General features: G+C 47.0%; 2 protein-coding genes, 1 long non-coding RNA gene and 3 pseudogenes across 3 annotated transcripts; 4 read left to right on the top strand and 2 right to left on the bottom strand.

The window, feature by feature from the left end:
• Positions 1-5,822: 5,822 nt before the first annotated feature.
• On the bottom strand, positions 5,823-6,896 carry LOC105876954 (histo-blood group ABO system transferase pseudogene; annotated as a pseudogene).
• A 5,845-nt stretch (positions 6,897-12,741) lies between these two features.
• Positions 12,742-13,659, top strand: LOC142861190 (histo-blood group ABO system transferase 2 pseudogene; annotated as a pseudogene).
• Positions 13,660-16,598: 2,939 nt separating this feature from the next.
• On the top strand, positions 16,599-18,064 carry LOC105876957 (histo-blood group ABO system transferase pseudogene; annotated as a pseudogene).
• A 3,254-nt stretch (positions 18,065-21,318) lies between these two features.
• LOC105876959 (uncharacterized) lies at positions 21,319-31,820 on the bottom strand. Its single transcript, XR_002222416.2, has 3 exons — positions 31,238-31,820; positions 22,453-22,640; positions 21,319-21,471 (listed from the first exon to the last, which is right to left on the bottom strand). It is a non-coding gene; the product is annotated as an uncharacterized LOC105876959 (long non-coding RNA).
• A 195-nt stretch (positions 31,821-32,015) lies between these two features.
• Positions 32,016-44,656, top strand: LOC105876958 (zinc finger protein 549-like). The gene is made up of 7 exons (XM_012775108.3): positions 32,016-32,103; positions 32,921-32,959; positions 34,109-34,235; positions 35,511-35,581; positions 38,157-38,283; positions 38,725-38,820; positions 44,507-44,656. The coding sequence occupies exons 2-6, from the start codon at positions 32,927-32,929 to the stop codon at positions 38,805-38,807; spliced, it is 441 nt and encodes a 146-aa protein (XP_012630562.1). The 5' UTR covers positions 32,016-32,103; positions 32,921-32,926; the 3' UTR covers positions 38,808-38,820; positions 44,507-44,656.
• Positions 44,657-46,405: 1,749 nt separating this feature from the next.
• Positions 46,406-56,427, top strand: ZNF599 (zinc finger protein 599). The gene is made up of 4 exons (XM_012775093.2): positions 46,406-47,334; positions 49,620-49,746; positions 51,787-51,882; positions 54,745-56,427. Exons 1-4 carry the CDS (start codon positions 47,317-47,319, stop codon positions 56,268-56,270), a joined length of 1,767 nt encoding a protein of 588 aa, XP_012630547.2. The 5' UTR covers positions 46,406-47,316; the 3' UTR covers positions 56,271-56,427.
• The last annotated feature ends 1,939 nt before the right edge of the window (positions 56,428-58,366 follow it).

The following is a 58,366-nucleotide window of genomic DNA, read 5'->3' as shown; positions in this document are numbered from 1 at the left end:
CAGGGATGTCAAAGGTGTACAAAGGGGTGTCGGATTCCCAAAAGCTGACTGAGTTGTGTTGCCATTGGGTTCCATGGCTGCAGCAGAGGTTAAGTATGAAGGGCTTTTCAGGGCTGCCAGGTTTCTCAAAGGGAGCTATTAAAGCTGGGGGAGAGACTGGGGAATGGGCTTGGTACCCATATTGATTTCATCAGAGTCAAAGGCAGGCTTGGAGACCAAGTCTGGGGAGGGGCTGCCTTCTGGGGCGGTGGCAACTGCAGAATCAGTGCTAGGTGGGCCGGAAGTGGGGGACATTGTGGAGAGTGGCGGCCCATCAGGACCCCCAGATGTCAGCTGACAGGTGTTTCCTGGCCCAAAGGGAAAGTTGAAAGGGCTGCTGACCATAAAAGCAGGTGGGCTGGTGGAGACTGTAGCCTTTGTAGGGGGTATCTGCTCCACACTAGGGTGGGCCTGGTTAAATGGGAGGAAGCTCACACTGGATCCTGGTGGAGACCTGAAGATGAAAGCCTGGAAGGCAGAGTGGTGTCCATACTGGTTGTGATAAAGTCCAAAGCGGGCTGGGAAGTCCAGTCCGCAGACAGGCCGGCTGGGGCAGTGGAAGTGGTCGCAGAAGCAGTGATGGGTTGGCTTGTGAACACGGGACTGGTTGCAGCTACTTGAGGCCTGTAAGAAAAAGAGGAGAATCTACACCTGCATGTGTACGTGACTCTATATAGGTGTACGTGACCCACACAGGAGGTAGGCTTTCAGGAGAGGCAGAAAGTTCTAGGATGTGTGGGCAAGGCCAGAGTAGAAGATCCTGCTATTATGACTGAGGGACTGGAATGCAAAGGGTCTCTTTTCTCACTATTAAGTGAAACACTACATACTAGGGCCTCTCTTCTCATTATTATGTGGAGCACTGCATGTAGGTCGGAATCCAAAGTGAGAAACGGCAGGAACAGCAAAAGGAGAGTCAGGACCTGTGCATCTCATTTTGTGGTCAATATCCGGTATAGGGGTAGGTACAGGGGCAGACAGCACGGGTGGCCTGACAGGTCAGCTGAGTTAGTGACGGCTAATTTGGTAGTATCTGGAACCTGCAAGGAGAAAGTGGCCAGTGGCAAAGTCTCTGCAGTCCCCACAGCAGGCAGAGAGAAAGAATGGGCAGGCTGAGCGACACTGCTGTCTGAAGGGGCCTCAGTTTTATCCTCCCCCACCTTGGGGTTCCATCGGCATTCAGAGTTCTTCAAGCCCTTTAGCGATGATCCCTGCGCGAGGAAGGCAGGAAATAGGGCAGCTCTCCTCCATCCCACTACGGTGGCAGTAGCAGCAGCAGCGGCATTGAGAATTTCTGTTTACAGAGCCTACAACCGGCAGGCGTGAGTGTGAGTGGAGAGTTTCTCTTTGCCAGAATATCTGAAAGCTTTCCTGTCCGAGTCATCTTTGATTTCTGTGAGGCTGGAGAGCTGAGTTAACGGCCTTCATCAAGCTCTTCCTTTCCCAACCTCTCCAGCAGCAGGATGTGAAACCTGGCTGGCCAGACAGCCTGCTGCACCTGCTGCATGCCGGGAAGGATCACTCCTCCAAAGAGGCAGGTGCCCTCCAGCACGCAGAACTAGGCTGGGGCTGGTAGGACCATTGGTGACTGACCTCACAGAAGATGTCTGTGGTAGCCTTACCCAAGCTGTTTTGTGGGTCCCTGGAATAGAGGTTTCTGTTCAGAGGCTCAGGACTGCTCCCAAATCTGTGATGACTCCATTGGTCACTAGGGGTCTAGATGCCGATGGTATACATCCACTATTTGTGGGGCATCTTTTCTGATAATCCTGCCTTTTGGACACTATTTAATCATCTTCCTCCCCCAATGTCCCTTTCCTTTGTGCTCCTTGTGTCGTCTCAGTCTCTGTTAAGCAGGATCTGGAGGGTGCTTGGCTGGCCCAGGCCTCATAGAGGTAGGACTGCTTGATCAGGTGACAAAGGAGGAGAGTTAATTTGTGCCTTGGAGGAGGGATCTTCGCCTTTCCCGAGTGGCCACACACTTTCAGGTACAATCAGACAGCAGTGTCTTCAGAGTCCACCCAGAACCCCGCAGAGCAGCACTGGGGCTGCCTGATGGAACACCACTGCCTTTTAGGAGTGTCACCACCAGGGTTAACACATCGGGTCCAAGGAGAACTGCCAGGGGAAATGCCAAAGAGAAGTGCAGGGGCAGTGGGAGGATGCCAGCCAGAAGGGGACATGGCAGGTCAGGCAGAAGGGGTGTGCAGCAGTGCGGCAGGGGGCTAGGGCAGGCTGGGGGTGCAGCTTGCTGACGAAGTTGCCCGTAAAGGGCAGTTTGTGTGCTGTTGGATCCTGGGAGTGTAGCACAAAATTTGGAGAGGTCCCCTAGCTACCTGCCACTGCTCAGCCTGACACGTGTGCCACAGCATTGGAACACGTGACCGAGAGAAAGCGTGCCAGCCACGGGCATGCCAGTGCAGAGCATGAGGACAAAGCTCCAAAGGGCGAAGGGTGAGGCCCAGCAGCTACCGTCTGCAGACTCCCAGTGCTTCCTCACTTGCCTGCTGCCAGCTGCAGGTGTTTGGAATCAGATAGTCCTCATGGTGTAGTGGGACTGTTCAAGACTGTCACCCCCAGGGCACCATGTCTGCAGGCACCTCAGCACCACAGGGTGAATTCACCTCAGCCTCTGCCTTTCAGGCAACCACCAGACAACACCAGCTAACCCCGACAGCTGTCCCCACCTCCTCCCTGCTGGTGGGCCAAGGCTTGGAACACCACTTTCTCCAGGGACTTCTCTAGCTCCTCTTCCATTCCTGGGCCCCGTTGTAGCTTTTCTTGTGTTTGCCCTGGAAGGGCAAGCATCCCAAGTGTCACCAGCTGGGCGACTAAGGTTTCCAGGTAGAGAGATGGATATTGCACTGCAACACACCCTTTCCCGGTAGGCCATTTGTCTTCACTTATTTTTGCAAATTTAGTAAGATAGCGTTGAAGCCTTAAAACAGGGGTCCTCAAACTTTTTAAACAGGGGGCCACTTCACTGTCCCTCAGACCACTGGAGGGCCATTGGAGAGTGTGGTGCACATTCCACACATGCGCACTGTGGGCCCGGGATGAGTCGGCTGCTAAGCAGGACAGGCAGCGGCGGCAAAAACACCCGTCCAGCTGGATAAATGTCCTAGGGGGGGCGGCATGTGGTCTGCGGGCTGTAGTTTGAGGACGCCTGCCTTAGAACCTTCCTCAGGTCACACATGTGGTATTGGCCCACTCGGAACTGGGCCCCAGGCAGTCTGATTCCAGAGCTCATGCATTTACCCACCAGACTGCGGTGCCCCAGCCTTGGGCAGTCACCATACATGACCATTTTCTGATACTCCTTGGGGTACTTGGTACGATTATGCAGCCACAGTGAATGCAGGCACTACCTACTTGGAGGCCTTCTTTGGTTCAATTCATAAATCAATCATTGAGCACACTGAGCTCCCATTTCGGCAAAAGATGCAGGGCAGGAAACACCAATTGTCAGCACGCCCCTATCAAGCATTTATCTTCAATACCTGCGGCCGTGAGGGATGCCTGGTGGCAGGGATACCAGCTGTGAGACAGGGGGAGGCAGGATTATGCCCCAGGGGCACCGAGATCTCACAGAACTCCACACACCAGCTTTCCGTGTCCTAGTTGAAATGAACAACTACCATGATGAACTTCCAGTCCCTGAGCATGGTCCAATTTTTCCTACATATGAGTCTCTTAAAAAAACTTTTCTCTCAGATACCGTTTTTGTAGCAGAGTTCCGAAGATACAGCCTATGGGCTAAATTTGGCCTGTCCTTGTAATGCCAATGAGATTGGAATGGTGTTGACATTTTTAAAAGGTTGTAAAAACAAAACAGAAGAATGTGATAGCGACCATATATAAACTAGAAAGCCTATATTTCCTATCTGGTCTTTTACAGTAAAAATTTGTCAACCCCCATTCTGTAGTTTTGGGTGCATGTCTTGTATAGCATTTGCTAAATTATTCCTAAGTATTTTATGAGTTTTTTATGCTCTTGTAAATGGTATCTTTTAAATTTTAGTTTTCAGTTGTTTACTGGTAGTATATAGAGTATACAGTTGGTTTTTATATATTGACCTTGTATGTTGGAACATTGTTCAATTCAGTCTCTATTTCTGGTAGTTTCTTTTCAGATTTCTTAGGATTTTCTATGTACACATTTATGTTTCCTATGAAAAAAGAAGAACATTACATCTTTCTGTTTAATACGTATGCCTTTTTTTCTTACCTTCACATTTGCGCTGACCTCCAGGAAAATGTTGAATACAAGTGGAGACAACGGACACACTTGCCAGGTTCTGGGTCTCAGGGGAAAGTATCCAGTGAACTAACTGTGGATGCGCTTCAACACATAAAGGACACTCCCTCCAATTCCTATTTTGCTAAGAGATTTTTCGAAAGGGGTATTGAATATTGTCAATTACTTTGTACATAGATTTGAGATAATGATATGGCTTTTATCCTTCTCTTAATAAGGTGAATTATGTTGATTTTAAAATATTAAATCAACTTTGCAATTCTGGGACCCCCCCCAAGAGGTGGTCATGTTAGATCATATGTAATTATTGTACCTTTTTGATAAACTGGCCCTTTTATCAGTATATAATGTCCTTCTTATCAGTATATAATGTCCTTCTTTTTTTTTTTTTTTTTTTTTTTTTTTGAGACAGAGTCTCACTTTGTTGCCCAGGCTAGAGTGAGTGCCGTGGCGTCAGCCTGGCTCACAGCAACCTCAATCTCCTGGGCTCAGAGATCCTCCTGCCTCAGCCTTCCAAGTAGCTGGGACTACAGGCATGCGCCACCATGCCCGGCTAATTTTTTGTATATATATTTTTAGTTGGTCAATTAATTTCTTTATATTTTTGGTAGAGACGGGGTCTCGCTCAGGCTGGTTTCGAACTCCTGACCTTGAGCAATCCGCCCGCCTCGGCCTCCCAAAGTGCTAGGATTACAGGCGTGCGCCACCGCGCCCGGCCTATAATGTCCTTCTTAAAACAGTTTTTTTTTTCTCATTCATTTTATTTAATTTTTTAAAAATAGATTTAGGGGGTACAAGTTGAATTTCATTACATGTATATATTATATAGTGGGGGAGTCTGGGCTTTTTGTGTGCTCACCTCTCGAGTAGCGTACCTGCCTAAATTGGGGCATGGTGCCAAGCCTCTGCATTTTTTCTTAGCTGGATAGGAAAAGGAACCAGAGTTATACTCTTTCTACTAAAACTGCTTTTAATTTAGGCTAGCATACCAGGAAGAAAAGTCAGGCTGCTAGGAGTCCGAGCCTGCCCTCAGGCACTGCTCTGAGCCCCTCCTGGATGCCTCGCCAGTTGGTTTTTCATTCCATGACCATTGCTTGACAAGATCACAGATCTATTTACTCCACTTTACTAAGGAACCTCATTCCTTGTTCTGCCCCCTCGTATGTCAGGACAAGCTGAGACTGCTGACATTCTCCATCCTGAAGGATGTCAGGAGCCCACAATGACGAGCTCAAGGTGGTGGCAACTGAGGAAAGTGTGCCTGGGCTGCGGAACACAGCTGCCTAGAGGTGGGTGGGCTGGCGACTGGGGTAGGGAGACCATGCCAGGGCTGCCTGAGCTTGCGGAGATGGCGGGAGGCTTCAGCAGTTTTTCTTGACCAGAAAAGAAAAAGAGGAGGCGTTACACCCTTCGTTGTCAAACGGACTTTATATTAGCATAGCATGCCAGGAGGGAGAATAGGGCCAACTGGCCATCAGCCTGGTCTGAACTCTTTTGGGGAACCTCCTTTATTAGTTTGTATTTCCTAGAGGTCCTTGGCCAGGACCACAATTCGACTCCGCTTTACATTGCTGGGCGAGCCCACCTTCCACTGATACCACAGATCCTCGAGCAGCAACTTATCCCACATGTACTCAGGGGACAGGACCTTGGTGGGTTTGTGATACAGCAGGTACTTGTTCAAGTACGTCTCAACGTGCCCCACAGCCTTGATGTCATTGGCTCGGTCAATCATCATCGCCTGGTGACAGGCCTCGGTGAGCTGGTGAACCTCTGGCACTGACCCCCCAAATAAGGCCCCTATGTAATAAAAGTCCCCCTCATCCCCAGGAATGTAGGCTTGTGAACGAGGCCGGCGTTCATAGGCAAAGTTGCTCCGACGAACCCCATAGTAGCTAGGATGGAGGGTGGCGAACAAGGAGGAGAGGATTTCCACGCCCACGTGGTCACTGAACTTCAAGTCCACGTCTGTGCACACGAGGTAATCCACCTCCTCGAGGAAGCGCTGCTGGGAAAAGTTGCTGATCACCTGCATGCGGCGCATGGAGATGTCCTGCCAGCGGGCGTAGCTCTGGGCCTTGAGGACGAACATCCGCCTTCCTTTATGGAGCTGGATGCGGGGAACACGGTCAGGTCGGTCGGTGAAGATGTAATAGTTCACCCTGTGCCCCACCATGAAGTACCTCTCTGCAGTCACCAGGAACAGCTTCAGGAAAACCGTGTATTTTTTCATGGCAAACACGGTTAATCCGATGGTGGCATTCTGGAGCCAGAACTGCTCATTCAGTATGTCAGTGTTGAAGGTTCCCTCCCACACAATGGGAGCCAGCCAAGGGGTCACAACAAGGACATCTGGTCTGGAGGGTGTCAGTACATCGGGCTGGGGATACGCTCTCCTTGATGGTTTTACAAGTTGCCAGCTGCGGGATTCTCTAACGGCTGTGCTTACCCCATCTAGCATGCTCTTCAGCTCCTGGCTCTGTGGGATCAGGTAACTGTAGCCAAGGAAGGAGAAGATGACAGCTGCGAGAAGAAACCAGGTCACAAGCAGCAAGCATCGTTTTCGTTTCCCAGCCAACACCTGCAGCAGCCGGGACATGGTTCCGCAACCAATGGACTCTGCCTTTTCTCTCTTCCACGCTCTGAGGGTACTGAGCCCTCATCCACCTTCTACCCTCGGTGGTCTCCACGCCGGCAGCCTAGGCTCCCCCCAAACGGACTGCTATGCAAGGGAGCAGCTAGACTTGGGGGCACACAAGGCCACACCAGGGAGAAAGGCTCAGGTCCTAGTGGACCGCGATAAATTCAGTTCCAGGCTGAGGTTTCTGAAAGTACCCAAGTGGCCACGCTTAGTCAACAGTCAACTATAACTCAAGGACCAGCATTCAGGAGAGAAGTCAGGGCTCTGGAAACAGGCTGAGGAGACTGGCTCAAGGGAGGCCACTGGGCAGGTCAAGGGCAGAGATTGTGATGAAAGCAGGGCAGGCCAGGAGCCACCAGGGGCCTGACCAGGTGGTCCGAAGCCTTGTGCTCTGGCCTGCCCTTGACACTCATGAGCTGTGAGACTATTAGCTAAGCACCAAGCTGCCTGAGAAAATCCATAAAGTGGAGACCCTTCTGTTCTCTTCCTTAGACTTCCACATGAGCTGTCCCTCAGACAGAGCCCCCAGGAAAGTGAAGGAAGACTGAGCCAGTGCCCTTTGTTGACTTGGGGCGTACCGCATCGCCATGTTACACACCTCCACTGGCCATCCTTGGCAATTCCAGACACGTACCTCCTGGAAAACGAAGCCTCTGACACAGACCCCTCCTGCTCCACTGCGGGACCAACAGGACGTGAAAAAGTGTCCTGTGGCAGATAAGGAGCACCTGTCACCTCACCTGTACCACGAAGCTGGCTGGTGCTTCTGTGCTTCTCTGTGCCACCTTGCTCCTGCCTTCACGTGGAAGTGGGTGGCTGGAGACATGCCTTGTCCAGGGTTCTGAAAACCCCTCAGGGCAGTACTGAACGTGTTGGGAGGAGGAAGGAGAGAGTACTTTACTTCTTCCTTTCCTATTTTGATGCTTTTTATTTCGTTTTCATGCTGATAGCTCTTGCTAATTCTTTCAGTACTGTGTTGAATAGAAGTTGTGTGTGTGGGGGAGGGTCAAGACGGCTGTCTAGCCACATCGCTGGCTGGACCTTCCCGGAGGGAAGATAGGATTTCAGATAGGGGAGAAGGAAGAATCAATGCAGATCAGGTGTAGCTCATAGACAGAGGTGCAGAGCTTGCTGGTGACACCATGGAGAAAAATTGCATAGTAGAGAGGGAAGAAGATAAGGGAGGAAGAAGATCTGAAAGGATCAAACCCAGAGAGGCTCAGAGCCCAGCAAAAGGGTGGGAGAATCACATTCTGTTTTCCATGAGCCTTCAGTCGCCAGAAGGCTACCAAGTTTCTTGGAGGCTTTTCCACCTCTAGGAGCCCAGGCACTGTGGCAAACACAGACCAGTGGGGAGAACTTGTGCAATCGCAGAGCTTGATTATCCCGTGTGGGCCTCCCCTCCGAGGAAACTGTGACAAGGGGCAAGAGAACTGACTTTCTTCCATTCAGATGCTTCCTCCCCACCCTCTCCCCAATGCTGCAGCTGAGAGTTCAGTTCCAGCCAAGAATCTGGCAATGGGACACCTGTCCCCAGGGGGTGCGTTCTGCAGGCTGAGGCTTCCAGGGAGGGTGGATCCCATGCCTTTTCCCATGGGGGCCCGCAGTGGACATGGGGTGCCCACTTTGGGAGCACCTTACCCACCAGCATTCCATGGAGGTGCACAGTAGCGGGTCGGACATGCAGGCCAAGGGGAGGTTTGAGAGCTGGACAGTCAGATTGTGGATCTCAGACGGCCCCATCTCCACAAGCAGACTTTCTGGTTGGGTGAGGCCACTTCAGCCCCTCCCTGGCAGCTTTGTAACCAGTTTTATAAGTGAGAAAATGTTTTTGCAATAATGTTTTTGGCTCTCTCATATGTAAAAGGAATTTTCAGTGTCCATATTATGGCTGGGAGTGACAGTTCTAAATGGCCTTAACAGCAGGATTTATCTCAGCCTTGGTAAATAGCAGCTACTGTCTCAATTAGGCAGAAAATCAACAGAGAACTCTTTATCCAAATTTTCTGACTAAAACTTTGTAATTTTCTGTTGTGCTGATATATTCCCCTTTGAGTTCCTTTTCCAAGAACAACACAACCTCCTACTAACCTCCTACCTAGCCTCATACTATCTGCTTGTCTGGAGAAGACAAGGTAAGAGCACGGACCGTGCCGCAAGACCCACTAAGCATGCGCACAAGGCTGAATGAATGACCAATATTAACCCCTAGCTCAGTATAGTGCTAAAATATCTGCCCTGGGAGGGACATATCTGCCATTTTTTGATCGTGGGACATATGTACTAGCATGATTTCTCACTGCACTTACATGGTCTGCCCTATACCCCAAAACACACAATGATGCTGACACCCCTCATGCATTATTCATTTCACCTACAGAGGAAAAGCCTGACCCTGTTGGTCAGGGAAGTGTATTTGTGGCAGTTCCTGCCTCTCTCTCCCTGTTGACACAGCCACGGAAATAAATCTTTTCTTCATTGGCAATACTCACTGTAACAGTAAGTGGCTTTCTGTGCCATGGCCAACATTGAATCCCTGTGTGGGATTATGAAAGAAACATGAGATTATGTAGAATGGCTAAATACAGGAAGCATAGGCATCCCTGAGGGTGAAGAAGAGAATGTACAAGGCCTGAGAAACCTATTTGAGGGAATGATTGAGGAAAACTTCCCTGGTCTTGCTAGAGATTTAGACATCTAGATACAAGAAGCTCAACAAACACCTGGGAGACTCATCGCAAAGTGGAAATCACCAAGACACATGGTCATCAGACTGGCCAATGTCAACACAAAGGAGTAATTCCTACACCCATAAGGAGAATACATTAAGTAACTTCCAAAGGAAAACCCATCAGGCTAATTGCAGACTTCTCAACAGAAACCTTACAAGTCAGAAGGAATTGGAGGCCCATCTTCAGTCTTCTTAAACAGAACAACTGGCAGCCTAGAATTTTGTATCTTGCAAAACTAAGTTTCATAAAGGAAGGAGAAATAAAGACTTTTCCAGACAAACAAACACTGAAGAAACTTGTCAAGACCAGACTTGCCCTACAAGAAATACTCAGAACTGCATTATACATGGATCAGCACAGTTGCCACCCACCAGTGTAAAACCACCCAACAGCTAAAGCTCAGTCTCATGTAAAATAAGAGATAAAACAAACAAACAAACAAAAAGAGGTAAAACAAAGAAACAAGGTACTACCCATTCGGATGAACAGAACAGCATCCCACACATCAAATCTATCAATAAACACAAATAATTTGATATAGGTTGGTTGAGTGGATAAAAAAAACACAAGGCAAATAGTCGTACATATTTGGAGAGTACCTGTGATATTTTAATACATGTATAAGATGTGCAATAATCAAACCAGGGAATTGAGATATCCATCACCTCAAACATTTATCTTTGTGTTGGTAACATTACAATTCTTCTCTTCTACTGTTTTTGTTTAAATGTGGAATAAATTATTAACTATAATTTCCCTACTCTATTATCAAGTAATAGAACTTATTTCTTATATCTAACTGTACTTTTGTGCCCATTAATCAACTTCTCCTCATCCCCTCTCTTTCCTTCCCTTCCCAGAGTCTTATAACCACCATTCTACTTTCCAACTCCAAGAGATCCACTTTTATCCCCCACATGAGTGAAAATATGTGACATTTGTCCTTCTGTGCCTGGATTATTTCTCTTAACATAATGACCTCCCAGTCCATCCATGTTGCTGCAAATGACAAAATTTCATTCTTTTTTCTGGCTGAATAATATACCATTGTGTATAATTTTTCTCTGAATGTTTGGTAGAATTTAACTATGAAGCTTTGTAGTCTTGGGCTTTTCTATATAGAGAAGTTTTAAATTATAGTTGTCCTTAGTCCATTTGTGTTGCTATAAAGAAATACTCGAATGTGGGCAATTTGTAAAGAAGAGAAGTTAATTTGGCTCATGGTTCTGCAGGTTGTACAAGAAGCATAGCACTGGCATCTGCTTCTGGTGAGGGCCTCAGGCTCCTTCCACTCATGGTGGAAGGCAAGAGCAGTTGGCATGTGCAGAGACCACACGGAGAAAAGGGAGAGAAAGAGAGAGGAAGAGAGAGAAGAGGTGCCAGGGCCAGGGTATGGGGTGCACCAGTGGATTGGACCCTAGGAGGCAGGACACAGCAACGGCACAAGCAGGGATGAAGGGGAAAGCTGAAGGTTAGGCCTGAGTGCCGGGTACAGTGGTAGCACTGACTCAGGCCCCTAGGGCAGTATGGTGCTGTAGTAGCTCAGGCTGTAGGGGGTGGGACACAGTGGCAGCAAGGCCCTGGGAATCGTGGGGAGCAACAGCGACTCAGTCTCCAAGGAGAATGGTGCAGCAGCTACTCAGCCTGCAGTAGACATGGCCCTGTGGCAGTGGGGACAGCTGTGTGGGTGTGCAGGAGCGGGTATGGCAATGCACAGCAGCAACTTAGTCCTTGGGAAGGCAAGGGCCACAGCAGCTGAGGTCCTGAAGGGCAGGGTGGCATAGTACAGTGGGAATTACGGTCCCTAGGAAAGCAGGGTGCCACAGTACCTCTGGCCCTGAGGGATGGGGGCTGCAGCAATGGGACCTTGCAAATGGTGGGCCACAGTGGTGAGTTAGGTTGGGGGAAGGGGAGCAGCTCTGTGGAAGCTTAGTCTCAGGAACAGGGAACAGCAGTGACTCAGGCCTGGACATGACATGACACTAGGTGGCCCAGGCCCTGGGCGCTGGGGTGCAGTAGATGCAAGGCCCCAGGTATGGAGGGGTGCAATGGCTACTGAGGAGGGGGTAATAAGGCACAGCCTTGGTTCCTCGTCTGGGCGAAGGGTAGCCGTGTGGACTCTGGGCATCTCTCTCAGTTCAGCTCAGTGTGGGTGAAGGCTGCAGAGACCGCCACTGGCAAAGTCTGCAGGAGTGCACAGAGGTGACAAAGGCGCTGAGGCCCTCCTGACCACCTTTCCCTGAAGGGAGGAATCCCTTCTGGGTCCTAGCTCATCAACAGTTGGGGAACAGGGTGACATGGTCTTCTGTCTCTTGTATCATGGTTCCCAGATCAGTCTTGAAGACAGAGTTAGGTATTTTCCAGGAAACTGTGCTCTGATAAATGTTTCACAGGCAGTAAATTTCAAGAGGCCAGAGCACAAGCCCTCTACTCCCTGGTCAGCCCCTGGTGGCTCCTGCCCTGGTTTCATCACAATCTCTTTCTTTGCCTGGCTCAATAGCGTGCCTTGCATTAGTCTCTTGAACCTGTTTCAGGAGCCCTGACTTGTCTCCTATATTCTGGCCCAGAAGTTCTAGCTGTGTGTTAAGTGAATCCTGCCACCTGGTTCTTTCGCACGCCCTCAAACCAAAACTGAATTTATCATATTTCTACAATCTCTGGAGTCCTTCTCCCCTGGGAGGCACTCGATGGTCTCCTCTAAGGAGCCCCTTGAGCTGGGGTAGGCCTCAGAACGAGTAGGAAAGCGTGAGCACCTCATGGTCCATGCATTCTGCCTCACCCTACACAGAAGAGGCTGCTGTGGACAGAAGGTTGAAGAGGAGCAGCTGCACTAACCACATCTAAGTGATCAAGGCTGCACCAGTCGAGGTGGGGCCATGCCTAAGCTGCTGTGGATATCGTCCAGATGCTACTTGCTTCATCATGTGAACTTTCTTCTCCTAATAAGTCTCATCTTGGCCTGCTTTGACTATTGTTACCTGATCCCACAGAGCCAGGAGCTGAAGAGCATGCCAAATGGGGTAAGCACAGCTGTTAGAGAACTCCACGGCCGGCAAGGCGTAAAACCATCAAGGAGAGCGTATCCCCAGCCCGATGTACTGACACCCTCCAGACCAGATGTCCTTGTTGTGACCCCCTGGCTGGCTCCCATTGTGTGGGAGGGGACCTTCAACACTGACATACTGAATGAGCAGTTCTGGCTCCAGAATGCCACCATCGGATTAACCGTGTTTGCCATGAAAAAATACACGGTTTTCCTGAAGCTGTTCCTGGTGACTGCAGAGAGGTGCTTCATGGTGGGACACAGGGTGAACTATTACATCTTCACCGACCGACCTGACCGTGTTCCCCGCATCCAGCTCCATAAAGGAAGGCGGATGTTCGTCCTCAAGGCCCAGAGCTACGCCCGCTGGCAGGACATCTCCATGCGCCGCATGCAGGTGATCAGCAACTTTTCCCAGCAGCGCTTCCTCGAGGAGGTGGATTACCTCGTGTGCACAGACGTGGACTTGAAGTTCAGTGACCACGTGGGCGTGGAAATCCTCTCCTCCTTGTTCGCCACCCTCCATCCTAGCTACTATGGGGTTCGTCGGAGCAACTTTGCCTATGAACGCCGGCCTCAGTCATAAGCCTACATTCCTGCATTTCATGGGGACTTTTATTACACAGCAGCCTGATTTGGGGGGTCAGTGCCAGAGGTTCACCGGCTCACCGAGGCCTGTCACCAGGCGATGATGATTGACCGAGCCAATGACATTGAGGCCATGTGGCATGATGAGAGCCACTTGAACAAGTACCTGCTGCACCACAAACCCACCAAGGTCCTGTCCCCTAAGCACATGTGTGAACAGGAGATGCTGGAGGAACAGCAGTTTGGGTGGCATGTGGGCTTGCCCAACATAAAGCAGAGAATTGTGGTCTTGGTAAAGAACCTGCAGGAAATACGGTCTCATGAGGGAGGTTCCCCGAAAGGGTTCAGAGAGGGGTGATGGCCAGTTGGCCCTGCTCTCCCTCCTGGCATGCTATCCTAATATAAAGTCAGTTTGACAAGGAAAGGTATAACGCTTTCTCTTTTTCCTTTCTGGTCTCCTGGACCACTGGACAAGCGGATAAACACATGTCCTCATTTTCAAATTTCTTGCCAAAGCTGAAGGGTTCTTTTAGTGGTTAGGATGGTCATGCTTCCAAGTGGAGATATTCTGTCCTGGTGATTGGCTTCCTGTCTATCTCCAGAAATTGCTGGCTGTCCACTGGGAGAGCGGTCCACTGGGAGCAGCTGTCCACGGGAGCAGCTGTCCACACAGAGCAGTTGTTCACAGGAGTGGCTGTCCACTGGGAGCAGCTGCCCACTGAGCACAGAGCAAGCCTCCCTTCCCTCTCCCAGCCCTTGCTTCAATTTATTAGTGATTTGTCCATTTCCTGTTAGCTGATAAATCATATTTGTAGATAACAACAGGAAGTTTATTTTCATGAAATTTAATTTTCATGAAAACCTGTCTGTTACTTGATTTTTTAATAAAGGCTCTTAAGGTGTCCTGACTCCAGCATTTGCTTGGGCCCATAAAAGAGAGGGAAGTTACACAGTAGCAACCTTTATTTCCCTTATGTACTTGGTAAATTTTAATAATTTAAGGGAGCTTTCCAGCTAAAGCCTCTGATTCTAAGTTGCATGTTTTCTTGTCTGTTTTGACCCACTAGTTTGACACAAGCACAATTTGGGGGAAATGTTTTCTCTCTAACATAAAATGAAAACTGTGGGGCTTACAGAGGCCAGATTGCCAGCTGTGGCAGCAGAATGTGTCCTGCACTGCAGGTCTTCCCCTCCCAGTCAACGTTCTACCCTTGAGGCCATACGTTCAGAGTTAAAGGTGTCCCCTCTCAAACTTTCTGCTCCCTGTCCTGCCAGAGGCCACATAGCCATTTCCTTCAACACAACTGAAAATGAAAGAGTGTTGCCTGCGTCATTTCTGGTTTCCTATTATTTTAATAGACTTCTTTTATAGAGCACTTATTGGTCTACAGAAAAATGTGTGGAAACTACATAGAATTTATGTAACTAGCCCTTTCACCTCCCCCCCATGCACACTGTCTCACCTATAATTAACCTCTGGCATTACTGTGGTACATTTGTTATAATTAATGAGCTAATGTTGATTATTAACTAAAACCCACAGATTACATTAGGTTTCATTCTTTGTGGTGTACATTCTATGGATTTTGACAAATATATGCCGTGCATTCGCCATTATAGCATCATACATATCGTTTTTCTATTCATCAGTTGATGGACATTTGCATTAATTCTACCTTTTGTCTCTTGTGAATAATGCTGCTATGAACATGAATGTACAAATATCTGTTCAAGTCCTTGCTTTCAATTCTTTGGGGGATAGATCTAGAAGTGGGAGTGCTAATTTTAGGAGACTGCCATGTTGTCTTCCACAAGGCATTTTATATTCCCACCAAGTGTACAAAGGTTCTTTTCCATTATTGTTGGGTTTTCCATTTTTGTAATAACCATTCTAATGAGTATGAAGTGGTATCTCATTGTGATTTTTATCTGCATTTGATGAGTGATGTTGAGCATCTTTTCATGAGCTTCTTGGCCATCTGTATATATTCTTTGGAAAAATGGCCATTCAATTGCTTTGTCCATTTTTTCAGTGGGTTGTTTGTTTATTTATTGTTAAGTTGTAGGGGTTCTTCATATAGTCTAGATATAAACCCTTATCGGATCTATGATTTGCAAATATTTTCTTCCATTCTGTAGTTTGCCTTTTCACTCTTTTGACAGTGTCCTTTAGTGGAGAAAAGTTTTTAATTTTGATGTAATCCAATTTGTCAATTTGTTTTGTTGCTTGTTCTTTTAGTGTCACCCAGGAAATCATGGCCTAAAGCCAATACAATGAAGTTTCACCCTCTGTTTTCTTCTAAGAGATTTAACTCTGAGGTTTAAGTCTTTGATTCATTTTGAGTTAATTTTTGTATATGAAGTAAGCTAAAGATTCAACTTCATTTTTTTGCATGTGGACATCCATTTACTCAGCACCATTTGTTGAACATGGAACCACAAAAGACCCCTAATAGCTAAAGTAATAATGTGAAAGAAAAACAAAGTTGGAGACTTTCAAATTATATTACAAAGCTATAGTAATCAAAATGATATGATACTGGCATAAGAGCACACACACAAACCAATGGAACATAATAGAGAGCTGAGGCTTACATCATGACAATGGAACGAGGTAACACACATCAAACTTAATAGCCTAATCCTAACAGTGTAAGGCCCGATACCTAAAAAATAAATGCTCAGTGCATTTTAAGTGATTGGGAGAATAAGGGAAACACTGATGTGTAGATCTGTCCCCTCCACTATGGTTCCCATATCAGCCCATCTGGATGTGACGTTGAAGACCATCTGAACTCTCTAGGAAACTCCATTCTCTATTAAAGGTCTCACGGCCAGCCGGGCGCTGTGGCTCACGCCTGTAATCATAGCACTCTGGGAGGCCGAGGCGGGCGGATTCCTCAAGGTCGGAAGTTCAAAACCAACCTGAGCGAGACCCCTTCTCTACTAAAAATAGAAAGAAATTAATTGACCAACTAAAAATATATATACAAAAAATTAGCCGGGCATGGTGGTGCATGCCTGTAGTCCCAGCTACTTGGGAGGCTGAGGCAGGAGGATTGCTTGAGCCCAGGAGATTGAGGTTGCTGTGAGCTAGACTGACGCCACGGCACTCGCTCTAGCCAGGGCAACAAAAGTGAGACTCTGTCTCAAAAAAAAAAAAAAAAAAGGTCTCACAGCTAGTGAGTGTCAAGGGCAGGCCAGAGCATAAGCCCTCTGACCACCTGGTGGGCCTGCCCTGCCCTGCTTTCATCACAATCTCTGCCCTTGACCTGCCCAGTGGCCTCTCTTGAGCCAGTCTCCTAAGCCTGCTTCAGAAACCCTGCCTTCTCTCTAGCACTCGGGTCCTTCAGTTCTAGTTGTCTGTTGACTCAATCCTGCCACCTGGTGACCCTGACAGAACTGTAAACCAAAACTGAATTTGTTGGAGTTCTGCTGGGACTCCAGGTCTTCCTCTACTGGACACAAGTGGCCCCTGGTGCCAGAATCAGCCTTGGGGCATTTAGGGGACTGCTGGACGAGTAAGCTGTGTGTGGTGGCTTGGAGGCCACAGGGCCTCAAATTTGGCCTCACTTCACCCAGGAGAGGTTGCCCGCACAGTGTGGAGGAGACACAAAGAGTCATGGCCAAGCAGCTGGAGAAGCTTCCTGGGAAATCAAAATACTGCTTGCTTCTTCACGTAACCTTTATTTTCCTGCTGATTGTTACCTTGGTCTTCTTTGGCTATATTTCCCTGACCCTAAGAAGCCAGAAGCTGGAAAGCGTTCTAGCTGGGGTAAGCATGCCCGTGAGAGCAGACCACCCGCGAGCCGTGAATGTATCAAGGATGCTGTATCTCCAGCCAGATCTGCTACTGGTCTCCAGGGAAGATGCCCTTGTTATGACCCCTTGGCTGGCTCCCATTGTGTGGGAGGGGACCTTCAATATTCAGATACTCAATGAGCAGTTCTGGCTCCAGAATGCCACCATTGGATTAACCGTATTTGCCCTGGAAGAATATGTGTACTTTCTGAAGCTGTTCCTAGAGACTGCAGAGGCATACTTCATGGTGGGGCACAGGATGAAGTACTACGTCTTCACCGACCAACCAAATCGTGTTCCGCTCATCAAGCTCCGGGAGGGAAGGCAGATTGTCATTATTGAGATCCAGAACTATGCCCACCACATGCAGGTGATCAGCAACTTTTCCCAGCAGCGCTTCCTCGGGGAGGTGGATTACCTCGTGTGCATGGACGTGGACTTGAAGTTCAGTGACCACGTGGGTGTGGAAATCCTCTCCTCCTTGTTCGCCACCCTCCATCCTGTTTACTATGGACTCAAACGGAGCAACTTTCCTTATGAACGCCAGCCTCAGTCACAAGCCTACATTCCTGGGGATGAGGGGGACTTTTACTACACTGAGGCCTTATTTGGGGGGTCAGTGCCAGAGGTTCACAGGCTCACCGAGGCCTGTCACCAGGCGATGATGATTGACCAAGCCAGTGACATCAAGGCCTTGCGGCACGACGAGACCTACTTGAACAAGTACCTGCTTCACCACAAACCCACCAAGGTCCTGTCCCCTGAGTACATGTGGGATAGGCAGCTGCTCTCTTTGCCCAGTGCCACTTTCCTACAGAAAATGACAAGGGATGACCTGTGGCTGCTCCGAAGAATCAGCAACCAACTGACAGACGGTGAAGACATCCATGAAGTGTTCACACAGGGGCTGTGAATGGTCCTCCTGGCATGCCATCCTAAATTGGAACCATTATTAGTAGAAAATGTACAACTTCACTTCCTTTTTCTGTCTGCTTGAGAAAAATTGCTACGACCTGGCACACTCACCGCCATTGCCGCCAACAACAGTTCAGTCAGGCCTAGTGCCACCCCCAGCGCACACGCATTTAGGCAGGCCTGATTCCTGGATTCCTGGGCTTGGGCTCAAGTTCCTGAACTTCCACCACCTTGAGCTTCTCCTAATGCCCTTCAGGATGGGTGAGGTGAGTGGCCTCAGCCTGTCCTGACCCAGGGGATCAGCGATGAGGTCTATTCCAGAGCAGGGAGGAGCTCCTGGACACAGTCTCCTGCCTCCTGTGACATAGTCCTGCAAAGGCCTGCCTTGGCCCTTGGCCAAGCAGATGCACGACAGTCTTTGGCTTTAAGCCAAATTACTTCCTCTTTTCAGAGTCCTCATATAAGCTGAAAGGTCCCTTTAGTGTGCAGGCAGGCAGAAGAGTGTGATGCCGAATCAGGACACTTTTTCCTGGCACTGGGGTTCTTGTCTACCCCCAAGTGTTGCCAGCTGTCCTCTGGGAGCAAGAAGGGTCCCCCCATATCACACCACACTGATCGCTTTCAGCCCAATTTCAGTTTGTTCATGACTTGTCAGCTCCCTATCAACTGAAAGAAAATTACTTCTAGTTGATAACAGGAAGTTCATTTTTGTCTGTTTTACTTAGAAATGATTTCTGTGCCCTTCAGTGGCCAGAAATCCTGTATTTTCTTGGCTCTGTTTTTCCCAACTAGCAATCTTCATTTCTCTTCTGTGGATGAAAAATTTTCGTAATTACTAGGGCCTCTTCCAGGTGTAAAAGACTCCAATTATAAGTTGTATATTTTTCCATGTCAATGTTGAGCAACCATTTTTATAGAAAAAAAGTTCAGGAAGATATTTTCTCCGTAATGCAAAAGGAAAATATCCTCGTGGGGCCTGTCAAACGCGTAAGGGCAATACTTTACCAGTGTTACACAACCCTTTCAGAAAGTCGAGAAGGAGGAAACTTTTCCTAACTCATTCTATGAGGCCGGCGCCGCCCTAATACCAAAGCCTAGCAAAAAAAGAAATTCACAGAATAATATCCCTCACGAACATAGAGATAAAAAACCTTTAACAATATTTTAAGAAACCTACTCTAACCACATATAAAAGGAGGATCTAGCATTACCAGGCAGTTTTAAGTTCACAGCACAACTGAGCAGAAGGTACAAGACTTCCCTGCCATCACCCATACATAGTCTCCTGTTGTCAACACCCCCCACCAGAATGGTAGGTTTGTTGTAATTAATGACCCTACATTGACACATCACTATCACCCAGAGCCCGCGGTTTACTATAGGGTCCACTCTTAGTGCTGAATAGTCTATGAGTTTGAACAAATGTATAGTAATGTGTATCAACCATGTCACATCATACAGAGCAGTTTCACTGCTCTAAAATTCCTCTCTGCTCTCCCTCTTCATCCCTGATTCTTGAAAACCATAGTTTTGCCTTGTCTAGAAAGTCATATAGTTTAAATCATGTCGTATGTAGCCTTTCAGAGTGCCTACTTTCCCTCAGTGATACGCATTTACATTTCCTCCGTGTGTTTCCATGGCCTGACACTCATTTCTTTTTAGTGTTGGAAAATAGTCAATGTCTGGGTATCCCATAGCTCATTTATCCCTTCACCTATTGAAGGATATTTTGGTGGCTTCCAAGTTTGGGCAATTGTTTAGCAATTATGTTGGTTGTGGTGAAGCTGTTAAAGAGGTTGGTGGGGGCCAGGCCAATAGGGGGCTGCTGGGGCTTGGGGGTAGGGGGACTGAGAGAGGCTCAGGAGTGGTGACTATAGAGCAGAGGGGTTTAAGCTTCAGGACCCCGGGTCCCCACTCTGTGCATGAGACCCAGCTTGCCGTGTGTTTATAAGGCAAGCAGCTGAGTCCACAATGGGTGGCTGGCATTAGTATAAACTGAGGCATAAAAGGTGACTTCTTGGTTCTGGCTACATTCTGCACTTGAACTTTGACCTTTTTTCTTTTTTTTTTTTTTTTTTTTTTTTTTTTTTTTTTTTTTTTTTTTTTTTTTTTTTTGAGACAGAGTCTCTTTGTTGCCCAGGCTAGAGTGAGTGCCGTGGCGTCAGCCTAGCTCACAGCAACCTCAAACTCCTGGGCTCGAGTGATCCTTCTGCCTCAGCCTCCCGAGTAGCTGGGACTACAGGCATGCGCCACCATGCCCGGCTTAATTTTTTTATATATATATCAGTTGGCCAATTAATTTCTTTCTATTTATAGTAGAGACGGGGTCTCGCTCTTGCTCAGGCTGGTTTCGAACTCCTGACCTTGAGCAATCCGCCCGCCTCGGCCTCCCAAGAGCTAGGATTACAGGCGTGAGCCACAGCGCCCGGCCTTTTTTTCTTTTTTTTGAGACGGAGTCTCACTTTGTTGCTCAGGCTGGAGTGAGTGCCGTGGCGTCAGCCTAGCTCACAGCAACCTCAATCTCCTGGGCTCAAGCGATCCTCCTGCCTCAGCCTCCTGAGTAGCTGGGACTACAGGCGTGCGCCACCATGGCCGGCTAATTCTTTGTATATATATATATTTTTTAGTTGGTCAATTAATTTCTTTCTATTTTTATTAGAGACGGGGTCTCGCTCAGGCTGGTTTTGAACTCCTGACCTTGAGCAATCCACCCGCCTCGGCCTCCCAGAGTGCTAGGATTACAGGCGTGAGCCTGGCCCCTTGACCTTTTTTCTTTTCTCCTGTCAAGCACTTGAGACAGAGACACCTTATTTTCTTAGGCCTCTCCATAGCCCTGGCAATGGGAGGTTTATTTCCATTTTACAGGTGGGAATCAAAGGCCCAGAGCAGGACTGTAACACGTACTCAGCGCACAATGAGTTCTGAGCTTGTCTCCCCAGCAGTGGATTCTGCTGCCTAGAGGCTATGTGGCCTTCAGCAGATACTCTAACCTTGCTGAGCCTCAGTTTCCTTGCCTGGAAGACTAGAATGATTACTCCTATCTCACAAGCCTTGCTCAGAGGCTAAAATTTACTAGATTAAGTATGCGACCTGTGGCTCCTGGCCCATGAAATGATCAGACACTCTGGCTGTTGTGACTGTCATGCGCCCAACCCCTGCCACGTATCGAAATCAATGGAGGAACAACAGCTGACAGCACTCAAATCCAACTGCAGTCACATGTCACCCCAGTCATCCCCACTGTGCGCCCTGTCCCCTAGGAAAACCCAACCTCCAGTCCAAGGAATAAGTAAGCACCATCTCGTGAATTGCAAGGTTTTTATTGCTGGAATCCTCTAGTCAGACACCTGGGAAAGGCAGGTTGCTGAGACTACTTAGTGATCAGGCAGATGGCTTCCTCGGGTCTTCCGGCAAGGAGGGCCCCTTAACACAGCTGGTTTGAGTATATTTTATCCTGCAAAGAGAAGATCAGGGAACTTGGCGAGGACCCAGGGGTCAGAGAGACATCAAATTGCACTGAGCACCCCTCCGACACTTCCTGGGAAGGCGCCGGCAGCCTTGTTTGGAGTGTGACTTTTGGACCTGAGCAGGTAAAGGGGGGTCCTCCCACTCTCCTGCACCATGAGAGCATCCCAAGGGGTCCCTGATAAGTCTGGTAAAGCTCCTTCCAATAGAACAAAAAGAAGAGGAGGGGCAGCCCAGGCTGGGGGCACAGTCTGGGGCAGAAGGAAAGAGGCTGCTGAGGAGGACCCGGGGAGTCTGGGCACCTGGGAATCTCCGAGAACGAGCTGATCCCCGTTCACTTCCTACTTCTGCCCCTTGGACACTTGCAGCTGAAGCTGCCACTTGTCCCCAACAGCTCTTGGGGCAGCAGAGAAAGGATTCACTATGACTCTCCACTGGGGGTACCCCAGGCCTGGAGAGGGTAGGCAGGGGCTTTTAGAGAGGCCTCCTCTCTTGGCGTGTGAGCCACAGGATGGCCCCTTGGGATCCAGGGAAAATGAAGGTTTGGGGGGGATGGAGTAGGGAACTTTAGGGGTTAGGATAAAGGAACTGATGTTTGAAGGGAAGGACCCAATACTAATGGTTTGAAGAAGATCTGGGCTCACGTGCTGGAGACACTAGAGTCAGGGAGGCCTGAGCCAAGGGGCTGAGTCAGAGTCGGGTGGTGCCGTGGAGACAGGAGACCCTGGAGGTTCCAGGGGATTCCGCAGAGCCAGGCAGCCTGTGCCGGCCCGGGAGCTCAAGGGCTGGGTTGAGTCTCCCTTGCTGGCCCTTCCCCACACTGCTGCCTTTTGCCCCATCCTGTCTCCTCATTCACACGGTTCTCTTCCCTCTTGGGGAGGGTGGCAGTGGGGAGGAGAAGGAGCGCCCCGCACCCCTGCTGGGCAGAAGCCCGGGTGGCACAGAGGTGCAGACACACAGCCAGACTCACCAGCCCAGTGAGCACGTTCTGCTTGTCCTCTTCCGTCAATTTTCTATCCAAACATTCCTTTAGTTCTTTAGCATTTTCCAATACTAAAGGGTGTGGTTGGTATCTTTCCACATAATCAACATATTCTTCAGTGGTTCCCGTCACAAAGAGGTTGACATCCTTCACCACAGGCGGGCACATGTCACAATCTAGAACACAAGCATAAGCTGACCCACGCTGGGAAGGAATTTATCAGAACCCAGCCATTCCCCTCCCCTCCCAGCGTGGTCAGAAGGGCCCGGGGAAGGTGTCAGAAGCCCTGGGGAACCCACATCCGCGGGCACCCGTGGCCCAGGCACCCACTTGCGCTCAAAATCAGGAATGAGGCAGCGCCGAGCAGCGCAAGCACACCGGCCAGCTTCATGGTGCAAGTGGCAGGTACTGCCTACCTGCCCCAGGGCCCTTTTATACGTGTTCTGGGTCCCATAGTGAGGGAGGGCAAGGGCTGTGTCTGACGCTTTCTTTTCCAGGTGGCCTCCAGGCCTCACCTTGAAACTGCCTGGGGCTGTGGAGGGACAAATTTATGTTGGCAGAAGATAAGTCCCGAGTTGACAAAGGACACTGGCTCATTCTCTCTTCCCCTTCTGGCGACTTTTTGCAAGGGTCAGGTGACATGGGAAGGCAAAGGGAAGAAACAAAGGAAAACTTGACAGGGGAAACGGAAAGAACGCTCCCGAATCAGGCCAACATCTCTTGAGTTCTCAGTGACAGAATAAGGTTTGCTGGAGCCGCAGAGCCAAAGGGAGGACACGAAATTTTTAATCTCCACTTAGAATCTAAGCCAAACAGGATTCACATCTGGCAACTGCTCTTGGCAGAGAGGCACCGAGCACTGGGCTCCAGCCGCCAGCCGTACACCACGTCTTCCAGCCCACGACGGTTTCTCAGCCTCGCCTTATTTGCCGTGGCCTCGACGATCTTGAGGAGGACTGGCCGCCTGTTGTGGGAAGTCCACCAAGCTGAGTCTGTCTGGTGTTTTTCGCATAATTTAGACAGGGGATAGGATTTGGGGGAAGACACCACAGAAGCGAAGTGCCCTTCTTGTCACATTGTGTCAGGGCATGTGTGATATCGATGTCTGATCACTGGTTATCACTCATCACTTCATCACTTGAGTTACATTGTCTGATCCAGGTTTCCTTGCTGTCTCCCCTTTCCCTACTCTTTTCTTTGGAAATGTCTTGCCCACTCTCACGGGGGGGGGGGGGGCAATAAGCTCCACCTCCTGGAGTGGGTGCATCTACATATACCATTTGGAATTCTGCTGCAAGGAATATTTGCCATTTCTTCCCCATTTGTTTGTTCAATCACATATTTATAAAAGTTTAGATACACTACAGCATCCCTTGGTATCCATGGGGGATTGTTCCAGGACCCCCTGCAGATAACAGAATCTAAAGATACACAAGTCCTTTATATAAACGCAATATTTGCACATAACCTATGCATCTCCTCCCCTCCATTCACGTGAATTCAACATAGCACTTGGCACACAACAAATTCAAGTTTTGCTTTTTGGAACTTTGCGGAATTTTTTTTTTTTTGAGACAGAGTCTCACTTTGTTGCCCAGGCTAGAGTGAGTGCCATGGCATCAGTCTAGCTCACAGCAACCTCAATTTCCTGGGCTCAAGCGATCCTATTGCCTCAGCCTCCCGAGTAGCTGGAACTACAGGCATGTGCTACCATGCCCGGCTAATTTTATTTTTGTATATATATTTTTAGTTGGTCAATTCATTTCTTTCTATTTTTAGTAGAGACAGGGGTCTCACTCGGGCTGGTTTCGAACTCCTGACCTTGAGCAATCCGCCCGCCTCAGCCTCCCAGAGTGCTAGGATTACAGGCGTGAGACACCACGCCTGGCCCTTTGCAGAATTTTTATCCCCCAAATATGTTCAACCCACAGTTGGTTGAATTCGCAGCTGCAGAACCCACAGATACCAACTAGAGGACCAATTGTGTATCAATTCATACTCTGGGTTATAATCTGATACTATTGCTCAAATTGTTCCAGATTTGACCATCGGAGCTTTCTCAGGCTTCCTCCTGCTAGAGTGCTTGTGGACATCATCTTGTCAGTGCCAACAAACTGCTTTCTCAGAGTAGAAGGGTGAGCTGAACTCTTAAGAAAGCCCGAGCAGACAAAGCATCACCTCTGGTCTACCCAGCACTCTGATCTACAGAGCTCTGGTCCACAGTGGCCTGTAGGGCTGTGGACACCTTGGGGTCCTGCCCCCCACTGTTTTCTTATATCACTGAGTGGGCTATGCAAGTCCAGCCCCTCTTGGGCCACTTTTACTGATGGAGAAGGGTGAGATGGCCAGGAGAAGGGATGTGGCTGGGGCCAGAGGGAGTCCAGAAGGAGCCTAGGAATCAGCTCCCTTGGGGTGAGAGGGAAGCCGGTGGCATGATCCCATTGGTGGGAAAAATGAGAGCAATACCAGCACCTGAGAAAAACCATAGGCCACAAGTCCTGGGACTTCCCTGGCAGAGAGTGACTCAGAGCCCAAAGATGGAGCCCACCTGTCCATGGGGCCCGGTCCAGAGACTGCAGCAGTTAAGATGTTCAAGGGGCCCATGTCAAGCCCAGATCCCCATTCTTACCCCCAGGTCTTTAGCTCAGGCAAAAGTCAGTTTTCTACATGATCCTTTGGCTACCTACAGTGACTCCGACCTGTCCCTGACCTCGTCTGTGACTTCCATCTGCCCGTTTGGGAAGGGTATTTTGTTTGGAGCCAGGATAGGTAGGGGAAAGATATGGCCAGGAAGCAGAGGTGACATTTGGGGTTGGGACAACAGAGTATTTGTTGGCCTTAGAAAGGTCAGCTCCAGTTGCTGTTTGTCAAAGAAACAACCACTTCTGTCCAAAGGCCAACAGCATCAGGATAAGCATCCTAGTGGTTTTGTTTCTGACAGTGGGAAGGGCTTCCCATGCTTATCACCCCAGGGGCCTGAGGGAGCCACATGTTCCAGGTCCCAGCCGCAGGCATGTGAACCTCCTGGAAGGGGCGCGGGCTGGGCTCAGGGAGCCGGTGGTTTATAAAGCAGCAGAAACCCTGCCCTGAGCAGAGCATTCCAGCAGTCAACACTATGAAGGGGACACTGCTTGTGCTGGCCTTGCTGGTGACTGGAGAGCTGGGCTTCAAGACAGGTGAGAGCGGGAAGGAGGGAACAGATGGCCTTTCTGACCTTGTCCCACTCTATCTCCCTCCACCCTCCCATGGTGATCTCTGAGCAGCTCCTGTGGACAGACTTAGGGGGCATCTGGGAGGTTATTGCTCAGGGGTCTCGTAGAAAACCCTGCGGCTCTCAGGCTCTGAATGGAGAAAGAGGAGGGGAGAGGGAGGCGTGCAGGCAGACGTGCACCCAGTAGGGGAGACTGAGGGGAGGTAGTGGTGCATGTTTGAAGGCCAGAAGCATGCAGGCTGGTATGCCTGGGGCAGTGGTCTGAGACACAAGGCTTGTTAGTCCTGGCCCCTCACATTGCTCCCTCTTCTGGGAGTGCCGCACAGAGAGGGTGCTCTCTGTCTGTGGTGTCAGCAGTCCTGGAGAAGGTCAGTCAGGAGACACTGGAGACATGAGTCACCTTCCAATGGTAGGGAAACACGAACCTCAGCCCTGCGACCCTGGCAGCTCCTTTAATGAGCTGTTTTCCTGTTTGTGTTTTCAGCAGAAGCCTGCCCTACTTTTTATGGAATCTTTTCTTTGCTGGCCCTTGGAAACAAGAACCTATTGGACCTCTCCCTTGATTTCGTCAATGCTACCATACCAGAAAAGGCAGGCTTTGAAAAAATCCAGGCTTGCTACAATGAAGGGGGACGCAAAGCCAAGTTCCTGGATACGATAGCCCTGGTAACTTCCTCTTTATGCCCTCCCTCTGCTCCACATGCAGCAGGTCCTAATGCGACACACACTAATAGACCATGCACTCGTCTGAGACACGACAGACGAAATCCACAAACGGTCAAGCACCCAAACCTCTGCTCCACCCCACCGCACATATAATACGCACCCACATGCCACCTGCACGTCCACCCTGTCCTGCTGCCTCACCTCTTCTTTTGACACCAATTAGCTTACACACAACTGATAAATAGGGGAATGCTATCAGCACAACCTAGTGCGACCCTTCTGATTTTCCCCCCTAGGTTAGGGAAGCTAATATAGCAGGGGAAGAATTTTAACATTTGGCAGCAAAGAAAGAGTCCTTAGTTCAGCTCCTGCACAGGTAGGAGCCCTGTCAGCTCTAACCTACGAATTTTAAAGATGAGCACCTGCCCTTGGACTCCTTTTCTGGGAAGAAACACCCTGGCCTTGTAAGGCTTCTGCCTATTGGCTAGTTTCATTTCCTCTGCTGCCCACCTCGATGTCTCCTCCACTGGCGCAGATGGAGTCCTATTTCCATCTGTACAGGCTCAGTGTCCACAAGCCATTTATCCCTATGATTTTGATTCCCAAAGCCCCCGAGGCAGCCTCTAGTTACATTAGTTACATGCAGCTGCTCACCAGAATTATCCAATATACTTGCTGATGGACTATTTTTTCTTTTCTTTTCCTTTTTTTTTTTTTTTTTTTTTTTAGACAGGGTCTTGCTTTGTTGCTGGAGCCAGAGTGCAGTGGTGTCATCATAACTCACTGCAACCTAACCTCAAACTCCTGGGCTCAAGCAATCCTCCCACCTCAGCCTCCCAAAATGCTAGGATTATAAGCAAAAGCCACCAGGCCTGACACTTGATGAACTTTTCATTGCTGTTGTTATTGTTTTTGTTACACAGTTATAGAGATTTTGAATAGTCTGTCTCTCACCCTATTTTTCCTAAAATGCTCTTGTTTTGATGGTTTGATTCTGAAAAATGAGAGGTTTTTCAAGCAGCAGAATTTCTTATACTCACATATGCACAAAGGGCACATGGGATCATTTACAACACATGCATACACATTCTATACATCCAGTATAGCTGACAGATGGGTCTCAGGTGCTTCACATGAACCCACACTGAGCCACGTTGCCCCTCCCTTGGGTTCAGCCTCCTCCATTCCCTCCAGAACCTTTTCATCTCCTTCCCTCCCTGGCTGGGGTGGTTGTTCAGACTCCCTCCTGAGACTTGTGCATGGGTATCAGGGAGCCATCCTCATCCTGGTCTGACTGCAGCCCCCTCTCCAGGGTGGGCCTGTGGGCCAGACATTGTTGCTGGGGATGAAGCGAAATCACTGAGAACTTTTCATCCTTGTGGGGGAGGACTGGGATGATGCGAGGGTTTGGGTAGCCCTGCTGAGGGTCCAGGACCTGCCCGCTGCCACCTCTGTCCCTCTTTGTCTCACTCTCCCAGGGCTCCATCACCTTCAGTAAAGATTGCCTCAAGTCTTCACTGAAAGAAGTGAAGAATGATATCCAAAAAGGACTTTCCAAGCTGAACCTTTTTAAGAGATGAATCATTGCCCGATCTGAGCTCCCTCGTCCTGCCCTGTTCTCCCTCTCACCTGAAGCTGGAATCCAGATATCTGTCCCCACCTGATCCCGTCTTTATTAGGTTGATTCCAATAAAACACTTGCAGCTCAGCAACGTGTGCCTGGTGTCTGTGTGAGGAGCAGGAGACTTTGGGGGATGGTGAGGAGATGTGACACATGTGGCCACTGAGAGCATGGGGACTATAGTTAGGCAGAACTGGGATAGGCCCTGCCACTGACGGGCAAGCCAGTTCATCCTTCTGAGGCTGTTTCCTCATCTGTAAAATGAGGATTCAGTTAAATAACATATATGTCACCCCAGGCTTCACCAGTTTGGTCTCAGCAGCCACTGGCAGCATATCTCTGTCTCTGGGCTTTTATTACAGTTGCAGGTCCTGTAGCCCCAAAATGTCACTCCAGTAATTGTTGAGTGACGCAAGAGATGACCTGGGTGGGCTCATCCCAAATCCTCTCTTCTGTCTCCTGGTGGCATTCACCATTTTCTTTTCTTTCTTTTGAGACAGAGTCTCACTCTGTCATCAGACTAACTGAAGACTTCTCAACTGAGACCTTACAAGCCAGAAAGGAATGGAGCCCCCTTCTCAGTCTTCTCAAACAGAATATGGCCAACTTTGAATTCTGTATCCCATAAAACTAAGTTTCATATATGAGAGGGAAATAAAGACCTTCTCAGACAAGCAAAAACTGAGGTAGTTTGTCAAAATAAGACCTTCCCTGCAGGAAGTATTCAGAACTGCATTATATACAGATCAACCAGTGTAAAATCATCCAAAAGCTAAAGGCCAAAGGCCAGATACCACAAGGGCTCAAGAAATAAAACAAAGGAACAAAGTCCTACCCAACAGGATGAATAGAAATCCACCTTACCTATCAATTCTTTCAATAAATGTGAATGGCTTGAACTCCCCACTCAAGATACATAGGCTGGATGAATAGATTAAGAAATACAAGCCAATTATCTGCTGTCTCCAGGAAACAGATCTCATCCACAAGGACTCATTCAGAGTCAAGGTGAAGAGATGGAAAACAATATTCCATGCAAATGGAAACCAAAATAAAGCTGGCGTAGCAGTTCTCATATCAGATAACATAGTCTTCAACAAAACTAATGAAAGACAAAGATGGTCATTATATAATGATAAAGGGAAACAATTCACTAAGAAGGCATAACAATTCTAAATATTTACACACCTAACACAGGTGCACTCAGATTCATAAAGCAAATCCTACTTGATCTAAACAAAATGATAAATAGCAGCATTGTAATAGCTGGGGACTTCAACTCCTGCTTTGAAAACAGTCAAAGCAGGCTCCTGCTGGAGGAAAGCACAGCACTGGTGGTCCAGCCTCCAACCTTCCTCCCAGACTCCCTGACACTTGCCAAAACTGCTCAGGGAAGTGGAGCCCAGAGAGCTTAGGATGGAGGCAATAGAAATAAGAGTTTAGGGCTGCTGAGGCAATTGGGACTGCTTGTGGGCCTCCCGGAAAAGTGGGATATACATAGAGACGGAGCCCTAGAAATCTGTATGGAGTCCCCTGGGTGTTTAGTGGATAACGGAATGGGTTCTGGGCAAGACTTCTGTAAGGCTCTCTGAGAACAGGTGCTGGGGGACTAAAGCTGAATAGAGGTCACAGAGGTCCCTTGTGCTGGAGTCATTAGAATCCTGACCAGCCAGAGGGGAGAGACCTCCCTGAACACTGCGAGCATTCAATGGAGATGCAGAAAGACACCACCTTAGGAATAACATGGTGCCATAGCATCCCTGCTGCATCTCCAAAGGGATAGAGGCTGCGTCCCCTAAAGGGAGAGGAACTACGGGTAGAAAAGAGTCCCCTGGCCACAGGTTCATGCAACCAGTTGCAGATTGAATCCTGCGGGCATTATGAGAATCCCACTCTTTGACCTAGTAAGGGTTTATCATGTACTTGTTCATTGTCAGTTTCCTGCTAGTATTTCATGTTGGGTGAAATATACCATGGCTTTGGGCTGCTTTCCCACCCTACCTAACAACATAAATGCATGCCCTGGAGTGCCTCGGGCCACAAACCAGACTGGCACCATCCCTGGCTGGACCTGGATCACAAGGGCTAGGGCCTGGGAGGAGCAGATGGGTAGTGACTCTTCTGTGTGCCCCACGAGGACTGGGGAAAACATTAGTTCCTTTCCTCAGTGGAGCATGTTCTTCAAGTCAGCAATGCCCACGTCTGATCTGAGGTCACATCTCAGAGGGGACCACTAGGAAGGAAGAGGGGAAGAGTGGGTCTGTTACTGGATGTTGAAGTCCTTGCTTCTTGTCTTCTGGCAATTGAAGAATGAAAGCAAGAGACAGTTTTGAAGCAGCAAATGTTATTAAGCAAGTATAGCTCCAGACTTGGAGGCAGACTGCCAAGAAAGGTTAGCAAGCAATAGTACACTCCAGAAAGGTAGGAGCAGGCACACGGACCAGCGGACATTGGCACTCGAGTCTCTGTTGCCATCCCCTTTGCTCTTGCCTGGCCTCCCCTCCTTCCTGAAGTTGACTCTTTTCCTTTTTCTTTCTTGACCAATTAGGATGTCATTTCCCTCCTGCTGTCACACGGGGACAGTTTTTCACCTTATCATGTTTAAGCGCAGATGTATTGTGGTGTCCAAAGCCCTCTCGGAGAAAGGGAAGGAGGACAAACTATAACAGGTAATGTGCTCTGTGTTGCCTTGGCTACATTTCTTGTGACAGTTGCGGCTACCCTAATCTTGTTATGGTTACACACATAACTTGTGTGTGTAACACACTGCTTGTTACGGCACAGCATCCCATTTGTTTTCTTTCTAACACTGTGTGACACTCACGGCTAACCTAATCCTGCAGTGTGTTTTCTTACTCAGTACTGTTTGTTCACACACCCGGACCTCCTCTGCTCATGTATGTCTACGCTAAAAGGTCCAGCTGGGGCGGGGGGGTGGTGGTGGTGGAGGGGGGGTGAAAAGGAATACAACTCCCTGGACAACTACACATGCCCCTCCTGGTTGATGCAGCTCAGACGAGGGGCAGGGTGGCCCGAGTAGGACTGAGGACGGTGCTGGGTTTAAGCCCCTGCTCCCTGCCCAGAAGGCTAGTCCCGACTGCTCGCCTGCTCGCGCCGGAAGTTGCATCCAGGGCTTTCTGCCCCAGGACCTAAGTCTTGACCTTTGGCTGCACAGGCCTGGGCTCTGCTTCTCCCTTCACAGGCTGCGCACCCTTGCGCGCCTAAGGTCAGCCCCACCTTTACCAGCCGGAGCCAGGGGCGCCCGAGGAACCCACCTTTGCGAGCGGAGGCAATCCCGACTCTGGCTTCTCCAACAGACTCTCACGCAGGAGATTGGGGAGCGGTGGATCCAGCTCCGAGACTTGAGAGAAAAGCAGAGAAACGCTAGCGCCACCATGTCCACTTGCTTGGGGGCAGCTCAACACCTCTCGTCTGTCTTTCCCATCATGGCCCCAGGGGCTTTCTCGCCTTGTCCCTGACCGAAGAGACTGAAATTCACGAAACCGACTCTAACGGTTCGCGCCACAGTCATTTGAAGGGAAATAAGTTAATTAGTTCCCAGCTACGAGCACACGCACGTTGGGGGTAACACTATGTAATGGTAATTCCACTCGGGTTTGTAGTCTTGGGAACACTGGAAACAAACTGAGCGAAACTTTAGCCCCTGGGAGCAGGCCGACTTTGACGTAGTATGAAATAACGTCTCAACACTTTGGTGACGGCTGACAACAGCCTCCAGAAATCTGGCTCCTTCCTTTTCTTCAGAGGCTGAGAACACCTTCTCCACAAGATGGTGGGGGATGAGCGGAGCAACCCTCGCCTCGTGTGGAGCCGCGAGAACTAAATTCCCCTTACCCAGAATGCAACAGCCCTTCATCCAATGAAAGCACAGAAAAATGGCGGGTTCCCCTCTTACCCAGAATGCTCTGTGCCGAGCAGCAGCATCCTCATCCAATGAAAGCACAGGAGAATGGCGGATTCCGAGTTTGGCGTGAGGTGGGGCGGGACTTCTGGTCTGGCTTTGTCGGGGGTCATTCGGCCTGCTGTGGGGCTGGTTAGCTGGATCAGAAACTCCAGAGCCAGGTCTGAGGCGACAGGAAACAGAGGGGTTTAGAGGAAGCATTGTCTCCGCTGCACAGAGGTGAGTCTGAAGCTCTGGGGTTTGGCGCTGGGACCACCCATGGTCACCACGTGTTAAGGCCAGGCTGGAGGCGGTGATGCCGCTGCCCCTACCCACGGTTTCTAGCACCATCTGCTCACAAGCTCAGACCCCGGTGGCTTCACTGCTGGACTCAGCACAAGTTGGTGTTATGTCCCCTGGGCCCTCACCTGCCTCGACCCTACTTTGTAGCCTTAAAGCCTCAAATTAGGACACTTGGTTCAGGTCACTGCAGTCTATGCCCTAGTGTCCAGTCTGGGGAAAAGGGGACTCTTGCGTGATGTCCCCACTTCTGAAAGCCAGTATGACGAGGCATGGAGAAGCGTTACAGACAGAGGGATTAGCATGTGCAAAGGCGTGGAGGGATGTCTGAGCTGGGAGAGCATTCAGGAAACCTGGGATCTGTGTTGTGTCTACACCAGAGTGTGAGAGAAGTCACACCTGGAATGGCAAGCAGCAAGGTGGACCCTCATTCTGATGGTGCTTGGATCCATGGAGGGTTGTGAAGAGAGGAGGGACACAGTCTGAGTTATAAGTTAAGGCTTTAAAAATTTCCCAAAATCTGCTTGGAGGAAAAAGACTAGAAGAGGAATGAGGAGGACTGGGAGGTACAGGGAGATTGAATTCTTATCTAAAGTCACAGAACAGGTAAGAAGCATTACTAAGGATTGCAATACAAAGGTGATACAGTCAGCCCAAGGTTACCTGGTTCCAGGGCTGGGCAGAGGTGCAATGGAGGTCTGAGCCCATGGAACCCTTCAAGGCTTGCCTGCTTCTCATGGTCTACTTCTTCTCACAGGTTGCTATGGACACAGAGATGTTTATGTACCCTATAATGGTGAGTGGGCCCTCACTGATCTCAGTCCCCTACCCACATGTCTTTGGGATTACAGTGCCTTGGGACTCAGCCTGCCACTCTCTTAACCTTTGGGCCTGGGGACTGTTAGAAACCCTAAGCCCAGGATCCTGAGTCAGGGGGGCTTATATGTAATCTTCCAGTCACGATGGTAATGCTTTCAACCAGCCAGGAAAGGGAGGGTGGGGCTGAGGACTGCACCTCTTGCTTGAGCACCTGGTTGGGGGTGGTGAGGATCACGTATCACAAGCATGTTGGAGCAAGAGAACTGAGCATGAAGGGTAGGTGTGAGGAAAGGATGATCTCGCAGTTGCCAAGGCTTCTAAGGGAAAACAGATGTTCATACGGATACATGGGCATGGGAGTAACCAGGAGGAAATGACACTGAGGCCAGGGCTGATTCTTATTCACAGCTCTATGGATGCACCAGCATCAATTAGCTCAGGGGCAAATATGGTTGTCTGGTACAGTCACTGGCCAGGTGGGATTCCGAGAGGTGTCTGAAGTCTGCTTGTCATTCTGGATGGCTGAGTTTGATTCAAGAAACAGCCAGAAAGTAAGGTTTTAATGGACTGCTTCTGGCAGCAGGAGCCATTAGAGGTCTGGGGAAGTGCAGGATCCTGTTTGAATTTGCCACTCTCTCCTGATGCCATGTGGGGAGTGGCACGTGGGGAGGGCAGAGAGCTGCCCCATATCTATGGGATCCAGAGGTATGAGAGAAGTACAGTCTGCAGAATGACGTGCCTGTGGAGAGGGAACATGAACTAATATCCTCAGGGCCCTGGTGTTGGGGCCTTAAGGATGAAGGGTGAACCCAAGTTTCATTGTGTTTGGGAGGTACCATCTAGGGGATTGCCTGGTAATGTCCTGGCTAGACTGGGTGGGGCCCTGCCTGGCAGGCCCAGAACTTAAATGTCATCCATCTGCCCACCTGCTTGTTGCTGAGCACTGGACATGGAGATTACTGGGGTCATAGGGAGGGGTCAGGCACAAATGGCACCAGGGTCTGGTATTTCCTGTGAGCCGTGGAGCTTGACAGGAGTATGAGTGTGGGATAGATATATAGAAAGATGGATTGGGGGTTCTCTGGAGAGAGACTGTCTGTGGTTTCATCTGTCCTCATCATGGTAGGGCACTGTGACCTTTAAGGATGTGTCCGTGTACTTCTCCACGGAGGAATGGGATCTCCTTGATGAAGCTCAGAAATGCCTGTACTACAATGTGATGCTGGAGAACTTCGCACTTACTGCCTCTGTAGGTAAGACCCTCACCGCCGCCCGAACGCCTTAGACTAGGCTCTGCCTTTCCTCTTTTTCCCGGGTATGGATTCATCCTTTCCACATTAGGACAATGGACACTTCTTCCTTCCTCCATTTCCCAAGTAGGTTCACTGGTTGGGAGGGCTGAGAGGTTGGCTGTACTGCCCTATCTTCTTCTCAGACAACCCAGTACCTGCTGCTCCAGAGCCTTATGGGGAAGGGGATCAGGACTCTTACAGTCAGCCTTTGGGATCCCACTTTTCTCTCTCCCTGATCAGGTGACCTCTTTGCCCTGGTTCTGCTCGCTTCCTCTAGTTGACACAGGCTCACATCTGCCTGTGCCAGGAATGGCAGTCACTGACATGGTCACTAGTTATGTCCTCTTCTGAGGTCCTTTTTGTGATATTTGGTTTTCTTATGTATAGTATGTTGCTCTGGGCCAGTGCCAGCCGCCCACTCATTCAGTCTCTCCCTTAGTTCTTGCATTATTCAGGTACTGGGTGCAATCACGAGGTGGGGGGAAGGGCTATGGGTGCCTCCTGGGGTGGAGATGATTCCAGCCACACAAAATAGACTCAGAGGGACCCTGGCCCTATTAAGTGGCAGGTGAGAGGGCATGACATCAGGACTGTGTTCAAACCATACCATGAACCAGTCCTGTCTACACTACCGTTTTGGTGCCAATGCCAGTGCCCACACCTCATTTTAACCTTTCTTTTCTCATTTTTGACACTTTGCCAACTTGTCATTTCTAAACTGACTCTTGGCTCAGGGCCCATCCTCAGCTCTCTGGATTCCACATCTTATGCATGCCTGTCCTCAGCTCCCTCTCATGATGTTCTCCAACATTGCATACATACTGTGTCGTGAGGTGTGCACGTGTCCTTAAGTAGTCTCTGCGCATGAGCTGTCCTGTAGAAATTGGATTTTCTTGGGCCTGGACACACCCTTCACAGCACTCACCTGTCATCAGCATACAAGACAAGTGCTGAAAACCAGTGACAGACAAGTGAGTTATAGATCCTTCCTCTCCTCTTTGGGCTGCACCCCATCCTTGTGTGCTTTTCCTGGTGAAGCTTCCCCATGCTGTGACCATCAGAAAACCATTACTGCACAACAACTACTTCCTCAACCTGACCCAAACTCTGTCCTCTTGGAAACACTCCTGTGAGTTGACATAGACGAATTCATGGGTATGCAGATACACATTGGTGATGGTGTCCCCCTTCTCACCAAAGTTGACATGCAATTCACTGGCATTTCTCTGCTTTCAGGTTTCTGGCGTGGAATCGAATATGAGGAAGCATATTTGAAGCAGCATTTTTCTGTAGGAGAAATGTCACAGGTCAGTACCCCCAAGGCTGATGCCTTTCCTTAGAAAGCCCACCCCTGTGACATGTGTGTCTTGGTCTTGAAAGACATTTTGCCTTTTTCTAAGGATAAGGAACACACCGCAGGCAGAAACCACACACTTGTGGGGCACGTGGGAAATGAGTCTTTCAGTAGAGACAAACTCTTCGGAAGGGATATAGGTAGGACCGTGCTTGGGAAGGGCTAAGATTCCATGTGACGGGGAAGTCCACTACCTATGGGGAGGTTGGCAGTATTTCCTGGTCAGTTCAGGGCTTCTCCAGCACCAGGCCACTTACAGGAAAAGCCACATAGCCCCATTGAGTGGGGGGCACCAGTCACAGTGGAAAAATCATTACAGGTGCAGCAAATGCAGGGAAGCTTTCAACCGCAAACACACACTGTTCAGCACCAGAGAGTCCCACACTGCAGAAGGGATTTATGAGGGCAACAAACATGTGAAAGCCATGAGATATAAACCCTTGCTTGTTCAGCACCAAAGAATCCACACTGGAGAAAGGACTAACAAGTTCTATGAATGTTAGAAAGCAAGACCCTATCTGTACAAAAAATAGAAAAATTAGCTGGGCATGGTGGTGCATGCGTGTAGTCCCAGGTTCATTTAGTTGGAGAATTGTATCAGAATAAAGATTTGGACACTAGTCACGCTCATTGCTACTGCAATATAATTGCTATAATTGCTTGAGCCAGAAGTTTGAGGTTGCTGTGAGCTAGGCTGATGCCACGGCACTCACTCTAGCCCGGGCAACAGACTGAGACTCTGTCTCAAAAAAAACAAAAAAAACCCAAGCAAAGTCTAAATCTCCCTGTTCTATTCTCTATCTCCGTATTTTTTCTTTTTTTTGAGACAGAGTCTCACTTTGTTGCCCAGGCTAGAGTGAGTGCCATGGCGTCAGCATAGCTCACAGCAACCTCAAACTCCTGGCTCAAGTGATCCTCCTGCCTCAGCCTCCCGAGTAGCTGGGACTACAGGCATGCGCCACCATGCCCGGCTAATTTTTTCTATGTATATTAGTTGGCCAATTAATTTCTTTTTATTTATAGTAGAGACGAGGTCTCGCTCTTGCTCAGGCTGGTTTCGAACTCCTGACCTTGAGCAATCCGCCTGCCTCAGCCTCCCAGAGTGCTAGGATTACAGGCATGAGCCACCGCACCCGGCCTATCTCTGTATATTTGATTTGTCTTTTTTAGCTTTCACATTTAGGTGAAATATCATATAATGTTTTTCTTTCTGTGTCTGGCTTATTTCACTTAGCACAATGTCCTCTGGTTTCATCCATGTTATGGCAAATGGCAGAATGTACAACATGAGGACTATGGTTAATAATAATATATTGTATTTGGGATTTTTGCGAAAAGGATAAATTTTAGATGTTCTTGCCACACACATGGAAAAGGATAACTGTAAGATGATGGATACATTAATTTGCTTAACTATAGTAGGCAAAAGAAAAATAACAGAAGGAAAGATAGCATTTCACTATGTATGTATATATATATATATATATATATATAAATATCATGTTATACACCTTAAATATATATATATAATAACATTTTTTTTAATAAGTAATGTCTGAGAAACTATCACAGCTAAGAGAAGCCTATGGTGACATAACTAATTCAGTGAGGTATTCTGGATGGGATCTTGAAATAGAAAAATGGTGTTATATAAATACTGAGGAAATCTGAATAAACTATGGACTTTAATTAATAGCAGTGTACCAACATTGGCTCATTAGTTGTTAAGAACATCCCATACCAATGTAAGATGTTAATAATGGGTGAGACTGTGTGTATAGAAGAGTGGTAACATGGGAACCCTGTGCTATCTGCTGGATTTTCATGTAACTCTGAAACTCTCCTAAAATGTAAAGTCGACTAATTATTGAGAAAGAGAAACTTCCAAACTTCAAAACTTGTGTGCATGCGCACACACACAGAGACACACACACACACGAGTCCTTATTTTTTCTTTCGCCCACTCCAGTGTTTGCTTTTGAAACATTTTAATTCTCACAACAACCTGCTAAAGGAGGAACTATATTGTATCAATGGGGAAGTTGAGGCTCAAAGAAATGAACTGACTTTCCCAAGGTCATGCACCTGGCAAATCTTGGTTTGTAGAGGCTGGTCTGAAACCTGGGAATTGGGATCCAGAGCTGGGACTTTCAGACACTTAACCACAACCTGTGAAGCCCTCAGCATAGTGCGGACCAGTGAGGATCAGCTGCTCTTATATCATTGTTGGAATTTTTATCATTATTCCCCCATTCTCTGATTTACCAGAGCATCTTGCAGTCCCCATTAGTTTGTCCTAACTTTATGTTATTCTCCAATGGCTTTCCCACCGAAGACTTTTCTCTTTTCTCTAGACAATTGCACTAGGTCCAAAAGCAGCATCTTCCTCTACAGTGAGCACAAAACAGAGCTCAGCGTATAGTAATTCAGGCCTTGGGTGTCTGTGCACCTTTGCAATGATCGAGCAACATGCTCTGATCTCATCCAGCAGCACCAAGGCCAATGTGACTCTCTGTTTGCCTTTCCAGGTGTTGACACTCTTCAAGGCCTTGGCCACAACATTCTCCTGGGAGGAGTGGGGACAACTGGACGTGGCCCAGCAGACCTTGTATGGGGACGTAATAATGGAGACCTGTGGGTTGCTCATGTCACAAGGTAAGGCTGAACTCTCTCCTATGTGGGGAAAGCCTCCTTCATTTCACCCTCTCACTCCAGGCCTGGCTGATAGGGAAGGCCTCTGGAGCCCACCCTCCCTTCTACCCATGATTCCTACTGTGTTTCTGTCTCCCCTCCTCTCTCCCGGTCTCCCTGTGTCCAGCTGGGTGCCATGAGGGGCCAAATACAGGAATTGAAATCAAGAACTAAGCCAAGAATTAAACCAAGCCCACACTCTCCCTCCAATACCTAGCACTGGTAGACTTTGGGCCCAAGGATGGTGTTTGTGCTGTTGGTTTTCAGGTTAGAGGTCATTATGTTCTTTGCATGGCTGGGAGAAGCCTCGTTGTGAGATCTCATTCTTGCTCTTGAAGATGATACTGAATATAGAGGTTAATTTTATCTTTACCCAAATATTGCTATCCTATTTCTCCATGATAGGGAATCATCTCTCTAAACCAGAACTGATCTATGTGCTGAAATATGATCAAGAACGTTGTGTGGTGAGGAGAAAGTTCTCCTAAAGATCCTGTCTAGGTGAGTGGCCGGGAGCTCAGCAGATGGGGGTCCCTGCACAGTGCAGACTAGTAGGGAACTTCTTGTTAGGAAGAGGGAAGCCTCTTGTTGTGACCTCCCCAGGGGTTTGGGATCCATATAGCCATTGGACCTACCTTCTTTACCCCTTTATACTCTTCCAGGCTACTGGGTGAGGAGTAGGTTGTATTAGGTAAAAATCCGGCTCTAGGCTCCGTGTCTTTGGGCTCAATACTTGGCTTGCCCCGTCTAGCCTTGTGAGCCTGGATTTCATCAGTGATAAAGCTTGCTAAGTTAATGTTCACTACCATAACACAGAAACGTCATCATACTAGCATCGTAGTACAGGAAGAGTATTTGTTTTTGTCTTTTTCCTTTCCTTATTCATGCCAAGGTCCATGCAAGTAAGTAGGAGCTGTGTACCACACAGCTATTCAGGAAATAAGAATAATTCTATTGTCAACACGTGGTTTAAGTTAAAGCTTCCCCGGAATTATCTGTCTGGCGGAGAGAAAATGAGAGAGAAAATGAAGGAGTCGTACCCACTGACACACACGCGTTGCTGTTGCCTCTCTCTTAACAAACAGCATCTGGCCACACCTGGATTCTCAGGGCTAGAAAATGGTTTAGCCATGTGTCCAAGGAGAAGAGCAGATGGGTTTGGTGAACATACTCAGTTGGCTACACTTAGCCTACATTTAGAAACATTTAGAAAATGTTGATAAAAATAAAGCCTACATTGAGAAAATGATGGTAATAATAATTTTATCTCACCAGATTATTTGAGGGTGTAGTTAAATAATGTATGGAACTGTGTAGGATAGTGCCTGAAACATACTGGCTCAAAAGGACTTAGCTATTTATATTGGTATTATGCATATTAATCACAATGAATAATGTTAATAACATTTTAACTTCTTTTATTTACTTATTTTTAAATTCTATTTTTAATTGGCAAATAATCATATATATTTATGCGGTACAATATGATGCTTTGGTACACGTTTATCATGTGAAATGATTAAATCAAACTAATGACTAAATCTAGCACCTCACATACTTATCATTTTGTGGTGAAAACATTTAAAGTCTACTCTTTTAGCAATATTAAGATATACAATGCATTATTATTTATTGTAGTCACAATTCTGTGCGATAGAGCACTAAAATTTATTCCTCCTGTCCAGCTGAAGTTTAGTCCCTTTGATCAATATCTGCCCTTTCCCCTTCCTCTCCCCTCAGGCCCTAGTAACCATCATTCTACTCTCTACTTTTATGAGTTTGACTTTTTCAGATTCCACCTGTGAAATCATGCAGTATTTGTCTTTCTGTGCTTGGCTTACTTCGCTTAGCAAAGTTCATCCATGTTGTTGTTTTAAATGATAGAATTTCCTTCTTTCATTGTGTATATAACCCACATTATCTTTATCCATTCATCTGTTGATGGACACTTATGTTTACTCTTGTGGATAAGAGTCTTTCTTCTTCTACCAATTTCTATCTCCACCTATACTCTGCATCCCACCATTTCCCACCTTCTTCATCCATCCATTGTCTGTGTGTTCCATGCATTGTTCTGCTTGTCAGGCACTCAAAAGTAGTCATTTATCCATGCCTCCCTGCTGCTTCTCTCATGTAAAACCCTGGGGTGTCTTGGCCTCCTGGGCTGCTGAAGGCACCTGGGAGCCATCACTGTGTTAGTCGGCACCACCATGGATTGATGGTCTTCCTTTCTAGTAATCTCTTGGGCTGCGCAGCCAGCTGCATGTTTCGGGTCAACCCCTCCTCAGCTCCTTGGAGTTTGTTCCAAAAGTTAACACTTTTCCCCAGTCCCACATCTCCATGTGAATGCCTCAAAGGCACTTCTGATTGTCATGCCTAAGAAGAAACTCATGATCTTGCCCACTCCTCCCACCTCCCCAGTTGTAGTGAGTGGCCTTGCTATCCAGGAAGTTGAGAAGGCAAGAAACAACTTCAGACAATAGCTCAACCTCTTGACCTAGCTGATCACCATCAAACCCAACATCTAGCCGTTCCCAAGTTCTGTTCATTTCACAGCACACACTTCTCCTGAATCCATTACCTCCATCAGCTCAGTCAGCTCCACCGCTAACACGGTGTCATCCTCTCTTGCCTGATGGATGCTAACAGACTCCCAGCTGATCTCTGCAAATCTGCTCTGTGCTTCTGGTCAACTCTGTCTCCAGCAGCAGCTCTCTCAGACACTCACACCTTACTCCAAACCTTCACTACCCCTACAGTTGTTGATATCTCAGTATATGACCAAATTCGTGTTGAAAATATGATTGCTTTCCTCTTGAACATCAGCGGATTCACACTGGAGTGAAGCCCTGTGAAGATAATGAGTATGGGAGAGCCTTTATCAAGAGGGAAAACCTCATTCAGCACTACACATCCATACTGGGGAGAAGCCAAAGTTGTATATGGAGTCTGTGGAAGCCTTCAGCTGCAGGTCTCATGTCACAGAGAACCAGCATATGCACACTAGAGAGAAGGCCTGTAAGTGCAGTAAATGTGGAAATACCCTTAGAGACCATTCTCATTTTATCCAGTGGGGGGAAATTGCTGGAGTGCAAAGCAGAAAATCCTCCTGTGACAGCTCTTCCTTAACTTGACACATGCGAATTAATCCTGGGAACAAACCCTATAAAAACAATGAATGCAGAGTTTCACCCACCACTCTGCTTTTGTCTTGCACCATAGGACATTGGAGGAAAGTCTTTGGAGTGTAAAGAAGGAGGGACAGCCCTTTGTGACTAGCTGTCCTTAATTCAAAACAGGTGTCACACTGGGGAGCAGCCCCATGAGGGCGGCAAATGTGCAGTTGTAAGCTTTAGCTCATCCTCCACTAGCCATTGAAGGACTCATAGTGGAGAGAAACGTGGGAGGGTCTTTCACACCTGCGCACGCTTCAGTCGGCTCCAGAGAACTCATACTGTGGAAAGACCTTTTAAATATAACTTCGGTGGCATGTCATTCAGCCAAAGGAATAATGTTACTTGCCGTATGAGAATTCATTCGGAAGATTAACCCCATCCTCCCTCAGGTGATTTTTATCTGTTCTAACCACGGCTTTCCCTGCATCTGAATCCCTGCATCCTAGCAGTTGGAGGCCCTCTCTCTCCCGGATTGTACCTTGGTTCTCAGAGTTCTTTATTTTCCCTGTTTATAGATAACACGATCTTATATATAGAACACCCCAAAGATTCCATTTTAAAAAAACCTGTTAAAACCAATACAGGAAGTCAATAAAGTTGTAGGATGCAAAATGCACAAAAATCCGTAGCATTTCTATATATTAACAGTGAAAAAGAAATCAAGAAAACAGTCCCATTTACAATAGCTACAAAATAATAAAATACTTCAGAATAAATTTAATTAAGGTGGTGAAAGATTTCTACATTAAAAACTATAAAACACTAGTGAAAGAAAATGAAGCAGACACAAATGGAACGATACCCTATGTTAATGGATTGAAAGAATTAATATGGTTAAAATGTCTATACTACCCAAATCAATCTACAGATTCAACATAACCCCTACCAAAATACAATGCCATTCTTCACAAATATTTTTTTAAAAATCCTAAAATTCATATGAAACCACAAAAGACCCCAAATAGCCAACACAATCCTAAGCAAAAATAACAAAGCTGGAGGTATCATACTACCTGACTTCAAAATATACTACAAAGCTATTGTCACAAAAACAGGATATTACTTGCATAAAAACAGACACATAAACCAATAGAACAGAATGGAGAGCTCAGAAATTAGTCCACACCTTTAGAGTTAACTGATTTTTAGCAAAGGCATCAAGAGCACACAATGGGAAAGGAATAGTCTCTTCAGTAAGTGTGTTGGGAAACCTGGATGTCCACATGCAAAACAATGAAATTAGACCCTTATTTCATACCATATGCAAAAATAAAGTCAAAATGGATTAAAGACTTAATGTAAGACCTAAAATTGTGAAGCTACTAGAAGAAAACAAAGAGGAAAAGCTCCATGACATTGGCCTGAGCAATGACTCCCCAAAGTACAGGCAACAAAAGTAAAAATAGACAAATGGGATTATATCAAACTAAAAAGTTCTACACCACAATGGAAACAATCAACAGACTGAAGAGACAACCTTTAGATTGGGAGAAAATATTTTCAAACTATACATCTGATAAGGGGTTAATATCCAAAATATATAAGGAACTCAACTCGGTATCTAGAAAACAAATAACCTGATTAAAAAAGTGGTAAAAGACACAAATAGACACTTCTCAAAAGAAGACATACAAATGGCCAACAACTATATGACAAAATATTCAACATTACTAATAATCAGGGAAATGCAAATTAAAACCACAATGAGATACTGCCTCCTACCTGTTAGAATGGCCATTATCAGAAAGAGAAAAGATAATGTGTTGGGAGGATATAGAGAAAAGGGAACCCTTGCATACTGTTGGTAAGAATATAAATTAGTGGCTGGGCGTGGTGGCTTATGCCTGTAATCCTAGCACTCTGGGAGGCCGAGGCGGGTGGATTGCTCAAGGTCAGGAGTTCGAAACCAGCCTGAGCGAGATCCCGTCTCTACTAAAAGAATCAAAAGAAACTAATTGACCAAATAAAAATATATATACAAAAAATTAGCTGGGCATGGTGGCGCATGTCTGTAGTCCCAGCTACTCGGGAGGCTGAGGCAGGAGGATTGCTTGAGCCTAGGAGTTTGAGGTTGCTGTGAGCTAGACTGATGCCACGACACTCACTCTAGCCTGGGCAACAAAGTGAGACTCGGTCTCAAAAAAAAAAAGAATATAAATTAGTACAGCCATTATGGAAAACAGTATGGAGGTTCCCCCAAAATAAAAATAGAACTACAACCACCATGTGATACAGCAATCCCTCTTCTGGACATATACTCAAAAGAAATGAAATCAACCGCTAGTAGAGATATCTGCATGACCATGTTCATTGCAACATTATTCATGATAGCCAAGATAGGGAAACCACCTAGGTGTTCATTGAGGGATGACTGGATAAAGAAAATGTGGCATATGGCCAGTGGAATAGTAGTCAGCCATAAAAAAGAATGAAATCCTGTCATTTGCAACAATATTGATGAACCTGGAGGACATTATGTTAAGTGAAGTAAGCCAGGCACAGAAAGACAAATTCCACATAATCTCACTCACATGAAATCTAACAAAGTTGATCTCATAAAAAGAGCAGAATGGTAATTACCATCGGCTGGGCATTTTGAGGGGTTGGGGAAATGTTAGTCAAAGGATACAAAATTTCAGTTAGGAGGAATAAGTTCAAGAAATCTATTCAATAGTGTGGTGAATGTAGTTCATATATCTTTAACAATGCTAAGAGAGTGGCTATAAAGTGTTCTCACCATAAAAATGACATCTATGTGAGATAGGAATATGTTAATTAGCTAGATTTAGTTTTCTACAATGTATATATACTTTAAATCATGTTGTATGTGGTAAATACATCCAATTTTATTGTCATTTTTTAAAAAAAGTGACGTAGAACATTAATCAGTTTTTTCCATATCAATATATGTGTTATTGAGGCTATACATGATAATTCCATGTTTTTAACTTCACAATGGAATATCAGTCATGTTTTATACAACTAATGAGCATTTTTTTTTTAATCCACAGGTATACCTCTCAGATCCACATTGCTTCTGTCATCACAGATCTTTCACCTGGGATCACTTTCTATAACATCCTTGAATAGAATTTCCTTAGCTGAGAATTTCATTTTATGCAGGCTAATTTTGCATTAAATTTTTTGTGTTTGGTTTGAAATGGTTTTTTTAATGTTCTTTGTTCAAAGACACTTCTGCCGTGTGTAGAAATTTCAGTGAGCAGTTATTTATTTCTACAGCAGTTTGAATTCATCCCTTTCCCTGTGTCCCTGAATCACAATTATATATCGAGAGTGAATAGTGACAAATCACTTATCATTTTGTTCATAGCTTTCAAATCTATGAACATAAATTCTAACATTGAGATGGAGGCAATGACAGTAGTGGATCTGGGATTGTCACATAAAAGAAGAGGTAATAGTGTGTAGGAGAAATAATATACAGTCATCTCTCAGCATCCATGAGGGACTTATTTTAAGACTCCCCATAGATGCCAGATCCACAGATGCTCAAGTCCCTTATATAAAATACCATAGTACTTGCATATAACCTATCCTCATCTTCCCACATCCTTTAAATCATCTCTAGATTACTTATAATACTTCATATAATGTAAATGCTATGTAAATAGCTGTTATATTGTACTATTTAGGAAATAATGACAAAAAACAAGTCTGTAAATGTTCAGTACAGATGCAAACCATCTGTTTTTTTCTGAATGTTTTCAAACCATGGTTGGTGGAATCCATGGATGCTGAACCCACAGTTACGGAAGATTGACTGTGATGGGTATCTGGTAACCAAATTGTTGGGTTGTGCTAGAAACTAGCTAGATGCTCAGGAATCCCCCTTTCTCTTCCTGGACGCTCAGCTTCCCTGACACTACATTTGGTGCTCGCCCGCGGACTGCAGGTTCAGGTAAGGGGCTGATGAAGTCTTGATGAGGACAGTGCCTCGTGATTCTGAGTCACTAAACATCAGGCTGTGCCTGCTCGTGGTCAAACATTTACGTGCAGATGTGGCTGCCCTGAAGGCCAGAGGGAAAGAAGGAGGAAGGTGAAGTCCCTGAGACTTAGAGATCAACCATGACTTGTCAGCTGCTGTCACATCCTTGAAATCCTGTCCACTCCACTTTCCACTTTGACCTGAAGGCAGTCGCCACGATGTTCCCAAGTGTTGAATCAGCTGGCCTTTAAGAATTCATCCTTTAGGTACTAGGCCTACTTCTAGTTTAGGAAACTCTCCTGCATGGTCTATTTTTAAAAATAAAATTTTAAAAAGGAGTCAAATGGTATAAAGTGCATGTGCTTCCATGTAAAAATTTTAATGATTACCTCTGAGGCTACTTGCTGAATCTGAGTGATTATATGATTGTATTTTATATTTTGACAAATATCCTAAATGACTCTTGAAAGGAGGACATCTCTGGCTTGCTCTCTCAGAGCAATGTATGTGAGACTCTTATGATGATGATGATAAAAGTAGCTACTATGTATATAATGAATAGTAATTGTGTGCCAGGCCTGAGCAAAGCACTTTTTATATTACTTCCCGTGAGGCGTGTAGTGTTATTTTACCTACTTTATTCACTGGGTTTTAGCGAGTGTACCCCTTCTCAATCTGGAGACAGCACCAAAATTCCCCGGCGGGCTTGCGGAAGCACAGATCGCCGGGCCTCACCCCCAGAGTTTCTGCTTCACTAGGTTTGGGTGAAGCAGAAAGTTTCATCCAAAAGGAGTTGCCCCACACCCAGAAGGAAGGAATACATGCTCCGAGAGGCCAACAGGAATCTAGACAGGCCGTGCTGGGTTTCCCTACTCAGACTATTAGCGTCAGATCGTACCCTTTTTGTGCAACCACATTTCTACACAGCTGTCTGTATTTTATTGAACCTAAGCATAAAAATGGACAATTTCCCCTGTATCTTTGAGTTTTCATTTTGAAGGGTCCATATATCCACGTTAAATAAATCTGTATGCCTTTTCTCCTCTTAATAGATCTGCTTCATGCCAGTCATTTTCCGTGAACCTTCTGCCCCTACACCTGTTACAGACCTTTCCGTGTGGGTCACAGCCTCAAGTGGCCGGGGGAAATCTGTGTGCTTCTCCTTTAAGAGGAAGCAAAGCCACGCCCCCCTTGGCTTCTTAGGACGCTGTTTCTCAGAGAACAGGAAGTGCGCGCCAGTTCCACCCGGATTCAGGTCCGACACTCCATTACCCAGAGGGCGGTGCCTGGGGCGCCGGCCGATGACGGAAGCGCAGGGGGCGTTCCCGGCGGCAGGGGCGGGGCCCCGGCGTCGTGTATTCGGACAGCGGTGGGCGGACTGGGCCGCGGCTGCTCCCCCAACCGCCGGCCTTTCGAGCCCGGGCAGGGAGGGAGCGGGAAGAGAGCCGGACCCCGCCGCGACCCCGCGCCAGTAGGGTTGCCCGCCGAGTGCTTCCCGGGGCTCTGACCCCGCAGCGCCCGGAGACGGCGGCGAGAGTCTTGCGGGCCGTTCGCACCGCCGAGACTGGGGCCCGACGCCGCGGGGCTGGAGCGAGGGTCGGCTGAGCCCGCCGCGCCGGCTTCCGTCGCCGCCACCCCACGGCCCGCTCCGCGCACTGCGTCCGATGGCGGCGCCGGCCTCGGTGAGCGGGGGTCGCCGCCCGCACGGCCCCTCCGTCGTGGCACGGGGCGTCCTGGGTTCCGCGCCTTCCCCTTTGATGCCCGTGCGTCTGGAGACCCTGGACGGGGTGGGGTAAGAGGACAGCGCTGACCACTTCCAGACCCGGGTCCTGACTCCGGAGGGTAGAAGGAGCGTCCCCGCGACAGTGTACGGGAATGTGTGTGTCGTGGAATGTAAGCACAGCAGGCCCAGGCTGCTCGCCAGCGTGTCACCGCGTTCCCCCATCACAGCCCTGATCTCCTTCAGGACTGGCTCACTGTCCCTCACCTGGCCTGCTCTCCAACTCATTCCAGCCTTGTTCAAGGGCCCCACTCTTCCCGGGTTGCCTCATCTAAAATCTCCTAGTCTTTATAGTCCTGTCACTCTTGTTTTCTAGAATCTTCTGATGTTAGCCTGCTGGTTTATTGTTGAGGATCTTTCCCCAACCCCGCAATGAGAGCTCCTATTCTCTCTCTTTTTTTTTAATCCTCGGGCCTAGTGCAGTTCTGGGCCTGTATCACTTACTCAGTGATTGATGAATGATAGAGTCTACCCTCTGGGGCTCCCATTATACTTAGATTTAAAACAAATGCCCCACCATGGCTGCAGAGTCTCTGTCCAGCCCACCAGACCATTGCCCCACCCCTTCCATTCTCTCCTGAACATGCTAAGCTTGCTGTCCACTTCTGTCACACTGTCCCCAGATCTCTGCAGGCTGCCCCTTGGACATGTGCAAGCTTTCCCAGGGTGCTACAGGAGCAAATAGGAAAAATACTAGTAACAAAACAACAAATAATACCTGGTCTTCATTGAGCCCTTGATATGTACTGAGGGACAGTTTCTATTTACTACTTCATTTAATCCCCTCCTTCTCAAAGTAAGAGTCTTTCATTTTCTTTGCTTTACAGAAGAGAAACTGGAGACTCAGATTGTTAACTACCCAAGGGCATGCAGTTCATAAGTAGCATAAACACATCCAGCATGTTGACTACAATTTCTTAACCAATGCTCCACCCACAGTGGGTTGGGGGCCCCAGAGTGTGATAACTAAAGTAAACTTTGCAAAGGGAGGGTACAGGCCTTTCTCTGCCAGGGGAGCATGGGAATCTTCCAGGCAAAGGGAACTGTGTAGACAAAGGCGTGGACTGTTTTTTGTTCCAGGAGGCATGAGAAGGCCTGGGGGTTGCCAAGGGCTCCCTTCACCTGCTGAGATGTTTCTCAGGAAGGTGAGAATGTGTGGTCATCAGATGGATCCTCACCCAGGACAGACATTGGACTCAAGGCTGCTGCCCAGCTCCTTAGTGCCGCAGCCTGCGTTGTCTTTCGAAGCTTGTCTTATCTAGTACTTAAGTGATGATACCTCGGGGAAGTGTGCTAACAGTGGCTCAGAAGGAAAAAGAACAGGCTGGTAGTTCCTTGTGGAATCTTCATGGCTGCATGTCCCAGCTGCAGCTTGAGGGCAGGGAGAGCTTGTTTGAGCCCTGCCAAGCCCCAGGCAGTTGGCACCTCTTCAGGTGCTGCTTCTGCGAGGCAGGAGATGAGAGGGCTCTGCTCTCTCCTGCCACTCTCCTCCTGTGCTTATGGGAACATCTTCAGGAGTGGCTGACCACTCCTGATTTCAACTGTAGAAATTATTGGATATGCTTCTTGCCCTTGTGCCTTTGGCTTCCCTGTGGTCATGGTGGAGTATGGGGATTACACCTGTAGACTCTGGGCCAGAGAGCCCTCGGTTCAGATCCTGCGTCTGTTCATTAGACGCACAACTCTGAGTAACTTGACTCCGAGCCTCAGTTTGCTCATTGTGGAATGGAGACTATGATGGCATTTACCTCATGGGCTATGGGGGGTTAGTGAAATTCACACAAGCACACCTCGTGACACGTGCTTTGTTTGCTTTGTGAACATTTTCTCTATAATTCTCACAACAATCCGCTGAAGTAAGAACTGTTGTACTGATGTGGAAACTGAGGCTCAGAGAAATTAAGAGACTTCCCCACGGTCTCACATCTGTCACGTGTTGGTCCACGAGGCTGGATCTAAACCCCAGAAGTCTGGTTTCAGACGTGGAGACTTCAGTTGCTTTAGCACAGCTCGTAGCGCCCCCAGGAGCAGGCGAACAGTACGGACCAGTGGGGTTGGCTGCTGCTGCTGCTGTCGTCATTGTTTGGATTATTATTTTTTTCCCTCACTCCTCTAACATCCCAGAGCACTTAGTATCTCCTCCTCACAGTCCACACGGGATTATCGCTCTCTTGTGTCATTCTCTGATGGCTTCCCACGTGAGAGGCTTTCTCTCCCATCCCTCTCTATTGTGTCAGGGGTACCGTCCTCTACCCACCTGTGCAGAGCTAAGGTCTTGAGAGATGCTCAGTGGTTCAGGCATTGGGTCTCTCTGGGATTTTGCCAGTAACCAAGCAATAGGCTCTAATTCCATCTAATAGCTGCACAGCCATCCTGTCACCTCTGTTTGACTTTTCAGGCTTTGGTATCATTTGAAGATGTGGCCGTGACCTTCACTGGGGAGGAATGGGGGCACCTGGACCTGGCGCAGAGGACCCTGTACCAGGAAGTGATGCTGGAGACCTGCGGGCTCCTGGTGTCCCTGGGTAAGGCCTCATTTCTGCCCCATTTGGGAGACCCATAGCCTCTTCCATTCCACCCTCTCTCTCGAGGCCGGGCGGGCTGAGACGGCCCCGGGAGCCCACCTTCCCTTCTCCCTCCAGCCGCAGCGTACTGCGGTGTGACGTCCTCTTGTTTGGTTTCCCTGTATCTCATCTCCATCAGGGCTTCCTGTGTAAGGAACGCGGTCCCTCTCAACACTTCCATCCCAGTGGAGCACAAGCTGGCATCGGTCTGACATCCTCGATTGAGTCAAATGTCCTCACAGCCCAGTTAGCAGGACCTGTGGGTAATGGCAGGTTCTCCGAGAAGGGGTGATGTAGACAGGCAGTAAGAAGGGATTTGCCATCCATGCTACCAATATCTTTCTAAGCAACACAATCTTGGCTGAAAGTCTTCTTTGATCACAGTTCCTGCACAGTTGAGTTGATCCTTATTTCTTTCAGCACCGTGTGTTGCTTCTCTGCTGGTACTGGAGATGGTTTTAGAGGGTGTGTAGACACATTAGCAGATGGTACTGATGGCCATCTGAGAGAGCCGGCGTTTTTCTTTCTCTTTCCTACCGCTTGATTGTTGAGTCTTGGCTTAGTGCTGAGTCTTTAGCACTCCCATAGCTGTTGGCTAAATTCCTCGTCAGCAGGAAGAATAACCTCAAACTCCCAGCCTTGAGCAGGTAACATAAGCTTGCTGGGACTTCATACTATTACTTTGATTTCATCATTTTTATAGGAAGCTTTCATGTAAGGCATGTGAACTGACATCTTTAAAGCACTTAGAACAGAACTGGGAACATAACAAATGCTACATGTATTTGTTATCAAACGAATAAATCCCAAATGTTCTCCCACCTAAACCTTTCAAGGCCAGTTTACCCACAGATTGGTCTAAGTAGGAACTGAGTGGAGGCTCAAGGTCCCACTTTGGCCAGATGTTAGTCGTTAGTGAAGTAAATACAGTGTTCTTTTATGACAATTGTGATTAATTGCTGAAAGATGTGTGCAGAACGGCATTCCAGTGGAAGGACCAACACAAGTAGAGTCCCTGAGTGGGCAGGGAGCTTGATTCCTTAACAGAGATGAAGGAAAGTCTGATTCATCTTGTTGTTGTTGTTGTTGTTGTTGCCCAGGCTAGAGTGAGTATCGTGGCGTCAGGCTAGCTCCCAGCAACCTCAAACTCCTGGGCTCAAGCAATCCTACTGCCTCAGCCTCCTGAGTAGCTGGGACTACAGGCATGCGCCACCATGCCCGGCTAATTTTTTCTATATATATTAGTTGGCCAATTAATTTCTTTCTATTTATAGTAGAGACGGGGTCTCGCTCTTGCTCAGGCTAGTTTCGAACTCCTGACCTCGAGCAATCTTCCCACCTTGCCCTCCCAGAGTGCTAGGATTATAGGCGGGAGCCACCTCGCCCGGCCTGATTCATCTTTTCCACTGCCCTGTCCCTGAGCTCGCTGCCGGGCTTATGGCAGATATCAGCGAACACTTGCCAAGTGACAACTGGATGCATTCTGGCCAGCAGGACAAGATTTTCTTGTGGGTCCTGGTGCCTCAGTCATTGACTTCTCTCCAGAGTCTTGTCTTGCAGCTTCACATTTGGCAAAATGTGTGTGGCTGCGTGTAACAGAAGACCACTTTATACTGGTATCACTCTGAAAAATGTAGTACTTGGCCTAATGGGAAGCCGTGAGGTGGTGCCATTTGTCGGTCGATGTAGTCTGGTGTTTTTTAACCCTCCCTGGGCACCAAAATCACCTGGGGAGCCTTGAAAACTACCAATTGTCAGTCCTTATGCTCAGAGATTTGGTTTATTTTGCTCTACCCAGCACTGCTAGGTAGTCTTGATGCACAGGGAGGTTGACTCCTACTGACTTAGGTTAATTAGGGAATATCTTGCAGAGGGTAAGGAGATGGTTCCTCTTTCTGGGTTTTCATGGCAGTATGTTAACAATATGTACTCCTTTAAACCTTAGACTTTTCTTTTTGTCTTTACCTATTTACTCGTGTTTCATTTATTTCTCCTGCATAGGGCATCCTGTTCCCAGACCAGAGCTGACCTACCTACTGGAGCATGGGCAGGAACTATGGGCAATGCAGAGAGGCCTCCCCGAAAGCACCTGTGCAAGTAGGTGGCTGTGAGTCTGGCAGTGGGTGTCATGGGTGGCTGCTTTTTGTGGTGTTGGGTATCATGGAGTCCTTTGAACTGTGGTCCCTCTATCTTCCCACCCCCAAAGCAAAGCCTTTGCCTTTGCTTATGTCAGAATATGGTATATGAGATAGGAGACAGGCTCTGGGCTTTACTGATTGGCCACTCACCAGCCTCATGACCCCAGGGACATTGCTTGGCCTTGCTGTCCCTTTGGTGTACGAGTTAGGCTGAGTTAATGCTAAACTCCAAAATCTTGGTAATTTAAGAGATTGAGTCTTGTTTTTGCATTCCTGCAATAGTCCAACATGGGTCAACCGGAGAGCTCTGTGCCACATATTTATTAGGGATCAGGTACATTCTATTGTCAATGTGTGGATTTAAGGCTGCTCTGGCCGAGAGGACCAGGAGAGCAGGGCAGTAGTCACATCCACTTGCGTACACACGCTCATTTGTATTTCCCATCTGTGGGCCAGGAGTCCAGGCACAACTTGGCTGGGTCCCCCGAAAGGCTGCAGTCATAGGCAGCTCACAGCACGTCAGCTCACATCTTCAAATCAAACGACTGTGGGAGACTCCGGCAAGATGGATGCTACAGTCTCATAAAGCTACATATATTTTCTCATGTACATTCCATCACCTTTGCCATATGCTGTTCTTTAGGAGCAAATCAAGGTCCTGCCAACAGTCTAGTGGAGCGTATCATAAAAGGGTATGAACACCATGAGTTTCATGCTTCTTCACAGATTTCCTACCTCTTCTATGTTTTCATCCTCTCTCTAAACTCAACATAAAAAAACATGTTGAAGTTTCTGACACTTGACAGAAACATAAAATTAAAAAATGCTCTTGCCTCTCCAATAGTATCTAAACATCCTTGATTCTGTTTTACCCGAACAACTAGCTTATTGGAGGAGTTCTCTCATTCTTGGAAGAGACATCTACATAGGACCTCTTCTTTACTATTTTCTTCTTTCATTTTTGTACTGAGGTGTAGTTTACACATAGGGAATGTGCAGATCTTGAAGGTTCATCTCTATGAAATTTTATGTATGTATAAATCAGAGAAACCACCACAGCCGCTCGAGAAATACGGCATTTACAGCACTTCACAATCTCCTTGCGTTCCCTCTTTGTAAATATCTCCTTCTACAAGAGATCATATTTAGACTCTATCACCATACATTAGTTTTGAAGGCATATAAATAGAACCCCGTACTCTGCTATGTCTGTCTTCTCTTGATAATCTTTATGACTCAGATGCATTCACATGGTTGCATATAATTGGAGTTAGTCATTAAATGAATAGACTATGTAGACCCATTTTTCTCTTGACAGACATCTGACTTGGGGTCCGTTTTTAGGATATGTAGACTACTGCTGTGAATATTCTTGATCATGTTTTTTGTTGGATGTAAACTTCCATTTCTGTTGGGAATATACCTATACCAATCACATACCTATACATGATCCAGCCAGTCCATGATCTAGCCAGTTGGGAATATACCTAGATCATGGACTGGCTGGATCATGTATAAGTATGTGATTAGCTTTAATCTAAACCACTAGTTTAAGAGTAACTGCATCATTTCACACTCCCACCAGCCATGGGAGAGAGTCTTCATTGTTCCACATACTCCTGAGTAGTTGGTTACGTTTTCCTTTATTCTCTGAGGCCCAGTAGTGGTGTTTCTTAGCACCACAGCACAAAAGTGTTCTTATTCAGCTCACTGACGCCATCCTGATGGCCAAATGCGACAACTATGTTAGTGAGAATAGACAGTGGTCTATAATTTACTGAACGTTTATCCTCTGCCATGCACACGAGTGGTTTATGTGCTTTTCTCATGTTAACACTCACAACAACTTATAAGGCAGGAACTGAGAGTCACCCAGTTTTTCAGATGAGAAACCAAGTCTTAGAAAAATATGTTAGTCTGCTCTGGCTGCTGTAATAAAATGCTCTAGCTGGGTGGCTTATACAACAGAAATGATTTTCTCTCTGTTCTGGAGGCTAGAAGTTCAAGGTGCCAGCATGGATGGGTGCTGGTGAGGGCCCTCTTCCTGGCTTGCAGATGGCCACATTCTCACTGTGTGCTCACGTGGCCTTTCCTTGGTGCGCACACAGAGGTAGAGAGTGAGTGACAGCGCTCTCTGGTGTTTCTTCTGATAAAGACACTATTCCCATCAAGTCAGGGCCCTTACAACCTAATGTAACCTTAGTTACTAATACTTCCATGAAGGCTGTATCTCCAAATGCAGTCAGATTGGGAGTCAGGGCTTGAACATATGAATTTGGGGGGAACACAAACATTCAGTCCATACAAAAGTTAATTTGCCAAGAACATTTAGCTTGGCAGAAGCGGGATGTGAAACGGGATGTTTTGGTTCCATACCCACACTCTTAACCACGAAGCTCTGCTGACTTTCACCTCAGCAGAAACTCCTTTCACGTTATTATGCTGGAGCTTTTATAGCATATATCCTCTTGTTTTTCTCCTTTCCTCTTCTGACTTGACCTTGACTGTTGTCTTCTTACTCTGATCGCTTTTTCTGCATTAGCTTCAGCAAGCATCCCCCAGCCTTTATTCTGTGCACTTTCACTGAGTGTGCTCACTCGTGTTTGTGCTGTCAACTTCAAGAGTTCAGGGATTAGTAAAGAAAGAAATTGCAAACCTTGCAAAATCACAAAAAGAAACTACATTTTTACATAAGAGATATAAAAATGTAGTAGGCATCAGGTGCTATTTTCATCTTCTTCCTTAGAGTAAAGTAGTAATTTTTGTGTGTTCTATGTTGACATCACTAATAGATGCCTTTTTTATATTGGATTTCCTTCAGGTGAAAAGCCAAAACCTGAGACCACAGAGCCTACTGCTTCTCAGTTGGCCTTCTCCAAGGAATCTTCTTTCCAGGAACAACTGGCATGGATATCCTCAAGGGATTCCAGGTTGGGGCAAGCTAGAGATGAGGAAAGGCTATCAGAAATACAGGGAGGGAACTTCAGGCCAGGAACAGACCCCCACAAGGAGATGTGCCCTGGGAAGTTGAACCATAAACATGATAATTTGGAGACAGATGATAGTCTTGGTTTAAGGGTTTTACAGGAACGACTTGCTCCACAAGATGCTCTCCATGAACATGCTTCTCAAGGACCAGGAAAAGGCCCCATGATTGATGTAAGGAATAACCCTTACAAATGCAAGGAATGTGGAAAAGGATTTAGCAAGAATTGGGCCCTTGTTCGGCATCAACAAATTCATGCTGGAGTGAAGCCCTATGAATGCAATGAGTGTGGGAAAGCGTGTCGTTATATGGCCGACTTCATTCGACACATGAGGTTTCATACTGGGGAAAAACCATACAAGTGTATTGAGTGTGGGAAAGCCTTCAAACGCAGGTCTCATCTCACAGAGCACCAACGTATTCACACTGGAGATAAGCCCTATGAGTGCAAAGAATGTGGAAAAGCATTCACCCACCGCTCTTCTTTTATCCAGCATAATATGACTCACACTAGAGAAAAGCCTTTTTTATGCAAAGAATGTGGGAAAGCCTTTTACTATAGCTCTTCATTTGCTCAACACATGAGGATTCATACTGGAAAGAAACTCTATGAGTGCAGTGAATGTGGAAAAGCCTTTACTCACCGTTCCACTTTTATCCAGCATAACATGGCCCATACGGGAGAAAAACCTTTTTTGTGTAAAGAATGTGGAAAAGCTTTTTGCCTCAACTCATCCTTCACTCAACACATGAGGATTCACACTGGAGAGAAACCCTATGAGTGCAGTGACTGTGGAAAGGCCTTTACTCACCGTTCCACTTTTATCCGGCATAAGAGGACCCATACTGGAGAGAAGCCCTTTGAGTGCAAAGAATGTGGGAAGGCCTTTTGTGACAGCTCTTCTTTAATTCAGCACATGAGGATCCACACTGGTGAGAAGCCGTATGAGTGCAGTCAGTGTGGAAAGGCCTTTACACACCACTCTGTTTTTATCCGACATACTAGGACCCACAGTGGAGAAAAACCCTTGGAGTGCAAAGAATGTGCAAAAGCCTTTTACTATAGCTCTTCCTTCACTCGACACATGAGGATTCACACTGGAGAAAAGCCCTATGTTTGCAGAGAATGTGGAAAGGCCTTTACCCAACCTGCAAATTTTGTTCGGCATAATAGGATCCACACTGGAGAAAAACCCTTTGAATGCAAGGAATGTGAGAAGGCCTTTTGTGACAACTTTGCCTTAACTCAGCACATGAGAACTCATACAGGAGAGAAACCCTTTGAATGCAGTGAATGTGGAAAGACCTTCAGCCACAGTTCATCCTTTACTCACCATCGGAAGATTCATACCAGAATTTAAAATATATAAGAAGGCCTTTTGTAAGTATGTTCACCTCAGTCAACTTCGGGGAACTCATACTGTTGAATACCCTTCCTTTTGATTATAATTATTGAAGAAAATCTTTTGGCCAGAGAAATATCTTACTCGGTATCTGAGAATTCATACTAAAGAGAAACATCATAATTGTCATTCCTCTGAAAGTTTTTTATGGCAGTTCATCACTTGTCATCCAAACAAGTATATTAGAAATCAACCCACTATAGAGGCTTACACTATACCTGAGAATCATCCAAGAGAGAGACCCAGTGAGTATCATGCATTTAAGTAAAATATTAGTAACAACTTTCCTATTTATTTATGTACTATAAGTCTATCTCAAGAGTATTTTAATAAAACAAGGAGAGGTGAGGAAAGAGACTTAGAAGAGAAAGGAGAAATAAATGCATGCATGATTTATTTTCACTTTCCCTATTAAGTTTATGACAATTTGTCATTTGGAGAGGTTGGGGATAGGGTGGGCCTCATCCCCTTTATGTGTTTTTTATATGTACATCTAGAGTCAGGAAAGTTGGACCATTGATGGCACCTCTGCCTACATTTATTAAAGTAATTTTTTTCCAAAATTACTTGTTGTCTCTACTCTTGAGGTAACATAAGTCTTTGTGCAAAATATAAAGGCTCGAGTCATGAAATACTTAGACATACACACATGCATTTTATTACATGCAGTGAATTGTTATTGATGTTAGTTATGTTCGATGAATTTGCTATGCACACTGAATTAGTGAATACTGAACCATCGTTGCTAGGAGAAATAAGGGTTAGGTTCTGTGAGCCTCTGGTCCAAACATTTTCATCAACCAGTCACTACACAACCATCTTTTATGGGAGTTTTCTTTCTGTTTAAAGATACTTTATCTAATATATATTTCTTTAAAACTTATAATTACTATTCTTTATAAAATATTTTAATTTTAGCATTGCTGTGTAGTGTACTCTGCTATATTGTCACTGTACTGCTTTAACTCTTTCAATTATATACAGAGTACACATACAGTACTCATATACAGTAAACACTCAGTGCAGTAAACACTTATATACAGTAAACAGTACTATGAACACACAGTCCATGCTGTACAGTACAGTTATGCACGTAAAGATAGCCTAGAAAAAAATCAAAATTCTGTTTTTGATGGATCTACAAGTAATGGGGCAGTACATTATGTGGTTATATTTCTTGAGTTTAGCTTGCCCTAAAAAGACTAAGGGAGAAGTTGGTGGAATTTATTCTGCAGAAGAAGACGACATTTATGAGGGTGGCATGTCAACATCTGGCAGTTCTACCACAGGAATTTGACTCTCACCACTTGTAGACAGTGTCAGCAATTTTCCCTCCCAAACTGGCAGCTTAAAAGATTGTAACCCTTGTCTGCTTGGCTTTCACCTCAAATCTTTTAAGTGTCCTAGCATAAGGGATGCAACGGAGGTTAAAGATTTAAATTTGAGGCTGCATTCAAGCATAGGGTCACATTCTTTCATGTCACTGAAATTTTTTCCCAGGCAGAATTCCATTCTGATATTTTGGCTGCTGTGGGAGAGGCAATTCTTGGGGTCTCAGGCTGATTTTTATCACCAACCTTATCATCTCTAACTTCGATACCTTGTTTAATCATCTCACCTAGGTCTTTGTTGGTGGGTTCTGGAGCCTTTTCTGCCAGAGTTTCTTCCACATCTTCATGTTGTTGAAGGCTTTTTCACTTATTTGCCATGTGGTATGCATTGTGTGTTTCACACTATTCTTTATATTTTCTGTCACTCTTTTGAAACCTAAACTTTTCAAGCAGTTCAGCTTGTCAATTATTTTTCCAACAATTATTGACAGTGACCTGCTTGATACTATCCCAGGCTGTGCCAACACAATCAATTAACATTGCAAATAGTGGCTGACTTTCAGCAGTCCATCATAGTGGTTTCCTTGTTTGTGTTGAGAGCCTCACAGGCCTTGCTATGAAGGTCTCTCATGTTGTATATCTTGAAATCTTCTCAGTATACTTTGGTTGAGAGATTGGATGACAGATGTAGTATTTGGGAGCATGAAAAGATGTCTAGGTTGG

This window comes from Microcebus murinus, chromosome 16 (genome assembly GCF_040939455.1).
Source record: "Microcebus murinus isolate Inina chromosome 16, M.murinus_Inina_mat1.0, whole genome shotgun sequence".
Classification (NCBI taxonomy): Eukaryota; Metazoa; Chordata; class Mammalia; order Primates; family Cheirogaleidae; genus Microcebus; species Microcebus murinus.
This window is presented reverse-complemented; position numbering and strand designations above follow the sequence as displayed.

Bases quoted from the DNA above. Each gene is read 5' to 3' on its own strand.
- LOC105876958 (XM_012775108.3), top strand. From the start codon at position 32,927: ATGGACACAGAGATGTTTATGTACCCTATAATG. The intron at 32,960-34,108 runs GTGAGTGGGCCC...TCATCATGGTAG, and splicing joins TGTTTATGTACCCTATAATG to GGCACTGTGACCTTTAAGGA. The intron at 38,284-38,724 runs GTAAGGCTGAAC...TCTCCATGATAG, and splicing joins TGGGTTGCTCATGTCACAAG to GGAATCATCTCTCTAAACCA.
- ZNF599 (XM_012775093.2), top strand. The intron at 49,747-51,786 runs GTAAGGCCTCAT...TCTCCTGCATAG, and splicing joins CGGGCTCCTGGTGTCCCTGG to GGCATCCTGTTCCCAGACCA. The intron at 51,883-54,744 runs GTAGGTGGCTGT...GATTTCCTTCAG, and splicing joins CCCCGAAAGCACCTGTGCAA to GTGAAAAGCCAAAACCTGAG.